At 38.6% G+C, this 72,089-nt stretch overlaps 1 protein-coding gene and 1 pseudogene across 1 annotated transcript; both read right to left on the reverse strand.

Moving 5' to 3' along the window:
- Positions 1-30,305: 30,305 nt before the first annotated feature.
- On the reverse strand, positions 30,306-31,237 carry LOC102457782 (putative protein FAM10A4; annotated as a pseudogene).
- Positions 31,238-35,650: 4,413 nt separating this feature from the next.
- On the reverse strand, positions 35,651-36,827 carry LOC102457522 (putative protein FAM10A4). The gene has a single exon (XM_006119380.4). The coding sequence runs from the start codon at positions 36,638-36,640 to the stop codon at positions 35,732-35,734; it is 909 nt and encodes a 302-aa protein (XP_006119442.1). The 5' UTR covers positions 36,641-36,827; the 3' UTR covers positions 35,651-35,731.
- Between the last annotated feature and the right edge of the window lie 35,262 nt (positions 36,828-72,089).

A 72,089-nucleotide genomic window follows, 5' to 3' on the forward strand; every position in this document is an offset into this window, starting at 1 on the left:
CTTCATGACCTCTAATGAGAGCAGAGACAGTTGCCATTATATGCCACACTGGGACCTGATGGCATCATTGTGAATGTGTATCCTCTCCGCTGATTTACCTGGTTTCTGGATTCCAGGGGGCATGATCAATTGAGAAAATCAGGTATTAAATCCCGTAGAGAGGAGACAGCTACTGTTCTTTGTTGTTGTTGTTGTTTGAAATATCTTTGGACTTTTCATCAGAGTCTAATTGCCTGTGCAACCACTTCAGTGCCTTCCCTTGAGTTAGAAAACTATTGTTCATTAAACAAATTTTTGCCTACATATCCTTCCATTGATTCAGTTAGTCATATTGGACAGGAACTCATGGGTTCCTAGGACTTTCACTTACAGTGATGGAGGAGATTCTGAATCTTGATTTCATGAAGGAAAGGGGTTTGGCAAGCCAAAGGTCTGATCTGGTACATGAAAGAGTTTCTGTGCCCTCAGCTACTGGTTGTTAAACATTGACATAGGGCAGGGATGGGAAGTACGGCCCATGGTCTGGATACAGTCTGCCAAGCTTAGCCCCTGGCAGGCCCCACCACTATATTTAGCTGAGCCGGCACAGGTACAGGCACAATTCCTGTTGGCTGTGCATCACTGTTCCCAGACAATAGGAGCTGCAGAAAGCGGTATTCCAGTCTGAGCTACTTCCCGAAGCTCCCGGGAATGGAAGTTGTGCTTGCCGGTACATGTGAAGGCACAGGTAAATATAGTGGTAGTGGTCTGCCAGGGGCTAACCCTGATGAACCCCTGCCATTTTTTTTGCCAGCCCTGATACAGGGACTGTTTAGGAGAATCAGTCTGAGATTGATAGATGTCAAACAACTGCTCCATTGGTGATGATTTGGTGGTAAGGGAACAGCTGGGCCCTTCAACCTGAATACCATCTGCAGCTACCTCTTGTGGACTTGCCTCTTGTGGACTTCAGTGTCCTTAGCTATTGTCTCAGCAGCTTTAGTCCTCACCTCCAGTGCAGGGTTCAGTATTGATTCCTTGTTCACATGCAAATTTACCTTTTTTTAAATAAAAAAATATTAACTAATAAATCCATGTATTGAGGACAATCTGCATCTCCCTGTATGCTAGAGGTCTTCCAGGCTGCAGATAATCTTTCATGCTAAGCAGGAGAAGACTCATCATTCTTTTCTTTAATATCTGCTACCTATGCAATCCCTGTCTACCCTGGTATAAAATCTGTTCCACTTTACTCAGTGTGTCAGCAAAATTATTAGCTCCTGAGTGAAAATCTAGTCTGGATGGCATATCACAAAGACAGATACATTGCTAACTCTAAAGGCTTAAATAGTCCCTATTGTCCAATTGAAACATACAGCTATTACACTCAATTTCCCTAGCCTGTGAAGAAATTAACTCATCCTTTTTTTAACTGGCCAATTTTTTAGGTGCAAAATCTAATATTTTAATCCACTGATGCCAAAGGACAAGGTCTCTCATCAGATCCCTCTGGATTGTCACCTTAAGCTTTTGAGGTGCTTCTATTTTAATATCCCAACTGTGGAAGATAGGCTAGGGAGGTGAGTATAGACTTTCTGTCTTGCTCTGTACCAGCTTCTGCATATAAAGGGGTAGGAAAGCCACTTCTATTCTGTCCATGTATCAGCACCCTTGCTGTCTCATAAACAGTAATGGATTGCAACATGCCTGTTGTAGTGATACTAAAAATAGTCTGTTTGAAAGGAAGGGGTGTTTGACATTCCTGCGGTTCAAAGACTACTCTGTCCCTGGTAGTCTAAAATATGGTACAAAGACTCTTGATGGTGCAGCTGCAAAACCACAGGTCTTGCCACAATTTGGACTGGAACTTGAACTTTAGTCTCTGTGTCAATCTCAATGGTCCCCAACCTTTTGGGGCTGCCGTGCTCCCGGAGCAGGGGCCATGCATATGCCGTGTTCCTGGGGCGGGGGCCGTACATGCACTGTGCGCCTGGGGCCTGGGGCACAAGAATGGCTCGGGCCGGCCCTGGTCACTAGGCAGGTGCACATAAATGCCCCAGCAGGTGCCATGGTACCCACGGACACAGCATTGGGGACCACTGGTCTATCTATTCGTTCTCAGTCTTTGAGCTCTGGGCCTTGAACCTGACAGCTTGTATTCCATCTATGTACAGGAGATCACATTAAGATAGCCTCTACATCCATGGTGGCTAGGATCGTGTTTTCTGGAAGATCACCAATGCATTGTAGTTTTCTCAGGAAATCAGTGGTATCATGGATATAACTGGGAGTGCTGGTGACGTAGGGTCTGAGTAGAGAGTCCACATATTCAGACAGTCAGACAGAGACCAACACCTACAAGATCTTCACCAAGCATTCTTGAAACTACAATACCCACACGAGGAAGTGAGGAAACAGATTAACAGAACCAGACATGTACCCAGAAGCCTCCTACTACAAGACAAGCCCAAGAAAGAAACCAACAGAACACCACTGGCCATCACCTACAGTCTTCAGCTAAAACCTCTCCAATGCATCATCAGTGATCTACAACCCATCCTGGACAATGATCCCTGACTTTCACAGGCCTTGGAAGGCAGGCCAGTCCTCGCCCACAGACAACCCGCCAACCTGTAGCAAATTCTCACCAGCAACTATACACTGCACCACAGTAACTCTAACTCAGGAACCAATCCATGCAACAAACCTCAGTGCCAACTCTGCCCACATATCTACACCAGCGACACCATCACAGGACCTAACCAGATCAGCCACACCATCACTGGCTCATTCACCTGCACATCTACCAATGTTATATACGCCATCATATACCAGCAATGTCCCTCTGCTAAATACATCGGCCAAAAGGACAATCCCGATGTAAAAGAATAAATGGACACAAATCAGATATTAGGAATGGCAATATACAAAAACCTGTAGGAGAACACTTCAATCTCCCTGGACACACAGTAGCAGATTTAAAGGTAGCCATCCTGCAGCAAAAAAACTTCAAGACCAGACTTCAAAGAGAAACTGCTGAGCTACAGTTCATCTTCAAATTTGACACCATCAGGATTAAACAAAGACTATGAATGGCTAGCCAACTACAAAAGCAGTTTCTCCTCTCTTGGTGTTTACACCTCCAGATCAGCTGCTAAAAGCGGGCCTCATACTCCCTGACTGAATTAACCTCGTTATCTCTAGCCTTATTCTAGCCTGCATATTTATACCTGCCTCTGGAAATTTCCACTACATGCATCTGACGAAGTGGGTCTTTGCCCATGAAAGCTGATGCTCCAATACATCTGTTAGTCTATAAGGTGCCACAGGACTCCTTGTTGCTTTTGCAGATCCAGACTAACATGGCTACCCCTCTGATATTTAAAAGAGAAGTATCGGTATTAACCCTGTTTCCCACACATAAATGAGCATGAAGCTCAGTCAAACCATTGAGAGTAGCTGTGTTATGAATCTCCAGTTTTTGAGCACAATACCAAATGTCCTCATCTTCTATCTTCATGTGAAAAGCATTTTCTTTCCATAGCTAGGCACTGTTTTAGAAATACAGGGCAATCCTTCAAAATCACCACTTCCTACTCTGAACCTGTTCAAAATCCTTAGACAACTGGAAGTAAGATCTTTTGCCTGGTTTGTAATATTCTTACTTTCCTTTACAACTAGTTCATGCTGCTACATTTTTCACCCGTTTTGTGTCTCTAAAGTACTGGACAGCAACAATTCATTGCTGTGGATTAAATCTTAGCTCTTAACTTGCTGGTTGTTAACCTGACATTGAAAGAAAGTACATGCAAACACAAAGGCTGCATCTACACTGGCATGATTTTGCGCAAAAGTGGACTGTTTTGCGCAAAAGCAACCGCTTTTGCTCAAAATCTTGCCGCCTGTCTACACTAGCCGCGAGTATTTGCGCAAGAACACTGACTTTGTAATGTACAGTGGTTCTTGCGCAAATACTCTGATGCTCCCACTCAGGGATAAGCCCTCTTGCGCAAGCACTCTTGCGCAAGAGGGCCAGTGTAGACAGCTAAGTTAATTTCTTGCGCAAGAAAGCCCGATGGCTAAAATGGCCATGGGAGCTTTCTTGCGCAAGAGAGCGTCTACACTGGCACGGATGCTTTTGCGCAAAAGCAAATCTTTTGCACAAAGGTACATGCCAGTATAGACGCTCTCTTGCACAAATACTTTTAACGGAAAAACGTTTCTGTTAAAAGTATTTGCACAAAATCCTGCCAGTGTAGACGCAGCCAAAGGGAACATGCTGGTCTGCTACATTTACCCTGATGTCCAGACTTCCCCCATGACTGGCATTACTAGACTTGACAAAAGTGAATAAAATTATTAATACACTCTGCAACTCAGACATATTAAGTCTTTTATTGCCTCTTAGGGCTCTTATACCACTTGTCCCTGAGCAGTCACCTCCCTGCCTCTCCTACAGTTATTAGTCCTAAAAAAAAATTCTTCTATTTTATCTACTCTTAGAACAATAAAAATGGGGCTGGATCCAAGCCTCATTGCTGCAGAGGGAGAATGGGAGGGGTTTTTTTCTTCTGTAGTTTGGAAATTCTCTCTCTCATTTCACTGCCAAAAGTAAGCAAACAAAACCTGTCAAAACAGAATAGGTTTCTGTTTCATCCTGATGCACACAAAACATTGAAATGTTTTATGGGGCAGGAAAGCTTTTTTTTCTCTATATAACTAGAGTCAGGCAAATGATTTCTAATACATACACTAAAGTAAGACCACCTACATAATTTACAAGAATTATAAGGTAATTATCAAATGATAATAACTATCATTCCTGAAGATATGGACTAAACTCGCATGAGGATATGGAAATAGATGGAAAGTTTCTGGTCGCTGGAAAGATGTGGAGAAGTAGAGACTGCAAAGAAATGGACAGTTACTGGGGAAAAAAGCCATTAACAAAGAAGAGAATGCATGCACATCTGTTCTGCATAGAGAAAACTATTGAAATCCTTTACCTCTGCCATATTAAACCATTTAGCTAGGTAGAAATCTTGTGCTTTTGCAGCCATGTTGGTCTCAGGATATTAGACAGACAAGCTTTTGAGCTATTTTCATAGCCCTGAAGAGGGCTGTATAAGCTTGAAAGTGTTTTTCTTAATATCTTCAAGAGAAGTTGGTCCAATAAAATATATTCTCTCACCCACATAGTTTCTCTAGGGAAACTACTACATTCTTAGAATGAGCCAAAAGGAGACAGCATTTGCTAACCAAAACACTTACTGTAAAAATGTGTTACATAGTGTCCTTTCAAAAGGAACCACTCTCCCTATCATTGAAGAGCGTCTTCCTCTACTCTGATTCTCAGGTTTGTCACTAAAATAGTGCCAAAAATGGAAACTTCAGACAAAATGGCCTTGAACACAGGTAACATCTTTATGGTTAATTGTGTGAGTTGCAGTTCGTTTGAATTAATTGTCCTGATAATAACAAGGGAACTCCATTTAATGCTCAGTTATAGCAATTGCAGGTTTCCTTTTGTCATTGCATCCAATATGCTATATTGGCCTTTATATCATAAGAAAGTAGTCATTCCAAGGCTGATGATCTTAGAAGAACTTGTGGTGACATGTAACCAGCAAGATTTGACTTGCTGAGATGCTCCAGTTTATGTATAAAGTCTATGTATCTTTGTGCTGAAAGGAGCACCAATTTATGCCTATGATTCTTTATGAAGATAGGCTAACATTTACAAAATAGCGTATGTTTTCCCCCTATAATCAGCTTATTCAGATCTTGTTTGGAACTGTAGTTACAAAAACAATTTTGTTCCAAGCTAGTCCTTCTGATAATGTGAAAATGTTTTTAAATTATTTATATATTTGGAATTGAAGAATAGTTACTTAGTATACACATTAATTATTTTTACATATGATTTAATAATGATAACTAGAATGTGTGCATAGTCATCAAAATTGAATTTGTGCTTTATATTATAATGGGTCTGAATATGGCCTTGTAATTACAAAAGCATTACAAATTGCAATTAGACAGTTATGCCTATTTTTATAAAACTGAAGCCTGAATCCTGTTAACCATAATGAACATTTTGCACATAAAACCCTGAATATGACTTTGAATATTTAAGAGTAAAGTCCTACATAAGTTGAATACACTGATGAAAGAAAAAAACTGTTTTAATTGTCCACCAAATGAATATCTATAAAGAGAACTTCATAAAATGGAATGATATTTCATACAAGTAAAATATTATTGTAAGTAGGTTTTATATGGAATTATATTGATACTGTAGAGGCCAGACACTGTTTTTATTGAAGCTGGGAAATAGTCTAAAAACTGCTTGATGCATCCAAATAAATTGTCATGTGCTGCTGGTTCTTTTTAAGAAGAAAAAACTTACAGAAGCAATATATACATATGCAGGCCACAGAGCCTGCAATGACTTATGAATACACTATAGTTCACACTTTGTGGGTAGTACCATTCACTTCTGACATGGTAAGTTTTTGCAGGATTGGGATTTCAGATAGTAACCAAAGGGCAAAATAGTCATCTTTGAAAACTTGCAGTTGCTACATAGCTAAAGAATATTCATTCCAAATTTGTAGTAGTAAATATAAAGAATACTGAAATAAGTGCATCTGTTATTTAACACAAAAGGACAAATCTTTAATGGTGACTGCAGAATGAAGACTTTAGCATTTCTAGAAATACTAACCTTAAAAATTCCTGGAAAAGTCCAGTGAAATATAATATGGATGAAATATAATAGTTGAATTTTGAGTAATATCTATTAAATCCTGAGTTTAACAGTGAATGATATCCTTTAATGTTTTTATAACCATCTCATAGAATTCTGTAGAGGAGATATCTTTGGCTGATAAAATCTACAGGACAGGTCACAAAAACATAGGCAAATTAACATTTTCTATTAAATCCATATGATTTTCTCTAAAGAGAGGAAGTCGTGTGTTAAATGAGTATCGTAATAAAGTAAAGTGAGATACTGGAAGCATTTTGGAACAGAAATCCCCTCTTCATAGAACAGATACAGTGAAAACAATGGCAGTCTAAATCCTTTCCACTTTCCACTCAGCCTTTGTAGTAGGCCTACAATTTCCCCTGGGATGACAAGCTTCAAGTTTGGAGAACAACCCTGTCTCCTTGTTCATATAAATTTTGCTCTAACTTCTGCGACTTCTATCTAGAAAGTACTAAAGCTACTCAAGCTATTCATAGTAAACAATGTATTTGGTGAATTCTACTAATTTAATTCACTAAATTAATCAACAGGGTTTTTTTCCTCCAACACATGCCTTACTCTAATTAGTATCAGTGATGTTTCTTTTGCAATTACTTTTTAAATTGAATAATGTATAAGGACACACTGTTACAAAAAACACAGTTGTGTTTCATTGGTTTATCAGATATTTATTACTACTTAGTTATTATACAAAACTAAGTCTGCAGCTGGTGTTGAGTGATGACAGTTTACACAAGTTGAGGTTCTATCACTTTGTTTTATATACTAATTACAGATTGGACCAAATCACAATGATTGGTAAGCCAACAAACTTAATAAGGTGTTTAAAAAAAGAAAAAGAATGACCTAAAATTCTGTTGTGTTTAGTGTTAGGTTGTATCTTGACCTTTTCCAGAGGTGTGGAAAAGGTTTGGCTAGACTGCCATTGTGGAATATTGTAGGTAGTATTGTTGTTGCCATGTTGGTATACTCTAGTGGTATGCATATATTATCCCTGTATTTGAAATTAGGAAAATGCAGTATAAATATAAACCTGTTCATACATTTAGGTGTGCTAATGAAGTCCATTAGCAGTACTCAAAGAACTTAATGACCTGCTACATGAGATAATGATCTGTGAATAGCCTTGTTTTTGCTGTAAGCCTGGACTATGATTGGTCCTGCCAAGACATGTGGCCAGGTGACCAGATTCTGGAACCCACTTTGGAAGTAGTACTTTTCCAGGGGTGTGTTAAAGCATTGAAATTGATCAAAAAGGATTCTTACTTTGGAAAAATCTATTTATAGGCAGGCAATCAAACAACTGGAGAGTTGGCAGATACCAGATACTAAGATTGCCCCTTTTGTAGGCACTTTTGTAGGCATTGCTGCACCTTTTGTAGGCACTGTGCAAGGTACTTGGTAGCATATTACATTTCCTTTGCATAGTTGGAAGGCAGTGGAGAATCTCACCCATTCTCTTCACCTATGTCTACACTCACGGCTTCTTGCATGAGAAATATGCAAATGAGACTAAATGTGGAATATCTCCGAGCCTCATTTGCATACCTAATGAGCTGCCATTTTTGCAGAAGAGGCTCTTGTGCCAGAAGGAGCTGTCTACACTGCCCCTTCTTGCCCAAGAAAAACCCTCTTGTACAATGCCGCTACGCCAATTATTTTCAGAAATAACCGCATTGCACAAGTGTGTTTTTCTTGTGCAAGAAGGAACAGTGTAGACAGCTCCTTCTGGTGCAAGAGCCTCTTCTGCAAAAATGGCGGCTTTTTAGGTATAAAAATGAGGCTCGGCGATATTCCACGCTTAGTCTCATTTGCATATTTCTCGCTCAAGAAGCCGCGAGTGTAGACATAGCCTTCAAGTTTGCAGCATAGACCCTTATGGATCATTTAATCCTTGAGAATAAACATTCATTGCTTCCTATGTGCCTTGAGTTCAGTGAGTTAGGAGAAAAGCCTGCTAAGGCCACCTCTCATGCCAAGACCCTAAGGCTTGCAGGACTTGTTAGGCCTGTTTCATTGAGAGGAAATAAAATTAATTGTGACAGACTTAGCCTTAGGGGCTTCAAACCTAATTAGCAATGACACCCTTTCATATATTAAAAAATGTACAATATGTTTTGCCAGCGAATTGTCTGAATATTCCAAATAGTATGCCAGCAAAATTCATATCCTATTAAGTAGGAACACATGCTGTAATGAGGGCTCCTTGTAAAAAAAAATATAATTATATATACTTATATATATATATAACAAACCCTGATATCTGTGCATTCAGGTTTATTTAGCTAGAAAGCATCACAAGATAGATATAGATATGGATATAGATATAGTTATTTCCATTAATTTGTTTTCATCGTGGTCTATAATAACATTTGCAGTTCTATAGTGCTTTTCAATCTGAATGTCTACAAGCACTTTACTAACAGGAGCTGATTAAGCCTCACAATACCCTTGTGAGCTAGAGATTGTCATGAGTTACGTTATATGTAGAGAAACTTAGACAAAGTGAGGTTATGATCAACATATTTCAAAGGTACACACTAATATTGGAAGTTTCAATTTTTGGAACCTCATCTTAAGACATCTAGGTATCTCTAGTGCGTGGCATGATAACAGAAGGAGCCAAAATTAGTAGGCACTTTTAAAAAATCTGGAACTAAGGGGAAATTTTCCAAAGTTAATAAGTGTTTCAGCCTGTCTACGCAGGAGCAATCAGGAAAACTAATCTGAATTAATTAAAGGTGTGAAATCAAAGTGGATTAGCTAAACTGCATGAAACTTCTCAAGGGAGACACATTTTTAGAATTTAAGCGACTTTCATTCTGTTAACTTAATTTGGCGCTTGCCTTGATGAACATTTGGCCATGATTTAAACTAGAAAAGAGGTCAATTTAGCTATTTTGGTCATAGGTGGGAAAAATCCACATTCCTGAGCAGCATAGCTAGGCGGACCAAGCCACAAGTGTGAACACCACTAACTTAAAGGAAAAATTCGTCTGTAGGCCTCGCTAACACCTTGTTCAGCCCAGGTAATTTCTGTGATGAAATGCTACCTCCGAGAGCTCAGCCCATGCAATTTCTGTGCTGAAATGCTACCGCAGAGAGCTGCGCTGCTGTAGCATTTACAGCATACACTTTAATCCAGTTTAATAGTTAATTCAGATCAACTTTCATGAATGTCCCTGAAAGACAAGCCCTATGGGATTTAGTAGCCAATTGGATTTAGTAGCATAAGTCATATAGGATCATAGAACTGTAAGGAACTTTGAGAGGTCATCAAGCCCAGTCCCCTGCACTCATGACAGGAACAAGTCCCATCTTATTTACCTCAGACCATTTCTCCAGTTTGTCCAGATAATTTTGAATTATAATCCTATCTGACAAAGCACTTGAAATCACTCCAAACTTGGGACAATCTGCAAACTTTATAATTCTACCCTCTATGTCATTCTCAAAATCATTGATGAAGATATTGAACTTTCCTTATCCTTGAAGAACTCCGCTCATTTCATCCTTTCAGCATGACTGTGAACCATTGATAACTACTGTCTAGGAATGGTTATATAACCAGTTATGCACCCACCATAGAGTAGCTACATCTAGGTTGTATTTCCCTTGTTTATTAATGACAAATTCATGTAAGACTATATCAAAAGCTTTACTAAAGTGGATATATACCATATCTACTGCTTCTCCCCATCCACAAGGCTTGTTACCCTGTCAAGAGTAGTCCTCAGTTTGGTTTGACAAAATTTTTGACAAATCCATGTTGACTAAAATTTATCACTTTATTAGCTTTTAGATGTTTGCAAATTGATTTCTTAATTATTTGTTTCATCATGTTTCCTGATAAAGAAGTTAATGACTGGTCTGTAAAACCCTAGATTGTCTATGTTTATTTATTTATTTATTTATTTATTTATTTATTTATTGTTAGTGGATGGGCACTATATTTGCCTTTTTCCAGTGTTCTGGAATCTCTTGTATTCCATGAGTTTTCAAAGATAACAGATGATAACTCAGATATCTCCAGTTAGCTCTTTGCATACTTTAGGATTCATTGCATCAGGCCCTGGTGATATGAAGACATCTAACTTGCGTAATTAATCTTTAGTTTGTTCTTTCACAATTATAGCTTCTGAGTCTGCCCCATTGTCACTGGCTTTCACTATATTACACGTCCAATTGCCACCAATCTTTTTGGTGAAATCAGAAATAATAAAATCACTAAGCACCTCTCCCATTGCCATATTTTTTGTTATTGTTTCCCCCTCTTTATTGAATAATGGATCTACCTTGTCGTTGGTGTTCATCTTGCTTCTAATGTAGAGTGTTTTCTTGTTACCCTTTATGTCTCTAGCTTGATTGATCTCATTTTGTGCTTTGGCCTTTCTAATGTTGCCCCTACATACTTACTTTATTTGTTTAGATTAATCTTTTGTAATTTAACTTAGTTTCCATTTTGGTAAGAATATTTGTATATATATTTTTATATGATGATCTCTTGAATGAGTCAGGGTGTTCCCTTGCCATACTTCCTGTCTTCCCTAAGCGTGGAATAGTTTGCTCTTGTTCTGTTAATAATGTCTCTTGAAAAACTGCTAACTGTCTTCAATTGTTTTACCTGTTAGACTTGTATTTATATAGATGTATTTCAAAAAGTTATCCTAAGTGACTTCTCTAAGCTTATAGAATGGGATATTAGCAAGCCAAGAATAGAACTGAATGTCATGTTCCACCTGCTTTTCTGCATCAGTGATGCCCTGTGCCCACATGGATCCCCATGGTATTCAGTGGGACTTTGCTCTTTAAATGGGTCTGTTAACATAGAACAGTTTGCCTAAGAGTCCAGACTCCTACTTAGGAATCCACGATACATCACCTTTGAAGTAAATGGGAATTTTGCTGTTGACTTCAGAGGCAATAGGATCAAGCCCTAAAATAGTCACTGCAGTGAAAGAAGAAACTGACTAGCTAATGTGTGTTGCATCTGTATGACCACGGGCATTCAACTAATCTGTTTAAGAACTTTGTTTAATCTTCCTCATTTCTAAAATTAACTCAATATCATGTTTAGGAGCCTGTCAGATGTTACAGTTTGCATCATCTGAAGTATCTCTACCTCTATTCCAGAGAAAACTTTAAAAACTGGAACAAACCCACTAAAACACTTACTATTATTTATAGAGCATTATCATCTTCTGGTTGGTGTTTTCTTCCTCGAGGCTTGAAGACATTGGATAGTAGCTGCTCTAGTATCTTGCCCTAGATGTCTAGATGACTGTTGTCATGGCCATTACTGTAACTGAACTGAGGAGAAGAGCTGGGCAAAATCTTTTGTCAGAAATTTTATTTTTTTGTTTCCCTTAATTTCATTTTGATATTTTCAAGGAGAAATGTTTGGGTTTCTCTCCCACCCCCCAATTCAAAATAACATTTAATTTTTAAAACTCCTTCAATTGTATTAAAAATAATTTAAAAATTAAATAAGTAAAACAAATCTCTCCCCCCAAAAAACTTAAAATTTAAACTAAACATTTACATTCACATACATTAATATTTTTCTTTCATTACAAACACTTTAGTTTTTTTTATTTCTGAGGTACTAAAAATTAAATTTGAAGGAAACAAAACTGTTTTGGATCAACACAAACAATTGTTTTTAATTGACAGCGGAAAATAGTTATTTCCTCAGCTTCACCTGGAACTTTCATACTTAAGAGCACAAATAGCTTGAGCCAAGGATTAATTCCTTTAGCTGGAAATTGTAGCATACTCATACCCTCTGTGGATTGGGCACAGAAGAGCATAGGGAACACAGATTTCACATACTGAGCAGTATGCTTATCAAAATCTAGAAAACATGAATACAGATCTGGGCCTCACATTTTCCCTCATCACCATCAGAAATGATAGAGTAAAGTGTGGAAGTACAGTGCTGCCAAAGACTCCATGTGGAATCCTGGGTGACGCAGCAAGAATTCTTAGTTTGGGTTCCATGGCAGATCGTCAGTGAATCCACTGTTCCACACATGAGGACTATGCTGCATACTGTCCCTTCCATGAATGATTAGATTCACTGGATGGTGAAAAAAGTCATGGAATATTAGTTTCACCTAGATTCTAATTTTCTGTGGGTGTCTAAAGCCAACTATACTCTTACCCCGAGATCAATGATCTAGAGAACAATCTTCAGAGTTTCAGTTTAGAAGGTCTAGTAAAGACCCACTAAATTGACCACTGATGGTGCCCCTATAAACCAAAGTACTCCACAGGGTCACAAGGAAGGGAAATTGACAGAGGAGTTCCTTCCATTGACCTCCCTCAGTGAAGATGCTGCAGAAATTTGACTTAAGGTTGATTCCAGCTACGCTATTCTCATAGCTGAAATTATGTAACTTACGTTGACTGTCTTGTGTACTGTGGACTAGGGATGTTAAATTAGTTGAATTAACTAATTGACTAGTTGATGGATTTTCTGTCGATTAGTCGATAAACAGTTACTAATGGTTACTAACCTTCTGTTAGCTTTTGTGGTGTTGCTACATATTGAACAGATGTTTTCAGAGAACTATCTACAATCTTCCTTCCACAGTAATAGCTAAGTTAGATCTCATCATGTTATATATGTATTTGGTAATATGCTTTGCAATGTGCATTACTTTGCCCTGCTGAGTACTCCGAACCCTTTACCTTAAACTCCACTGTTGAAACTGCTCCCTCCGCTGATGGATCTGTTCTGGCTGGTAGAACTGCCATTTATTGCTGTGAAAATATGATATCAGAGGTTTTGTGAGCAGTGAAAGCAGGGTGTGCTAGATAAATCACTCAGTGGATTGTGACAGTGTCATGCATCCATTATCTTGCATATATAACAATTTAATTTTCTTTCTTGCACTCCTGAGCTTCCATTGTGAACTGATGAATAGTCCTGGTACAGTGGGTAGCTGTTTTGAACATTATTACTTTATTACAAATCTTTATCACTATGCTATCTAGGCACATATTACTCAACTTTAAAAGAACGCAACTTCATCACAAGAATAGGGACTGCACCACAGCAGCTGATTCGTTTTTATGCACACAGCAGGAGGAAAAGAACTTGTCTTTCAGATCACAGGCTAAGTTTTCAATGTGAAATTTGCAGCTATATCCAGCTAGCTGTAAATTGAGCAAATCTGATGTGGAAGTAAGTGAGAGATAATAAATATGGAACTATGTCATGCCATGTGGAGAGTCTCCTTTCTGAGCAGAACTATCCTTTCAAGCAGTAAGCTAGGTGTATGCATTTATTTAACAGGGAGAGGTCTCAGAAGAGGTTTTAAATAGAGAAAGAAAAAGTTTTAGGTCATTACTATTATTTCTTTCCATTAGCACCTTTGAGGACCAGATTTTTCTTTTAATCTACATCAGCCAGTGTTCTGACTAATTTCTCACTTCTCACCAAATTGTATTTTTTTATTAACTAGAAGAATGCACAGAGGCTCAGTTTTGGCTTTACTGCTGTATTCAATATACTTAGGATTTAGAACATAGAAAATAATGTATGCTTTAGGGTCATAAATGTTTACATTTTATTGATGGCTTCTTCTAAAGAACAACCAGGAGAGGAGAGAGTTACAGGAACCAGTTTAGGGCATGATTTCAAGAAGAGCTTTGGTTAGGACAATATCCTTGGAGATGTTGGTATTAGTAGTCTCAATTGATTACCAGGGGCAGAAGCTAGGAGAGCGCCTAGAATAGAACTGCAAGGGAGGCCTCCAGATGGTAACTGAAGACAGCACGGTCAATTACAGAAAGAAAAAGAGAAATGAGATGGGAGCTGGACAGATTCAAGGGCTTTTTAAAATGGGAAAGACTAAAGCCTGTTTGTACTGGGAGGGAAAGAACCAGTGGAGAGAGAAAGAGACTGAGGAGAAGAATAAGGGAGAAGATGAGAACAGACATGAGGGAGATTAAGAAATACGTCAGTAGAGCAAGCGAAGAGGGAGATGATCCAAGAAACTTCTGTATCAGAGAAGGTGAAGAGAGTTGTCAGGGAGAAGGGAAGGCAAGCTGAATGAAGGGGGAAGATCACATATTTTGTAATATTTCTCTTAGGAGAAATTGGTAAGAGCTTGTGGTGGTGATTTGGGAAACCTGTACACGACTTATGAATTGTGGTTAATATTATGAAGTTATTTCTATTAATATGGTTTTATCATTGTTATTTGTGAGAGTGATACAGTCCAGGGCTATTCAACATGCAGCCTGTGGGCCACATGCGGCCCATGGTGCCTTTATTTGTGGCCTGCAGTGCAGTTTGGGTTTATGTGGAGCACAACACAAAGCCTGCAGGGGAGATCCTTTGAACATGGCTTCCACTGGGAACACACTCTACAATGGCGAGGCATCTCCCAGTCTCCCAGATGGGGTGAGCATTGAAAGACACAAGCGGATGGGGTGGCTGGAACAGATGGGTATAGGGTGTTGGTATTTCAAACCCCAGGGAGACAGTGCCGGGAGTGCGGGGGCATTGTGGGAAGTGCTGGCTGCTTAGCCTTGTGGGCAGAGTCTGAGAGGTGCTGACTGGCTCACTCTGGCCACGTTTGGGTCCGGCACCATGGTGTGAGGCTTAATCTTTGTATACATGCCCATCAGTGTGAAAGAAGCTATTTGCATATAAATATGCATGTATATGCAACCACATTTAAGTTGCAGCCCTCAGCATGTGCTATGAGTATCATTGTGGCCCTCGGGTCTTCCAAAGTTGAGTAGCCCGGATATAGTCTGAGAACTATCCACAATCTTTCTTCCACAGCAATAGCTAATTTAGCCCTCACCATTTTAGATGTAAATTTGGGAATATGTTTTGCAATGAGCATTACTTTGCCCTGTCTTTCCTTCATTGCTGACAATCCTTCAAGCATGCACTTCCCAGAGCAGGCACAACAGCTGATCTTTAAGGATGATTAGTACCTGAACAGGACCATAGTTGGAGAGAAAAAAGAATACCTGACTTTTTGTGAAAACCTTTTCTCTCCAACTTCTCTCAAAAAGAGACTGTGTGGGGAAAGACTCCAAGTGTCAGACTACAAGCCATGCACTGCAATAGAAGCTTCAGATTACCTTGTCTACAGCCCACATAATGCTCTGGAGTAGTGAAGAAATTGAGACAGTGAAATGAATGTAGGAGGAGGAGTTGTTGCATAGATCGGTGTATTACTCATGGTATTAAGGAAATAGCAATAATATGTCAGAATTCTGTGGGCAAGCCTACTCTTAAAGCTCTACTCCGTGCAGCAGCGCCACCGTAGCACTTCACTGAAGACTAGTTACATACGGTGTTGCCACTTTAGTCATAACTTCAAACACCCCTTCTAATTTCAGTTCCTGGGAAAAGTACCTGTGATGTTCAGGGATGTAGATTTACTCAGATGCCTGAGTGACATAATTATTATGCTCTGTTTAATGTGCTCCACCGCCAGATGCCCCTGTGAGAGTTAAACTTGTAGCCAGAACAACCACATGACTGGAGAGATGGCAGAAGTTCTGTTTAAACTACCAAATAAAGTTAGGCTGAGTCATCAGCACTGTTAATAGGGACAAGGCAGCTTAAATGATAAGGTTTCAGCTCTCGGAAGGGACTGTCAGATCCAAGAGTCAGAGCTGAGTGTGCTTAGACAGATACAATGCCTACTCTGTTCAAACAAAGAGGCTTAAAACGCATGGGAGCCAGCAGCTGTACCCCTCCACAATAACCTGGTGAGCAGCCAAGTGTAAGCAGAAGTAATGGCAAGGTGTGAGGAATGAGTCAAAAGTAGAAGAAGGCATTGTAGGCATAGGATTTAATCAAGTTCTATGAGTGAAATTGTTTCAATAGAAAGATATTTGTATTTAGATTTTGGACTGACTCCATCTCAAGTTTCCAGGTAAGTGTTGTTTTTCTAAAGAGTTGTTAATATAAAATATTTTTTGTCATGTACTAAGACAAAGAAGTAGAGACCAGAAAAAGAAAAACAAAGAGATTTGTTTTATTTAAGTTCATTGTACTGTGGTATTTGGATAACACCTACATCTCTGGAACCAATCTGTTTGATTTTTAAAGACAAATATGTATGTTTTTAGAAGGAGCTCACATTTGTAAGCTTTCCTACTCACTTTTGTCAGCAGGTCTCAAACTTTAATGCCTAACATTCCATATCAAAATCTCAAAAGTACTTGCCATGTCATGTTTTCAATTTTAAGCAGTGTGGTCCCGTGGACTCTTATTCTGATAATCATAGTATTTTAAGCAGGTAGAGCCCCTCAAATGCCCCCTCTTTGGATTCCATATGTGCATATTTTGATGAATTAAGCAGATTATTAGGGCTATTATAATAGAATCCTAGAATTGTAGGATTAAAAGGGATCTTGTGAGATCATCTCATGGTAGTTAAGGCAGAACTAAGGATTATCTACATTGTCCCTGACAGAGGTTTGTCTAAACTCCTCTTAAAAATTGCCAGTGATGGAGATACCCCTACCTTCCTAGGCAATGTATTCCACTGCTTCGCTACTCTGATGGTTTATTTTTCCCCTAATGTCCAGCCTACACCACCCGTCCTGCAGTTTTAAGCCTATTGCTTCTTACCCTATCCTCATAGATTAATGAGATTAATTTACCTCCCTGATTCTTGTGTGAACCCTTTTTGTACTTGAAAATTATGTTCACTCTCAAACTTTTCTTCTCCAGACTAAATAAATTATTTTTTTTTCAATCTTCCCTCACAGGGCAATTTTGTTGCTCTTCTCTGAAATTTCTTCCGTTTGGGGTTCAGAAATGGACACAATACTGCAGGCAAGGTCAAATCAGCATGCAGTACAATACTCCTGCTACTACATCCCAGAATGATTTCTGTTTCTTTGTTTTGATTTTGGCCAATGTTATACTATTGACTCATATTTAGCTTGTGTTGCACTAACCCCAGGTTTCTTTCTGAAGTTCTCCACCCTAGGTAGTCATTTCCCATTTTGTATGCGTGCAACTGAGTGTTGCTTCCTAAGGACTTCACATTTGTCCTTATTGAATTTCAGCCAATTCACTTCCAATCATTTCCTCAGGTTGTCCTAATAATTCTGAATTTTAATCCTGTCCACCCAGGCACTTGCAACCCATCCCAGCTTGATAGTCATTTCACTTTTACTTTAATCACTGATGAAAATATTTAACAGAACTGGTTTCAGAACTGATCTCTGGAGGTCCCCAAGAGATAAGTCCTTTGAGCTTGACTGTGACCCTTTGTGAATGGTTTTCCAACTAGTTATGCACCCATATTTTAGTAGCTCTATGTAGGTTGTATTTCCCTCCTTTGTTTGAAATGGTCATGCAAATTGTTGGGTGGCACAAAATTAATAGGGGTCTGGAATGGCCTTTTTGCATTGGTGGTTAAAGATTCAGCTACAGCAGGCATTATCTTTGGACATGTCCTTTTCCTTTGTTTTGTAGTTTGGGATGATAGGGTCCAGTTGAGACCAGTATTATGTTTTGATATACATATGTCCTTGATCTCTGACCCTCTGTTTTGTAGCCTAGGAAACCAGATAGATATGGAGCTGCTCTGCCTTGTTGTGTCTCTTGCTTATCCTTATTTGCTCTGCATAATATTTCCAGGGTCAAATTCCTTGTAATCTCTCTAATTTGTTAGTTTGTAGTATAAGGAATTGCTTATTTAATTAGAAATTATATAAATAGTAATAAGGGGTGGGTATAATTGTATTCATTATTTGCTTATTAACATTCATTTTTGGGAGTTAACATTACTAAATAAGGCTTTAGGAAAAGTAGTGATAGACATGTGAATTAACATACTAAAGTAGACAAAAGATTTTAACTACTGCCAAGTTGTTGTCACTAAGACATTGTGTTGAATATCCCAAGGTAAACGTGTATAGGCAATAAAGTAGTCTTTTCTACCCCATCTGCTCTGGGTCTCCAAATCACTACAAAACCCTTAGTAAAGTCTAGATATACCACATTTACAACTTCCCCCTATTCACAAGGCTTCTTACCTTGTTAAAAAAAGCTATCACTTTGGTTGTCTAGCTATGCCAAAGGAATAAAGAGACATTCAATATGGGTTTAATCAGGCTTCAACTTTATTATTAGATGTCTGGGACTACCCGTTAGGTAACATGTACAGAACAGGTAACCCACCCTTGTTTCCTCCCATAATCAACCAGAGGAGCCATGTCTTAACTAGTCCCCACGCCCCATTCCACTGAGATCCCTCCAGCAGACCCATTTCCAGGACCTTAAAGTCCCCGGATGGAAAACATTCAACCAACTCTTCCTGTCCTCCTTTCCATGACCTTAACAACAACCCCCATCATAGGAGTGGTCAGGGAGACTATAATGATGGGGGGTTAGTTCCTTGCCATGCCAATTATAGAACTCTCCAATTACCCCCAGCTCACTCAATTATCGAGCACTTCTCCTTTAAGTCCTTTCCCCGAGACATTACTCTGTTACTGTATGTTTTCTTTTATGGAGTATCTCTACTGACCATCTGCTATACACTTAAATGATGAGTGGCAACATATGGCCTACTGCCCATCATATTCTGCATGAACAGAGCCCACCTGAAACTGTCATGAGAAAGATAAGAAAACCTCAACTGCACCTGGGCCAATATCAGTATGTCTACACTACACAGAAGTTTGAAGCTGTCACTGCTGATCTTCCAGAGTTCAAATTAGCAGATCTAGTTAAGACAGCTAATTCAAAGTGACAAGGGCACTCTGCTTAATGCTGGTAACCCAGGTTCCATGAGGAGTAGGGGAAGTTTAAGGAAGAATGTTCTACCTTCAACTGCCTGCAGTGTGGACAGAGCCAAAAGTTGAACTAATTGCGTAGCTGAAGTTGAAGTATCTTAACGTAACTGAAGTTGTGTATTTTAATTTGACCTTATCCCAAAGTGTAGACATAACCTGCAGTGGAAAGTAAAAATTCTTTCCCAGCCCCACTCAACGGGGTGGCTAGAATAATGCCCAGAGCAGATACAACTGATAACCTGGTATATTTACTGCCAGAACAGAGAAGGTGGGTGGGTGCTGCCAATCATGCTCTCTGAATAAGAGAGAAGTGCCCCAGCACAGTCTGACCTTTAAAAATCAGGAACACCATTCCTGATGACACCACTACACACCAGGTTACAGAACTCTGTGACTTTGTCCTCATCCACAACTACTTCTGAGTCAGAGACAATTTGTATCTTCAAGACAGCAGCACAGATGGGCACCCAAATGACCCCATTATATACCAACATCTTTATGGTTGACCTTGAGCAATGTTTCCTCAGCTCTTGTCCTCTCGCACCCTTACTCTCCTTATGCTATATTGATGACATCATCTTCATATAGAAAGAGACTCTTGAAGAATTTCACAGGGATTTCAACAACTTCCACTCCACCATCAACTTCAGCTTAGATCAGTCCACATAAGAGATCCACTTCCTTGACACTACAGTAGAATTACATGACAGACACATTTTCACCATCTTATACCGGAAACCTATCGACTGCTACACTTACCTTCATACCTCTAGCTTCCATCCAAGGCACATTTCTCAAGCTACTGTTTATAGCCAAACCCGAAGATACAACCAGATTTTCTCCAATCCCACAGAAGAAGCAAATACCTAAGCTACGTCTACATTGCCCAGTCTTGCATAAGAACATATACAAATGAGGTGCAGAGATGAATATCACTGTGCCTCATTTGCATACTTAATGAGCCATCATTTTGCACAAGGGGCTTTTGCACAAGAAGGAGCAGTCTACACTCTTGTACAAGAGCCATTCTGCCTGAAAATAAGCATAGTGTAGAATGCTCCTTCTTGCGTAAAAGCCCCTTGCACAAAAATGGCAGCTTGTTAAGCATGCAAATGAGATGCAGCAATATTCATCACTGCACCTCATTTGCATATGTTCTTGCACAAGACTGGGCAATGTAGACATAGCCCTACAGGATCTATTTAGAGCATTCTTAAAACTAAAATACCCGCCCGGAGAAGTGAAAAAAACAGATTGACAGAACCAGGAAAGTACCCAGACATGAACTACTTCAAGACAGAACAAGAGAAAGCAGAATTCCACTTGTAATCACCAATAGCCCACAACTTAAACCCTTCCAACCCATTATCAACAGTCTACAACCTATCCTGAAAAATGAACCTTCACTCTCACAGGCCTTGGGGGAAAAAAGGCCAGTTCTTGCCTACAGACAACCCCCTAACCTCAAACAAAACCTTTCCAGTAATCACACAACACATCATAATCATCCAGGAATCCACCCCTGCTAACAACTCCAGTGTCAACTCTGTCCACACATCTACACAAGCGATTTTATCACTGGACCCAACTACATCAGCCACTACATCAGGGGCTCATTTAACTGCACATCCACTAATGTTATCTGTGCCTGCAATGCCCTTCTGCCATGTATATTGGGCAAACTGAACAGTCTCTATGGAAAATAATTAATGGATACAAATCGGATATCTGAAAATGTAACATACAAAAACCTGTTGGAGAACACTTTAATCTGCCTAGGCACTCATTAATGAATCTCCAAGTCACCATGTTTCAGGCCAATTTCACAACCCAGGTACAGAGGGAAGGGTTGGAACTAACTTCATTTAGAAGTGTGATTCCTATCACAAAGATATGAATAAAGACATTGGTTGGCTAGTACATTACCTTCCACATCCTAATGACTTAACCAACTAAACAATGGGTACTTAGAAAAGGTGCAAATTATTCTTTTACCTGAACATTCTATTTCACTATTTTCCCCTTCTCCTGTCCTCCTTCTTCGCCCCTCCCGCTTCCCTTATTTATTCTTGGATTGGGACTTTTAATGCTCCATTCAGCTGAAGAAGTGGGTTATGCCTACAAAAGCTCACGATACCATCTACATGTTTTGTTAGTCTTTAAGGTGCTACTAGACTATTAATCATTTTTTAAGTTTTTTCCGTTTAAAGACTAACTCAGCTACCCCTCTGAGGCTTTAAAAAACCCTCATTCCTGGATGATGAGTCAGCTACCATGCTATTCCCCTTTCCAGCAGTTTTATGTCTTTTCTCCCTCCCCACCCCCCCAAAAAAATCCCATCAAGAATTCCTACTTGAATAAGAAATCCTCCGGAAAAGGCTTTATTTTCCGGAGAATAACGTCTAGAATGGCGCTTTTCTCCGGCTTTTCCCCAAGCTGGAAAAAAGCGGCAGCCATGTTAATGCATATGCTGCGGGGGATATTTAAATCCCCCGTGGATTTGTCTATTCCAAAGTCTACATTAGCATCCCTTTTCCGGAAAGGGGTGCCAATGTAGACACAACCATGTTCTCAGTTAAAAAATGTGCCTGAAGTGGGATGGCCTATCACTTTGGATTGTACAGTGATACAATCCATGACATTTTGTAGTTAGGTCCACATACATTGCAAAGTTTCTCTCAGGCAAAAGACAGATGATTTTGCTCAGCTCCAGTTTTAACAACTTACACAAAGCCATCACTTTATATGGCATCAATCTTTCAATGCACTTTTATTGCCAAGGGATTGATAAAGTAAAAGATTTATTTTTCCTACATGTAACAGGAGGTCACTATATCTTGAGAGGTTTAATACATGAAAGCTCACTTTATTCCAGCACAGAATCCTGTCTGCCATCAAAACACCTCTATAGGAAAGAACTGCATCTTTTCCTGAATGCAACTTTGAAATCACACTGGTTGCAAATCAGTAGAGCTACATCAGTTTATATGAGCTCAATATCTGCCCCTTCAGTAAAGGAAGCCTCCTCAGGAACCAGGAATGACTATTAACATTCCTTGATCTATTACTCTGGAAGATGAGATCCATTCTATTCACAAAGGAGGAAGAGGAAACCAAATGCAGTAAAGTAGTTCACCGGTACCCAATTTAAAGCTAATTCCTAATTACATCAGTTGAAAACCTGTCTGTTGTTGGTTTTTCCTTATATCAATGTTTGTTTGGTTCAAAGCGCAAATAAAATAGTAACTTCTTAAATAGATATACCTGTCATATTTCTCTTGGGGTACGTTTACACTGCACAGCTATTTTGGAATACCAGAGGAATCCCAAAATAGCAACCCTGTGTTTACACAAGCTGCCCTTTTTTTTAAAATAACAGGTGTGCTATTTTACCATCCCAGTAAACCTCATTGCACAAGGGATAAGGGATGGCTCAAAATAGCGCATTATTTCAAAATTTCGCATTGTGTATATGCACCAAGTTTCAAAATAAGCTAATTTGACATAGATTCGAGATAAGATACACAGATTGCGTATCTTATTTTGAGTGTTAGGGTACTGTGTAAACTCACACTTGGTCATTTTTTTTCAATTGACAGCATCCCCTGTGTTACATGTCTCTCTAGCTGCAGTTCAACTAATAAATGTTACAGTATATTCTGGGTCAGAACTCATACAGGGATTTTGTCCTTGCATGTAAGAAAAATCCAAAAAGTAGGCCTTTTTATTTCAGGACATTCATTAGTGCCCCATCATGTACTTTTGTATCAGAAAAATTACCACCAATGTATTGGTCTTTCCATTGGATCCAGCCCAAAGAGTTATGCTGTATTGCTCTTGTTCCAGGATGCTAAAATATTCCTGATTATCACCAGAATAAAGAATAAGCTTATGCAACAAGGAACAAAGCAGACCGTTCATATTGTACTCTGATAATTTATTGTATATGATCAAAAGAGCATATGTACCCTTATTTGAAAATATTCCCTGATATACAATTTGTAAAGTTGTGTAAAAAAATACCATGCACTTGAAATAGAAGAGCCTTAGAACAACAAAGATGACATTACTTATGTAACATAAAATGATCAAGGAGCTGGAAAAACTGACTTAAGAGGAAAGATTAAAGGAGTGATATATTTATATACCTTGCATAAGTGCTGACTAATGGAGAACATAAGTTTACAGATATCTAAAGGACGTAAATGCCACTGCGAGAGGGAAATTAAATAGTGTTGCTTTCTGAGGTACAATAAGGAATAATGGGATGAAGCCAAGAAAGGGAAAATTTTGGCTTACCGTCATAGAAAATTTCCTGACAGTGAGTTGCATTAGGCTGCAGAGCCGTCTTTCAAGGGAAATGATGGAAGCATCATCAGATGTGACATTAATAGTTAGATTGGTGTAAACAAGAGAAAAGGTATGGTAGGAAACAGTCCTGTATTTGTAGAGAGATAGGCAAAATGGACTAATAGATCTATTCTCTGTCTGTGTAAAATAAAATAAAAACTGGCATAAAAAATCCATTCTTTCTTTAAAAATGTTTTAATTGTAATATTTCAGATGAGGGTTTGGGAAACTAGTTTGTGTTAAATAAATTGCCCCCCTCCCTCACAGTAGAACTGAGCTGAAACTTTTTGTATATTAGAAGAATTAGTCTATTTTTATATAGCACCATGAAGAAATCTAGGTTACAGCTACACAAGAGTTAGGCATATGATTTGCCTCTTCAAGTATACATACTCACACCATCATAATATTAGCTTGCATATCAATAGCAGTGTAACTGGAGTAGAATGGTAACAACTGCAGAAGTATAGCTGAGCCATGATGAGTATTTACACACTGGTTTTAGGTGGATTTCTACTGTTGCTGTCCATACACTGCTCCATTTCTAATCATACTAGCTCAAGAAGAGCTGGTGTGAGTATGTATACACAAGCAGGGGAGTCATACTTCTAGCTCATAATTTAAATGTAGCCATAGACAGCTACATAGTTTTAGTGTGCAGGTATTTGTAAATATTACTGACTACTATTATATAATTTTTGAATTTAGAAAATGTGGGTAAGATTTCTGGTTTTAAAATGGTTGTGTGCTACAGAACTGCCTGATTTTGTATGTATCATTATACCATGGCATTTCTCAAGGTATTTCTAACCCAGGCCTATTTAGCTAAAAAAGCTGGTTGACAAATTTCTGCTAGAATGTTCCCATCAGAATGTTCTGACTGAGCTGGATCATGTTGATTTCAATTACATTGCATTTAAAAAAATCAAAACCAAGTATTTTGATATGGTCAAAAATATATTAAAATGAAATATAAAACTTTGACTATTACTATAAACATGAAATAAGCAAAGAAAACCTGGAAAATAAAATAAAAATTAAATGTCTTGAATTTCTTTTGGGGGTGGGGAGCGGGAATATAACATTCCAACATTCCATTACCTTAGGGCCTTTGAGTTATGAACACCTTGGGAATGGAGATTGTACATCTGAAATGAAAGACTGGGGCTAAGGTGCCACAGGACCACTTGTTTTTAAAGTTACAAACTAACACAGCTACACCTCTAAGTTTTTTCTGCATGTAACAGTTATCACTTTCTTTTCTATGTACTATCAACCGGCTCCAAAGAGTGAAGTCAATGAGTGCCGGGGTAGGCCTTATGCCATCAGGCCCACTGTTTGCAAAGAAAGGCATTATTTTGAGACAGAGTAGCTATGCCATTTTGCAGATTCTACAAGCATTATTCTTTATTTTCTTTATTATCCTTTATTTTCTTTTGGGTTTTGCATTTCCTTTACTCTAAAAAGGGACCATTGAGACCAAAGATATCTGTTTGGTTTTAGTGTATAGAAAAACATAAGGCCAAACCAGGGAATACTGCAAATTTTACGAGAGAGTATAAATTCATTTATTTGCATCAGTGGATTATGTAGTGAAGGTTTATCCAAGCCAAAGACAAAAGCATTCTGTATGAAGAATTAGTTTCTTTTTGCCTCCTAATCACTTCATTCATATGATATTTTTGAGTTTACATTCAATTACGCAAAACAGGAGAAAAGTGCCATACAAGCACGCGTTATAAAGGATTGGAAATAGTCAGCTAACAGAGAAAAAGAAAGAGAAAACTACAAAGGTTAAATAAATATTTGGGAGGCATTGCTGAGCAAGCGGTTTGAGACAAGAAAATATTTGCTAGGTTTATTGTCTGCCAGGACATTATCAGCAATTCAAAGAATGTACACTGTATTTAATCTGGGATATTTCAATGTAATTATTTTCAAATAGACCACCACTAATAAATAGGTTTTTTTTGTTGTTATATGTAGATGGTATATTGTAGTACTATATAATTATAGTATAACAGTAATTAGCTGAGTTAATCCTGAACAGTTCAAAGTTTAAGAAATGCTTGCAGACTGGCAATTTCATAGTAACATGGCAAGGAAATAACAACATGGAAGTACAGTACAGTTGCCAGTTTACTTTTTTTCTGGATGAGTTTACTGGTGCTGGCCACAGCAGTTATAATTCCTGAAGGACATTTTGGGATTGATTAACTGTCTGCTGCTTCTCACTCTAACTGCCTGGTGACAAAAGCAAGATGGAATTTGCTTTAGAAAATCTGTAAGGAGAGGGCCGTACACATATTCCTTTTCCAAACGCTATGATTTGGTATTCTTGGTGCTACTGTATAATAGGATTTGGATTAGATCTGAGCTTTACAAGTCTTTCCATGTAGATTCTGTGTACAACACCTGATTTGCAGTTAAAATAAAACAAAGCAAAACAACATTATAGTGACTCCATTTTTATGTCATTATTTATTGTCTCTTTTGACAAACTGTGTTATCACACAATCACTGAATTCCAAAAAGTATAACAGCAGGTTTAGAATGCAATATAATAGACTCTAAATTAGTACTTTGTATTTCTTATTAAATAAGAATAAAATACAGAAGTCTGAGGCTGATAAGAAATCATTTCTTATTGCAGTGGAGGCAGAAATGCTAATTTAAAAGAAAAAAGGACATTACCAGAAAATTGGTGGCTGTTCATTTAGTTCTTGTTGTTGTTGTTCAAAATAAGGTAAATACCAATTCTAAATGAGAGTAAACACATGGTATCCAGTCTTTCATGCTAAATAGAAAATAGCTGGCCCAAATGTGCAATTTGGTGCAAAAAAATGGAAATAGGCTTACTTTCAGAGTGCATGTCAACATTTTTTCGTACATTTAAAAATACTGTTTAGTCAGAAATGGTTAGGTGAAGAATTACTTCCTGTTTACATTTAGTCTTATTAAAAATGTGACATTGCATACTATTTAGCAAAAGTTTATGGAAACTGAGGAGATGTAACCAACTTGCCATTATTGTAACGTTATTTGCCGACTAGTGTCCATAGAATTGTAAATAATGTATACTTCAAAAGTAAATTCGATTTTTCTTCATCAAAATTTTCCCTCAGTTATCCATTAGGGCTGCACATGTACCCTCTATTACCTTGCTGGAACACTCCTTCTGATCCTCCTCAGTTTCCTTTTACTGCCTGTGATTTGTTGTTAGAGCATTTGGTCTTGCTATCACAAGTTTTCTTTCTCTTTGGCTCCATCTACACTGGCATGATTTTCCGGAAATGCATACAGATGTGGTCACCTCATCTCAAAAAGATATTTTGGCATCAGAAAAAGTTCAGAAAAGGGCAACAAAAATGATTAGGGTGTTGGAACCGGTCCCATATGAAGAACAATTAAAATGACTGGGACTTTTCAGCTTTGAAAAGAGGATACTAAGGGGGGATATGAGAGAGGTCTATACAGTCATGGCTGGTGTGGAAAAAGTAAATAAGGAAAATTTGTTTACTTGTTCCCATAACCTAAGAACTAGTGGTTACCAAGTAAAATTAATAGATATCAGGTTTAAAACAAACAAAAGGAAGTTTTTCTTCGCACAGCGCATGGTTGGTTTGTGGAACTCTTTGCCAGATGAGGTTGTGAAGACCAGGACATTAACAGGGTTCAAGAAAGAACTAGATAAATTCATAGATGTTATATCCATCAATGACTGTTAGCCAGGATGGGTAGGAATGGTGTCAGAGTCTGGGAATGGGTGACGGGAGAGGGATTGTTTGATGATTCCCTGTTCTGTTTACTCCCTCTGGGGCATCTGGCATTGGCCACTGTCGGAAGACAGGATACTGGGCTAGATTGACCTTTGGAGTGACCCGATATTGTTGTTCTTAGGTTTTTAATCTCTAAAGTCTGTCCATCAGTCTCCATTTCCTTTTCCCAAATATTCTGCAAAATTGCTTTATCTATTTATGCAAAAACATAGTGTGCTCTGGCTGCATCAATGGAAAAAGCAGTTCATTTTAAAATCTATTAGGGCTAGATGGAGCAGCCTTTTACTCCCACTGATTAGCATTTAGTTTCTTGAGAAGTCCCGCTGACTTCAACGAGCCTTCATATCATATGCAATTAAGTACTCAGCAATTCACTGATGTTAAGGCCAGAAGAAATCATTATGACCATCCAGCTTAAACCTCTTCATCAACAAGGCCCCTGTGAGGAAGTGGTAGAATCTGTCTGCTGGTGCCTTTAGTGCTGTTGCTGTGCTATCGTTCTCTTCTGACTTATCTTATTTTGTGCTGATGTGATGATACTCTAGGAATATCTTTATTGTAATGTAGAATATTTTCAACTTTGGAAACTGTTTATCTGTGTTAAAAAATAAAAGACAGAACAGCTAAATCTCTGTTATGCTTTTGAATGACAGAAGAACCTAGAACCAACACTGTAAAATATATGCGGTCCACATTTCCTTTTCAATCTCCTTGAATGCTGTCTTGAAGATGCACCGTTCTTTTACTTTTGGGCTGCGTCTAGACTGGCATGATTTTGCACAAAAGCAGCCACTTTTGCGCAAAATCTTGCCGCCTGTCTACACTTGCTGCGAGTATTTGTGCAAGAACACTGACTTTGTAATGTACAAAATCAGTGGTTCTTGTGCAAATACTCTGACGCTCCCGCTCAGGGATAATCCCTCTTGCACAAGTATTCTTGCGCAAGAGGGCCAGTTTAGACAGCAACATTAATTTCTTGCGCAAGAAAGCCCGATGTTTAAAATGGTCATCGGAGCTTTCTTGCGCAAGAGAGCGTCTACACTGGCACGGATGCTTTTGTGGAAAAGCAAATCTTTTGCGCAAAGGCACTTGCCAGTATAGAGGCTCTCTTGCACAAATACTTTTAACGGAAAATCTTTTACATTAAAATTATTTGTGCAAAATCATGCCAGTCTAGACACAGCCTTGAAGTTTGCTAGAAAGTTTTAATTAACCTTGCTGCTGAAATTTCATATCCAGGATTATTTGTCATCCTTTGTGGAACAAATTTATAGAAGTGGAGTTTCATTGTGTGATTGATAAGATCAGGATATCACTAATCTCTATGAAAGTTGGGCAATATTCAATATATGTCTTCATTATTTGATGTAGTTTCACTTATCTTCCCAGAGAAAGGCAGAGGTGATGAGTGAAGGGGAACTTCTGACAAATGTTAAAAACTTTGTAAGTGATATTGGATATACTGAAATTTCTACAAGAGGTTCAAGCTTCTGCTATATATTTTAAGCAAAAGAATGGCTTGTATTGATTTTTTGATGGAATAAACAATTTTGAAAGTATCACTGGTATTGATGGAGAAAGGTTAAATTCTGTGAAGAAAGATCGTTTCTGTTACTATTAGAAATTTTTGCTGAGATGGAATTTTACTCCTGGAAATTCATTTAGGAAATATATTTGAACAAAAATGTAACAGAGTTTCCAAAAATAAATTATTTGGTTACAAAGTGGTGGAGAAAGTGTGGTAAAATTCTAAGTGGCAATACTGGAGAACCAAGGGAAATTCGGATTTGCAGCATTTAAAATATAAAGGTGTTAAATGATATCTTTTCATGAAGGCTATATTTCCCCCTCCTCCCCATGTCTAGATTCTGAATTATATATTATAGCAGAGGACTTTATTTGTTCAGTTTTTAAAGGCAGTCAGTTTTGGCATACCTCTGTTTCCACTGAAGTCAATGTGAATTCTTAAATTGATTTCAATGGGAGCACACTTTGGCCCATATTGAGCACTTTAGAAAATTCCAAAGATGCTTTGTACCAGTATAGTTAGTTCCAAAATGGAAAAGGAATATGCTATAAGAATATAAAGTGCCTTTCATTTAGGCTTCAAAGGATATGATTTTTATCAGTAAGTTGATAAAATTGATTTTAATTTTCACACATCTATAAAACATATTTCAGTTGATAGTGATAACATGTACGTATATGCAAAGGAAGTAATATGCTTTAGAATTTAGAGTTTGATTTACAGATATTTACTTTATTTTACATGTGATAGACACTTATTATGTTAATGGTAATAAAGTTTACTTTTCCTTGAATCTATATGTCTGTCTTTACCTATTGTCTGACCTCCTCCCCACCAAAATTTAAACAGATAAAAATTTAAAAACAAGTTTAAAATGAACATGAAAATGATCCATTGAAATTGTAAGAAAATCAAATTCTGTCAACATACTAGCCATCACTGTTTTGGTTTCAAAATAAAATCATACCCCTCTGTGAAATAACACTTCTGGTACTAAAATTATATTAGGCCAAGCCTTAAAGATACATTATAAAGGAAAAATCATGCTTTGCCATAAGCCTTTAATTTATTTAAATGAGAGGCCATTTGAGGTTGACCTCACAGTTCAATCATACTGCCTGGTGAACTTCATGAATTTGTGGTTGCTGCAGTATTTGCAAATGCTATTTGGGTTCCAGGTCACATCCATCCATGCTATTATTATCCTTGGATCCAGAATAGTTGTAAAAAAGTTAAAGTACTTCCACCAGCTTGTAATCATCCATTGCCAGGTATTTTCCTCTTTCTGAGCTCTCTCTTGTTCTTTCAAGGCCAAATTTACCCTTTCCAGAGTCTCATGGATTGCCTTTAATCACACTTATGCTCAAACTTCTGCCGATGGTTAACAGTGTTCTCAGCCCTTAGTTGTACATTCATTAGCATGGCATTGGTATCTTCATCATAATCCAGTTGACATGCAAAGGTAAAGTCCTGGGCTGCTTCCTCCCACTGACCCAGGAGCATGTATGCTTGCCCTCTACACTTGTAAGGTTGTGCTGATTTGGAGTTAAGCTCGCAGGCTCTGTCACAGTCTCTAATGGCAGCATTTGGCTTCTGGAGTTTCAAAAAGACATATGAGAGGTGGAAGTGAGGATTCAACTTGATAGAGTCTGTGAATAAGTCAATAGCTTTCTGAAGATCACCTTCATCGAGTGCAGCAAAGGCCTCTTCCCTCCTTTCATTGGACTGGCCTATCATCTCAGGTGTTATTTCCAGATGTTCATCTCCTATTTCTTGGGGACCATCCAGGTCTGGTTTGATAACACCATCATCACCAAATTCGGAGTCACTCTTCCCACTTTCTGCTGCTTCTGGTTGTTTCCCTTGCTCCTTGAATCTCTTCTCCTGAGAGGCATGTTTCTTTGAATATAATAAAGTATCTCCCATGATCTCTACAGAGTCCCTCAGGAAACTCAATTGCTTAGCCCTCAAAAGCGTTGGATCCTGTTGGTAAAGTTCCAGCAAGACCTGAAGTTCAGTAAAGTTTTTTGGATCCATGGTGCCTTCACCAAAATAGAGCTGGGTAACACAGATTTTGCTGGGGCAGAGGAAAAAATATATAATATAAATCCTTTAGCGGTTGTTTTCTCTACTAACTCAATGCATGTGAACCATTGAGGAACTAACTAGATTTGCATGTTTCCTTCTGACTGTTGTTTTTATACTGCAGTTTGCAAACTCAGCTGTGGCTTTTTTTCAAGGTGTAAGTATCTATTACAGCACTGGTTATGTCACAACTTCTGATGTTTAGCTATTTATTCACCAAGCATGCATTCACTGAACTACATATATTATAGGATAGAGGAATGGGAAATAATTGATCATTCCCCTGTATTTTTATGTTATTGCTCTTACTGTAATTGTAGTCACCTTTTGTTATATATATATATATAACAAGATTAGTTTGATCCCTTTATTTTTTTTTCAAGAACATAAGATCTTGAACTGCTATATACAGGGTAATAAAACATTCATAGATAGTCATTTTGTGACTATAGAATTTTTTACCTCTGATCGCTTTATTATCACTACTGTAATAACAATAGTACCAGATTTAAGGCACTATCGTCAGTCTCTATCACCATTTCCACTAAAGTCTCCTATCATTTATTATTATTAGTTACCTCTGGATCAAAATGGACCAAGGGATGAAGATTTTTCCTTAATTTTAAGTAATATCTTTCTAGTAATTTTTTTTAACTAAGGCTGTGTCTAGACTACATGCCTCTGTCATCAGAGGCATGTAGATTAGACACATAAGCAAAGGCAAATGAAGCCACGATTTAAATGATCGCGGCTTCATTTAAATTTACATGGCTGCCGCGCTGAGCCGACAAGCAGCTGATCAGCTGTTTGTCCGCTCAGTGTGGTAGTCTGGACGCTCCCCTGCCAACATCAAAGCCCTTTGTCGGCAGCCCCGTTATTCCTCGTGGGATGAGGTTTACCGGGGCTGCCGACAAAGGGCTTTGATGTCGGCAGGGGAGCGTCCAGACTAGCGCTGTTTGTCGGCTCAGCGTGGCAGCCATGTAAATTTAAATGAAGCCGCAATCATTTAAATCGTGGCTTCATTTGTCTTTGCCAAAACAACAAATCTACATGTAGTTTAGACGTACCCTAATAGATCATTCTGACTTGAGATTCTTTATGCATTTTCCTTACCTCTAAATAGGTTTAAAAAAGAGACAGTTTACAGTGGATAATTCAAAGTAAACTGTAACAGAGGAAAGAATAATTTTGGATAATAAAGGAAATTGTCAGTGGGAAATTTTATCCTCTTTAGAAAAAACACAGTTTCTCACTACTGCTATTTAGATAATCAAGACTCCACTGTGAAATAGGCACCTATTTTGGATTCAGAACAGTAACCTCCTGATGTTTTCTAAAGAATGACTAGTGCTGCACACTTGCTTTTCAATAAATATTCCACTGATACAAATAATTGAAAAATTGAAATGTTACATAGTTAAATACTTTATTCCTTAACTGTTCTTTTGAATGATTACACTATAGTTACAATGGCATTAGTGTGTCATTCAAGTAAGTAATAATCAGCCTTAAAATCAGTGCTTTCTAGCTCATAATTATAAAGGAGAAGCGTGCCCTCCCACATGAATCATAAGGATCATCTCCTTTCCCTGTAACATCCTTGTGGCTACCACAGCAATTGCGTGTACGGAAAAGCAATTTTAGAATGGTGTTTAATTTCTTTTTCAAATGTGATACAAAAGTGACTGAAAACCAAGAAGAATCCAGAATCATGTGATCACACTTTCCTTTTTGAGCCAACAGGGAGTGATTTTTGCACTGCTAGTAGTCATGAAACACATTCACAGCTGTTTTTAAAGCCTGACTTGTATTCAGAAAAGCTTGGAAGAGTTCATGATTCTCAAAATGCTCTGAAGATCTATCCTTGAGTCAATGGGCTCTCCTAGAAGTTCTGTCTTTAAAAAAAATTGCTCCACTGATTTGGGTTTTTAAATAAGGACAGAGAAGCTTTTGATTTTGAAATTAAGGCTCTTCCAAAGAGTAGGTGAATGAGAGAGCACACCATTGTCTGTGTTGGACTATCAATCAGGAGTGCGTGATAATAAAAAATAAATGAGGCTAAGACTCATCTATTTTAATTACCTCTTTTATTTTCTTAACAAAACATCTTGACACACATGGCTCTCTTCCCTTCAACAGCTTAATGGAAACAACTACATGGGAAGGAGGGACATGGCTGAGTTTTTAGACCAAGCTTGCCTGGAGTGAAAGTGGAGGGGCGTTTGGCAAGGAGCTGACGAAGATACGCTCATGAGCTAGAGGCTTTGGGTATATTGAAGATAGCAAAGGTGAAGAAGGGAGCAGTGCAGATGGAGGCTGCACTCATTTTCAGAAAGGAAATGAAGTAAAGGAGTTTTCTGGGATGCACAGAAGCACCACAGATATGGTAGCTGACATTCTTTGGAAGATGAAAAATAGATTGTATGTGTGCCTGTAGAGACAGGGAGCCCAGAATGTACTGTTGAAGAAGATGGTGTACCTAAATACCACCTCAGCCTAAACCTCTTTTATTTTGAGTACCATCCACTACAGTTAAATATATTTAACTAAATTAGTCTATGCTCTCTGAAACCTGAAGCAGAGAAACTATATTACTAGAAGTTAGGATTGTATACGGACACTTCCATGCCCTCACCTGAGTGAGCTTTGCCCAATCATTTTTAACAAAGACCATTCTCAAATGAAGTTCAGTCATACCCTTTAGGATAAATTTTTAGTCAGACAGTGAATCTCTTCAAGATGAGCTTTTCTGCCTAGAGCCTCATGTTAGCACTAGTCCAGTATATCCGATAAAAAAAATTAGAAGAGGACCAGGCCTCCTCCCACTTGTTTAAAATGTTATATCTTGTTCATTTCAGAATTATTTCATTTTTAAGGTCTGTCCATGGCATGACTGCTTACGTGAGGTATCTGGAGACTCTCAAAGAAATCAACTTGCATTCTTGTTTCCTCAATTAATATTGAGTGAGTTCAGGTTTCCATTCAGCATTATGAAGAGTACTCCCCAAATTCAAGCAGATCTGCACTTTCACTATGCAGATTCCTTTAGTATCATGACTCCAAAAGGCAGCAGTCCATCAGAGCACATAATCATGAGTAAAGTGTTAAGCACCCTAACTGAAGCCAATGAGGAGACTCTCGGAGTTAAAGAAAAGTTATGTGCTTAAAATGCTGTGCTAGCAGAGTGCCAGAAGACACAAATATACAATTCAATGACAGCAGTTCTGTTACTGCATTTTATTATGAGCAAGTTCAAGGGCAGAGTTACATAGAAATGTTTGCTGGAATCTTGTGTTCACTGGCTTTTTATAATATAAACATAATTGTAAATAGGACTGTAATTAAATATTACTATTAAGTTAATCGTTACAAAATCAAGCCATACGAGAGCCTATTCTCCCCGGAAGTCAACTGGCAAGTCTCTAATGTTTGTGTCAACTTTTTTGCTTTTTTTGGTATTTCCTTTTAAATCCTCACGTGCACACTTCCTTTCCCCAGGAAGGTATGAATAAAAGGCAATTTGAACTCCTTTCCAGCCATCCTTGTTTGTTCATGTAAAGAATATCATAAAGTGTTAACATATTCAAACTTAGATGAAACATCTTAAATATTCAACTCATATCTTCATGAATTTCATTCTTGGCTCCCATTTACCTGCCAGTAGTTTCACTAGTTTTATTATAATATGGAGCATTAAAATTCATTGTCTTGTACATTCAGTTGCTATTTCACATGATTGCTCTCCCACACAGAAACCCATTTGAAGGTGAAGATACTGTGGTCTTGCAACAGTGTGGCTGCGTCTAGACTGGCAAGTTTTTCTGCAAAAGCAGTCACTTTTGTGGAAAAACTTGCCAGCTGTCTACACTGGCCGCTTGAATTTGCGCAAGAACACTGACAATCGAATGTAAGATTGTCAGTGTTCTTGCGCAAATACTATACTGCTCCCGTTCAGGAAAAAGCCCTCTTGCGCAAATGTATTTGTGCAAGAGGGCCAGTGTAGACAGCTAAAAATTGTTTTGCGCAAAAAAGCCCCGATGGCAAAAATGGGGATCGGGGCTTTCTTGCGCAAAACCGCATCTAGATTGGCACGGACGCTTTTCTGCAAAAATTGCTTTTGTGCAAAAGCGTCTGTGCCAATCTAGACGCTCTTTTCCGCAAATGCTTTTAACAGAAAAACTTTTCTGTTAAAAACAGTTGTGGAAAATCATGCCAGTCTAGATGCAGCCTGCATGTTTAAGAGAATGAGGGTTACTTTGCTATTTTCCCATAGCAGGATTTTCTTGTGGCTCACAGAAAATATGTGAGATGCCTCATTACAAATAAAGCTGAAGCAAATACCAGTCAAGAAAGGAAATGCACATATCACATCAGAGATGGTGGTTTTAATTGGAATAAGAAATCATTTCTGGTTGACAATGATCAGTCCTCTTTTTCAGGTAAACTTTACTTTTGTATGTCACAGTATTTGTAAATGTTTTCTGGGTTCCAGACTACATCCAAAAAAGTGATCAGAACTCCTGGATCTAGTGAGGTTATTAAAAATTTCAGCTGTCTGTGAGTTTTTCTAACCATGTCCTGCCAGTAATTTCCCCCCCTCTGGATTCTTTCTTCCTCCTCCAAGGCCAGTTTCACCCTTTCCAGCCTTTCCTGTATCTCCCTTAATGCACATTTTTGCTCATACTCTGCCTGATGTGCAGCAATCTTCTCAGCCATTAGCACCTTTTTTAGCCTGGTATAAGTGTTTTCATCATAATCCAGTTGACATGCCAAGGTCAAGTCCTGAGCTGCCTTTTCCCAGCATCCCAGGAGCATGTGTGCTTGCCCTCTCCACTTGTAAGACTGTGCTGAATTGGGGTTAAGCTCACAGGCTCTGTCACAGTCTCTAATGGCAGCATTTGGCTTCTGTAGTTTCAAAAAGACACTGGCTCGATTAACATATGAGAGGTGGAAGTGAGGATTCAGCTTGATAGCATCTGTGAACAAATCCATAGCTTTCTGAAGGTCACCTTTCTCTAGAGAGGAAAAGGCCTCTTTCCTTTTTCTGTTGGCAGAGTCTATCAATTCATTTGTTACTACCAAATGTTCATCTCCTATTTCTTGGGAACCATCCAGATCTGGTTCAACATCACCATCAATTTCCAAATCACTCTCCTTGATCTCTGCTGCCTCTGGTGACCCTTCCTCCTTGGTTTTCTTTTCTGCAAAGACATTGCATTGAAGAAATGATATGATATCTCCTATGATCTTCACATGATTGTGCAGTAAACTTAGCTGCTTGGCCCTCTGGGGGGTTAGAGCCTGCCTGTCTAGATGCACTAGGGCCTGCAGTTTATACACTCTTCTAAAATCCATGACATCCAGACCTGCACTCTATAGAAGATCTGGCAGGCTGCTGTTCTGCTTGTAAGCAAAGAGAGACAAATTAAATTACCAGCTCCTCAGACAAATAAATCACTATGGTGTTGCAATAGAACAGAATAAACTAGAGCTTTCCCACACTATTACAGATGCTGATGGTGATTAAAAAGTGGTGATTCCAACTCTGTGGATTAATGATGTCATAATGCATGCAAGTTCTGAAGATGTAATCCATTCTAGTACAATATCCTAAAAGCCTAACTGTATTTATCATCTTAATATTTTTGATATTTTTTCAAATGTTTTATATATAACTATATAAATTCCTGGGACTGAATACAATAAAACACTACACAGATGCCACATGTAGCTCCTATAGTATGTTTCATGTTTTAACACTGGTACTATATTATCTGTACAGTTAAACTAGATTTCTTATTTAAATAACATTATTATTGTCTAGTTCCCAAGATGCGGGGTTTTTTTCTGGATTAAAAAATTCTTACGTAATAGACCTTCAAACTGCCTTGCTCTAGTGGGAAGATAAGATTGTCCTAACTGTATGGTTGAGAGTAAAAAAGAGGAATTCCTGGTTCTCTCTTGCACTTGGTGTTGGTGAAGAGGGTAAGAGAAGTGCCCAACTCCCATTGACTTTCAAATAGAAGGCAGATTTAGTCTAATCCTGCAGTCCTCACTCAGTTAAAATTCCTATTGTTTCAAGTGCATTTTGTGTAAGGCGTGAACATAATTAGGTATTATAGTTTAACCCAAAACAATATGTTATAGGCTACTGAGCTCTTCTCTGCAGTGACAGAGTCAATATTGAGCAACTCTGAATCATGATCTATAATCTTCACTTGGTCTATCTGGTTAATAAGAAGAGGGAATTTTTATACAAACATCCACAAAAAACAAACAAACAAAAAACACCCTGCACTGGGCCTGCATGTTTGTGCCAGATTAACTTATTTCTCTTTCAATCACAGCCTGGCACAGCTTTTTTATTTTGAGCCTGCCTTGCTCCAAATTCCTGCTGTGACCTTTCCCTTTCTCTGCCAGGCTGGTGGCATCCTGTCATAGATGACAGTATTCCTCATAAGATAACCAAAAATGTGCCACCATAAGCCCACATCTTGAATATTGCATACAGATATGATCGCCTCATCTCAAAAAAGATATATTGGCATTGGAAAAGATTCAGAAAAGGGCAACAGAAATTATTAGGGTTTAGAATGGGTCCCATATGAAGAGAGATTAAAAACACTGGAACTTTTCAGTTTAGGAAAGAAGAGACTAAGGGGGGGATATGATAACGGTCTATAAAATCATGACTGGTTAGAAAAAGTGAATAAGAAAAAGTTATTTACTTATTCCCACATTATAAGAACGAGGGGTCATCAGATTATATTAATAGGCAGTGGGTTTAAAACAAAAAAAGGAAGCTTGTCTTCACTCAGTGTACCATCAACCTGTGGAACTCCTTGCCAGAGGATAATATGAAGATTAGGACTGTAACAGGGTTCAAAAAAGAGCTAGATGGATTAAATGAGGTTAGGTCCATAAATAGCTATTAGCCAGGATTGGTAGGAATGGTGTCCTTAGCCTCTATTTGTCTGGAAATGGATGGCAGGAGTGGGATCACATGATGATTACCTCTTTTGTTCCCTTTCTCTGGAGCATCTGGTATTGGCCACTGTCAGCAGACAAGATATTGGGCTAGATGGAGCTTTGGTCTAACACAGTATGGCTTTTCTTATGTTCTACTCCTGGTCCGGAGTTACTGAAAGTTAGATTCATCCCACCTTGATGAGGTCCAGGATCCCCCTAGAAGCAGAGGCTGGAGCTCTTCTTCGTCATTGGACTGTGGAGGTTATGGAAGCAGGAGTGTTGGCAGCCATTGGAGTATGGGGACACTGATGATGCTCATGGTGTGGTGTGCTGTTTGCTCTCACAGATGTCACGAAGCCAGCCATATGGGACAGGCCCGTCTCCAGTTCCATGGGAGGAGGAGAGAAGTGGAGATCCCAGGTATGAACAGAGAGGTCAGAGCTGACAGCCGCAGGAAGCCTCTGGAGGCCAATTAGTTTGAATTTGCAGCACTGGAGCATCCACACTGTTATTTTGGACTTACAAGTTCAGAAGTAGCATTATTCCTCATGACAAGCAGGAGAACAGAATTTGAATTTCATGGCCCCTTATTCTAGAATAACAGCCTTGATAGTGCGGATGCACTACTTACAAATTCAAACTTGAGGCGACAGTTATTTCAGATTATAGTCCTACTGCAGACCTATGGTCCTACTGTAGACCAGGCTTTATAGCTAGCCTAAATGCAAGGTCAATGGTTAGCCTATAACATCTATATAGGTGACTAAGGGATTTATAGAAGCACTAAGTAATTAAGCTCCTAATCTAATACACTTGGAATTAGATTTAGTCTTCTACGTACCTAAGTCACTCCTCAAAATAAAACTTTAGCTCTCAAATCACTAAATCAACATCAATCCATTACAAAACTATGCCCCTTTATGGGGTCTCAAGTTGGGCACTCAAAACCTGAGGTATCCAAAATCACTAGTAATTACTGAAAACTTAGGACTTTGTTTCGGGTCTCCCAGTGACAGGAAAAATGATTAATGAAGACAAAGATATGTGAAAAGTCTATATTGCACATATAATTTATATTTTACAGATAATCCCATATGAATACAATTTCAGAAACACCTTTGAAATTATGGACTTGATAATGCCTTCTTTGTTCACCCCAAACTGTAACTCTAATCAGCAGGGGTTTTAGATACAGAACAAATGCATATTTATCAACTAGATGATAGAGTAAGAAATTAGTATTACCAAGTGGTATCTTCATTAGAGGAAGACTGTAAAAACAGTGGTAATCATGAATGACAGATCTATTGTAAGTGAAAAATGCAAATACTAAAAAGTCTCCAGAGTTTTAAATGATCAATGAAGTGATAGTATAATGAAAAGCAATGGAGAGAAAAAACAGGATATATATCATCAAATACATTTACCCTATAGAAAATCATCATAGCTGTATAATTGCTATCAAGGCAAGATTATTTAAGCTGAAATATTGCTTTATTAAAGGAACAACTAATTGGCATCAGTACACAATGGAACATTTACAAATGGAAGTTTACAATAGCTCATTAGATTGAATGGAATTTAGTAATTTCTTAAACCTTCTAACACATGCTGTCAGGGCAAAACCATTTTAGGGAAAAAATTAACCCTATATTTGCTGATTGTTACATGTGATCTCAAAGCAAACTTTTTTCTAAAATATTTTAATCCTTCTTTCCTTTAAGTTTTCACATTCAAGCACATCTCAATTTTTGGTGATTTTACTTGTATTTCTGGTTCAGTCAGAAACAAGAAACACTGATACGTTTGCTACCTTCTACCATGTGGTTCTTATAAGTTACTGTTTAACTTCTGCAATTTTCAATTGGACAATTTTCGTATTTACAAATATCAGTCTTTTCTACAGGTGTCAATTGTCGTTATTTTTCCTGGTCTGTGATGAGTTTGAAATCTGTTTATTGGATGGTGCAACGTTTAATCAAGTCAGAAACTTTCCTCTCTCATTCTCATAAGGAATTTTACTTTATGCTAATGGGTGTGATCATGTGATCATTTTTATACACAAATGCTAGAAGTCTAAATACTATCATAGGTTTGTGACAGGTAGACTTGCCCCCCATGCAGGATGCGATCTGATATGGGGGGGTCCAACTAAGCATACCTGTTTTACCAGCTTTGGCTTCCTTACCCTGTCCTTAATGGCCTTCACCCTCAAGCCTTCTTTAGCACACATACGGGTAAGGCCACACCCACCTTCAGACATAGACTAAAATTAGCTTTGTGAGAGCGTTCAGTTCAGGGGTTTATCTAGCACTGATGTGCACATCTCCTTTTGGGTGTAAATCCAAAATAATAATGTTTTGAGCCTTATAGAGTGATCTGCACAGCACAAGCTCATAAAAATTACCCTCTCCCTCAAGGTGGAGAGAGACTTGCTTATTATTTTGCCTCCCTCTTCCAGATAGGAGTAGGGGTCAATTCAGAAGAACTCTGTACATATGACGTATAGGGTGGTGAGGCCTGCATTCCCTCACCTTCCCCATTTCCTCCCTCTCCTCTTCCCTACTACAAATGAGCCAGAAGCAAGCCTCTAGGAACATACGCCATTGTAGAAAGAATGAATTGTAGATAAGGGCAGGCACATAACAATCCTGTTTACCCAAATGTACTGATCATGTAAACAAAGTCAAAGGACAAGCAGTACAGCTGAGCCACACTGTAAGAAGCAATGAGTAAACGCCAGAAATTTCCAAACTGCCACAAACAAGGTAGAGACACTGTATTTAATGCTGCGCCAGAGCACAGCAATTTGAACCTCACCTATGTGCTTTGGTACCAGTGCCTCAGAAGCTCCCACTTCATCTGCAGCCGAAATGGGGTTCCCGGCTTGCAGAAGGGATGTAAGAACACCACTTTTCTTATCATCTTGTTCTTTTAGTTAAGGGGCGCAGCTGATAGCTGTCAGAAAATAAACTGCTTCTGTTTGATAGATACCTGTGTAGCATGTCTTTGTACTTTGAGAACCCAGTGTCAGACCTGAGACTTACTCTTGCCGGCACAAACTTGGTTTTGGAATAAACAAAATAAGTCTATGAACTACATAAGGTAAACTTTAAGTAATTAGAAGGGATAGCAAACAGAACAAAGCAAAGTATGGAGCAAATAAAACAAAACACACAAACTAAGTTTAATACACTCAAGAAATAGGTTAAAATAATAATTTCACACCCTAAATATTGTTTTGGTCAGGCTACATAGTTTCTGCAGCTCACAGATACAGTTATTTCTCTTTAGATTCCCCTCTCTCAGCTTTGATTCAGCTCCATGCTCTGGTTGCCCCTAGTCTCTGATTGAGCTCAATGGGAGTTGTGTCCACTATTAACACCAACATAAGGCTCTGAAGTAAGTTGCTCTAGTGAGGCACTTAAAGCAAAAATAAATTACAACATAAATGTTTGTTCTGAGCCCACAAATTCATATATCATTCCTTCTCCAACTGGTCATATGTAAACAGGTAAGGAAAAGAAAAGAATGGGGAAAAGATTTGCAACTCAATCCATACTCTTCTGCTTTTCAAACTTCTTTGATGCTTACAAAGCTCTGGAATGAATTCTTGAGGGATTCACTTCATATTTTGACCTCTTTTGACTCTCCTTTCTATGCTCAGGAAAAGAAAAAGCACTCATTAGAAAATGTTCTCCAGGGTCTACATTCATATGTTGCTTTTTCCTCCTCCCCTCTCAAGACCCATTCTTCCAAATGCATTCCTGTGAGTAATCTTATGATCCCATTGGAACCAAACATTGCTAAGGATATATGCATGAGTGTCTGCAGCATAAGTCCTCTTTGATGCTTAAATAGTTACTTTGAAAGTGCCCATTTAGTATTCTCATGCTTTATATTTCTTTAACAAAAAACAGGATTATGTAGCACTTTAAAGACTTTGTTTCAGCTACACCAGACTAACATGGCTACATTTCTATCACTATTATATTTCTTTGTATGGCTAATAATTGATTAATACAACAATAAAGAGGAAAAAAAAGAACCACTGGAAGTTAATTGGTTCTGACTGTTACATGCAGTCCCAATTCGATAGATGTTACCTCTTGGAGTTGTGGAGCTCTCAGCTAAGAGTTGAAGGTTTTTAGGCCCAAAATCTCAAAAGTATTTAGGCTGCCTTCAGTGGGAGACTTCAGTAGGAGATAATCACTTAAATACTTTTTGAGGATCTGGTCCTTAATGCCCCATGAGAAATGCAATTACATATATAAGGGCAACATGTCTTTTGTGCTTAAAATATTTTCTGATGTCTAATGTTTCAGTGAATGCTTTTCGATACATTATTTTAGCTTCCTTTTGTAACATAAGAACATATGGAAATAGGTAAGACTTTATTTGGAGATTGTGTAGATGGGAAATAATATCTTGTTTTAAATGTTAAGGTCATTCTATATGTCCTCCGCAATGTACTCACGAAACAGAACATGCAAGAAATCAGGGGTTTTGTCTTTTTAGTATACTAGCAATTGTGCTATTTATTTATAATTCATGCATGTATTACAGTGTGTAGCATTCAAATGGATAGCACAAGAATCTATTCAAAGAAAATGCTGTCCCCAAAAGTAATTAATTAAATTATTTAAACTAATAGGCATCTTATATTCTTATTAGTAATCATATGAACTGAACATATTCATTGGAAACAAGCAGTTTATAATGCATCTATAATTTACTAGCCATACTGTTCTTTGAGTATGAGCTGGGGAGGGGAGGAATCCAATAATAATCCAGGAAGAAAACATTTACATCCACTATAACTGAATAATCACCATAAATCAAGGTTTATGAAAATGAAATGCAGTCCAATTTATTGTTAATAGGGGTCTTTACTTTCCCTGAAAATAATGTTTTTCTTGCAATTCAATACTTCACTCTTATGGGAATAATTTAAACAGTGTGGAATGAGAAATGATGTTACATATTTTGAAATGAAATTGCTAAGAATAAACTAACAAAATAACTGAAGGCTTGAGAAAAAAAATGTAGAGAGAGAAAAAGAAACTTTAAAAATGTTTTGCAGATAAATGATTAGCTGGAGATGGTTCCTCAAAATCCTTGAGGTCCAAAAGTCAGAAGCTTCTTTCAATCTGTGGTGTGAGTCCTATGAATATACATCAGATTTTGTATTTACAGGATGGGAGGCAAGTATGTAATAATGGGGAGTATACGTTGAAATCATGTCTCTGGTCACAAGTGACACTGTGCTTTTTGTGTTTATCTTAACTGGAGTTCAGTGCACAAGCAGATGGCACACCAGAGACAGAACCCAAATTTATTTCAGTAGGTGTATGTGCAGTTTCTATTTTTAGTTCCCTTTATTTATGTTTGCATTTGCACTATTTTCTTCCTGTTAAGATCAGAACCTGAAGTGCCAGAAACTATGACTTTGTAAGATTCTCATTTCGGATTGCTTATTTAAGAATTTTTAACTGGCTCTCCAAATAGAACCAAACCTTTAACGGTTCACCCAAGTAGATTATAATTTAGTTTTCACGTATTTCTGTCCAAGTGAGACCCAGAATTGTGCGTATCTTCTTTAAATTTGTACTCCTAGATATAACTATGGGGAAGTGGAACAGTGTATAAGACCTGACGATATTTAGTTCCAGGAGGTCAAAATGCTGATTTGTTTTTTTGTCTTTCAAAAAAGTAAATGTTTCCTAAACTTTAAAAAATAACAACGTGACAAAATCTAAAGTCAGAGTGCTGAAACCAAGGGTGGGCAAAAGGGCCTCCGCAGGCCAGGTAGGTTGATCCAGCCTGCGGAGGCCCTGCCTCTCTCCCACTCCCAGACCAATTAGGGACTTGGGGAAGCACACAAAGTTTCCTTCACCCTGCTAGGGAAGTGCCATGGGGGGAGACTTCACATGCTCCTCCACTCCCAAACCCTGATTGACTTGGGGGTGGAGGAGTATGCGAAGTGGCCCCTGGCATAAAATTATTGCCCACCCCAGCAGACATCTTCCTTTTCCTACAGCTAATTCTGCATGGGTTGTGTCCTGTGAGTGCACCAAGTTCAACCCACGTGGGTTCAGTTGTAGAATCCTGTCCTAAGGAAACATGGGATTTCAACTTGAAGAATTTTGTTCCCAGTTATACCTTTACACTATTCCATGAAAATGCATGCTCTCATTCCTAATTTAGAAAAATCTGTCCATATTGCACAGAAATTTGTGAATTTAGCTCTGGCCCACATTTCGGTGCCTATAAAGTAAATGGGAGTTTTGCCATCCGTTTCAATAGGATCAGAATTTGGATCTCTCTAAGCATTCATATATAAAGTAATTTTCCAGCAGCAATATCATTGTCATGAAAAATATGTCACTTCATATACATGAGTTTAGTATTCTGATGTTTTCAGTGGTATGAATTTGGTGAGTGGGGAGGGAGACGTTTGTTTTGGTTTTTGCACAGCTGTGCTTGACAATTCCATTTTATACCCCAAATTTAAAAAAATTAAGTAGTATGATTAAGGTTGCCAGCTGTATACAGCTGGGATAATTTACAGTTATTTAGGAAAGTTTGTCTTTTAATTTTCTACTGTCATAGAATCATAGAGCACATAGAACACTGAAAGGGACCTTGAGAGATCATCAAGTGCCGTTCCCAGCCCTCACGGCAGGAGCAAGCATCATCTAGATCATTTCTGATAGATGTCTATTTAACCTGCTCTTAAATATCTCCAGTGATGGAGATTCCACAACCTCCCAAGGCAATTAATTCCAATGTTTAACTACCCTGACAGTTAGGAAGTTTTTTCTAATGTCCAACCTAAACCCCCATTGCTGCAATTTAAGCCCAGTTCTTCTTATCCTATTTTCAGAGCCCAAGGAGAACAATTCCCTCCTCCCCCAGTAACACCTTTTTAGATACTTGAAAACTGCTATCATGTCCCCTCTCAGTGGCACACTCTGTATATCTTTCCGTTTCTCACTCTTAATATAGTTTTGCCAAATAGTTTTTGTTATTATTCACAAGGAATTTAAAACTGGTGGATACAATTATTTCCATTACATAATAGTATTTATGAGGATCACAGGATGTCAATAAAAGTTCTGATTCATGCTGACAAAAGAAAGAGAAACATAAGGTAAATTACCTGTTCTGGAAGCAAGACAAGATTAAATGAAGTTTTGCAAGGCTTCTTTTCCTTCTCTTATACGTAGTTGGCAGTGTCATTATCTCAATTATCTCAAAAATCTCGTTTGCCCTTTGCTTGCAAATCATGTTTTCCCTTTGAAATAATATACTCATAAATGGAACAACTGGCTGAATGTGATTTATTCTCACAAGTCTACTAACACAGAGATGTTAATTTCATGAGGTAAAGTTCTGATTTTGCTCAGGAACATACAACTTTCAGATGTGAAAGCTTTCTTTTGCTTTCAGTTCATTGTTTTTGCATTTGATAGAAAGAGGGCAGAAGACTGAATAAATCAGAATGGATATGCAGCTTTAAGATACACATACTGAGCAATTGTCAACTGGAACAGATAATTGTTTACATGACTGAATGAATACAGCATATCATAAGGACTCCTTCCCCTTGTATTATCTTGCTCATTTCATGGAGCTCATTTGTTCTCCACTGGAATTAACTTTGAAATCACAGAGCATGATTCAAAAGAACAAAGTAATCGTGGAACCCTGGTTGGGTTCACAAGTTTGTTTTTTTTAAAGAATATGTGTGGAGGGGTATACAGTCTATTGAAGAGAAACACATTAACTCTAATAACAAACACCTGCAGATGGGTGTTTTAAAGTATTCAGTATGGGCTCCATAGGATTCAAGTTAGGCCACTGCTCATTGGTTTTGAAACATTACCTGTGGTGCATTAAGGTACATTTTAAAAAATTTTCAGAGGGCAGCTTAGAAAGTAAAAAATCTAGAAATCTGATGTTTCAGAAAATGGAAGTAACAATATTATTCAACGTATCTATAAATGTATTATGCTATTAAATACAATAGTTTTTTTATAAATAGTGCTTCATTTTTACTATTAATGAACAAGCTTAAAAGGTTTGAAGTTTGGTTTGGAAAAGCAGACAAGAACTGAGATGTAGATCCAAAGTTTCTCCCGACTCTAGGATCATAGTAGTCACAGAACCAAAAACCTAAAGTTCTACAGTCTGCAAAAATAGGTTAGAAATCCCCAAAGAACTAAAGATCATCATATTTCTAAGATTTCTCACATAACAGAAAATCATGAGGCCACCTCTTTTTATCAACACCTCTAGAAATTTCAGGAAACAGCATAAAAACAAAAAAAATGTATTTGAAAAATTCAAAAGCATCTCAAAGTTTCATGCAAGTTCCATTCCAGAAACTGAGAGAAGTTTTGGAGGAGACCCATTTTATTTATTTAATGTAATTATTAATTCCTAACCTCTAAACATGAAACCCTGATAGTAAAGGCTAACATTTTCAGAAAATAAAAGGTAGATGGAATTAGTTTGTCATTGTTTTAAATGGAATTCACACATCCAATCACACATGAAGAGCTGTACTTCCTCTTTGTGACACTAGCATTTTGATAAATTCCTTATGGCTTATATTGAGCTTACTGTTGATTGTATGAACATGAGTTCTGAAAGAGCCTAATAATTAGAAAAAATATTCTGAATTCAATTAAAATACAATAGGCTATCACAAGGAGATAACCATTGACTTTAATAATTGACTCAGAGATAAGTGCTGCAGAAGGTCTCTAAACTAGGGATAATTATCTTTTCACTGCTGGAATTACATCTATAATTTCTTCACTGAAATGCACAAGAAATTCCTCTGAGGTTCCACTGACTTTTATGACATATTTATTAGTGAATTCTGACATATAAACCAGTAACTTTTTTGTTTCACTTCAGCTGTATTTTGTGTTACATTGTGTGCATAGCAAAAAACTATGGTCTTATTTGTGCACAGTTCTTAAAGCATAATCTCTACCTGTCAGTAAAAGGCAGCTAATGGTGCTAATTTAGGACAAGTGTTTATTGATGAAATCAGCCAGCCAAAAGGCAAAAAAAAAATTAAAATGATTGTGTCAAAGTCTAACAAGAACATGAGGATAAATTTCACAAGCCAAATATGCAGTATATTAAATAATTATTCTCTCCAAAGAACTAAAGATCATCATATTTCTAAGATTGCGGATCATCTAGTTTGTAAGCATACAGTACAAGCTGTACTAGAAGTTTTTACATAAATGAAAAAATTCACAAAATTAGATTCTCAATATTTGAAATTCATATTTTTATTCAAATTGTTGTAAAACTATTTTGTTGAAAAAATCCTGCTTTTGGTGCAAAACAAAAAAAATCAGTCAATTTCAAAGTCTGTGTAATGAAAACACTCTCAAATTTCTGACATTTTTCAGTTTTTGTTTTTCTAAGATCACAACCAACTCCTATAGCTTTATCAATATTTAAGCAAGTTTCATTTTTCTACTGTTTTACCAGGGTCAGAAATGAAAGACTATTGCACCCACTTTTGATAAGGATATTGGAGCCTTCCTAAACCTACGGTGCTGTTTCTGGAAGAAGAACTGCTGACTTGAGATGGGTCCTCCTGACCAAGAAAGGGAAGAACATTTTTGTGCACAGAATCATCCACAGGGGAACGAGCGCTTTAAACTAGATTCTAAGAGGACAGACAAGTAAAGCCCACAGTTAAACATGAAAGACTTGTGACCACAGATAAGCAGAAAAGTATGGTAACCTTAACATGGTGCTAGATTTTGAATATGGGATGGGCATGGAAAATTACATTAGGAACGAGAGTGAAAACAGTAAAGGAATCTCTTCACCATTTTAAATCTCTATACAAAATGCACAAAGCATCATGAATAAACAGAAAGAACTAGAAGTATTAGTACTTACGCTAAATTATGATAATTGGAGTCACAGAGACTTTCTGGGATAAATCTGATGACTGAAATATTGGTATAGAGTGGTATAGCTGGTTCAGGAAGGACTGTCAGGAGAAAAAGGGAAGAGGTGTTGTTTTATACATCCAGACTATATACACTTGTTCTGAGGTCGATAAGGAGGTGAGAAGTGGACCAACTGAAAGTCTCCAGGTAAAAGATAAAAGGGCTTAAATAATAGGGGTAATGTCATGGTAGAGGTTTACTATAGACAACCAAATCAGGAAGAAAAGGTGGATGAGGCCTCTTAGGGAAGTCATAGGGAAAGAAAATCTAAAGAAAAATAGAGTTCAGGAAAGCTGGAAGAATATAATATTGAAGGCACAACGGCAAACTACTTTGCTGAAGAAAAAAAAAAGGTACAAAAAATATTTGAAGGCCAATATGACTCCATCAGGAGCTCTTTAACTGAATTTCAAAAAGGAGTCCTACAAAGAGTGAAAACACAGATAAATTGTTAAGGAGGAGTATAAAATAATAGCACAGGAAGACAAAATAAGTTAGATGTAGCAAGGAATATTGAAGACAGAAAGGTTATTAAATAGATTAGAACTAGAGAAAGATGGAGAAAAGTGTAAGTCCTCAGCTTCATGGGAGGGGAAAAAGAGTTAACTGATGATATTAAGAAAGCTGAAATGACCAAAGTTTGTTGCTCAGTCTTCAAAATTACCTGATATTCTGCACAATTAATACTAACAATGAAGGGGGAAGGAATAAGGAAAAGTACAGGTTAAAGAATGTAACATTTCTGCCATGTGGACTAAGCAGCATCTAGTTTCAATATATAGAGGTCCTTCTCCATCCATCCAATACATGACTAGCTTGAGCCCCCACCCAGTAACCTAGACAATTCACATACCATTCCAGGAGGCCTCTGAGAGACAATGCTTCCCCGCCTGCAAACACAGAGACTGATAATAGAAAAGAGACTTTTAATCAATGGGAAGGATGTAACTTGGCATTAATTTGGCAAAATATCACAAGCAGAGTTCATACACAGTACCGTGAGCAAAATTCCTTCCCTCCCCCAGCTGGGTTGGGTACATCAATGCTTATTAGCCAGGGGTGGTGTCCCTAGCCCAATTTGTCAGAGGCTGGAAATGAGTGACAGGAGAAGGAACACTGGGGCTACGTCTACACTGGCCCCTTTTCCGGAAGGGGCATGTAAATTTCAGCAGTCGTCGTAGGGAAATCCGCGGGGGATTTAAATATCCCCCGCGGCATTTAAATAAAAATGTCCGCCGCTTTTTTCCGGCTTTTAAAAAAGCCGGAAAAGAGCATCTACACTGGCCCCGATCCTCCGGAAAAAGTGCCCTTTTCCGGAGGCTCTTATTCCTTTGAAGCCGGAAAAAAGCGGCGGACATTTTTATTTAAATGCCGCGGGGGATATTTAAATCCCCCGCGGATTTCCCTACGACGACTGCTGAAATTTACATGCCCCTTCCGGAAAAGGGGCCAGTGTAGACTTAGCCTGGATGATTATCTGTTCCGTTCACTCCCTTTGGGGCACCTGGCATTGGCCACTGTCAGCAGACAGGATACTGGACTAGAAGGACCTTTGGTCTGACTCAGTATGGACATTCTTGTGTAAGTTGGGGAATGTCCTTTTTATTTCAGATTCTTTCAGTACAGCAATCTGAAAGTCCCCTTCACATGCCCAGCCCATCTCTGCACCTCACTCACAGTGGCTGCCCTGAGTCAGGGCAGACCAAAAGTTTAGGGGTAAATCCACAGAGTCCACCGTCCATCCTGAGTGGGAGGAGGTAAAGAATGATGGTCTCTCTTATGGTCACTCGCCATCCAGCTGCTCACTGTTCTCAGCTGTCATCCTACTAGCCACTCATTATGCCTCTCTGGTGCCACCCTGCTGGCCGATTTTCCTGCGATTGCCACTCTTATGGTTGCTTGTTGCATGTCTCTGCCCCTACCCTGCTGTGTCTCAGTCACTGTCTTCTGCCATCTACTTCTTGGCTGTGACTTGTACCCGTTAGTATCAAATGATTTCAGTTTTCAGTGATTTCAACTCTTAAGAAGCAGAGTAGAAGAAACACGATCTGGAATAGGCTTCCAAAAGTAGCTATGGAATCCCATCCCTGGCCATTTTAAATAATTGTCCACATTTACTTGATCTTACATTAGCACATGTAGATGGACTTAGCTAATTCTCAAGGTATTTTCAGTCCTACTTTTCTATTATTCTATAAGTTATTGCTACATTATACTGAAATCTAACAAGAAAAAAATGCATTAAGAAATCTCATGAAATTCTTATTAGTGAGATTTCAAATTCAATTTATAGACCAAATAGAAATTTGGTGAAATACTGAAGAAGATCAGACCTTTGGGGTTCTTCTTCACTCTGGGAAAATACTAGACATTTGGAAATTTGGTTCCTATAAACATTCGCAAATACTGAACCTATATAGCTCAAAAGATCACTCTTTCCTAAAAGATATTTGATGCTTAATTGTTTGAGATTGTGCTAAAAGAAGATATAAAAACTCTTTTTTTTGTGTGGTATTCTATTCCTTATTCATGTGTGTCACATTTTTTCATTCCCTCCACTGAGTAAAATATTGAAATGAGAGGGAATGGGAATTGTAGACAGGGTGAAATGTCAGCCCCATTGAAATCAATCTGAGTTTTGTGAGTTTTCTGTCAGCATTTTATAAAAAGTACACAAAATAAAATTAATCAGTCTTTTTCTATCCTCAGGTACTGTTTATAGTGACGGATATCTTCAGCGTTCCAGATTCTTCACGACTTTCAAATAGATTTCCTGTATTATTTTAATCCAATGAACTACAAACTTTACAAATTTTAAAGACAATATAAATATGATGTAAACTCATAATATGCACTATATAACACAAGTTCTAACTAATATTGTTGAATCAAAGTTGTAGTATATTCATAACAGCTGCCTTTGTTAATTATCAAAAACATTAACTATGAAACTCATCCTTAAAATACTTTACATAATTAAAAAATTAAAATCACAAACAGATTGTCTCTTTTCCCCCAAATTTAAATTTGATTCAGTATTTTAGATGATACCAGAAGAGAATTGATCTAAAGTACTGAACCATCTGTGCTGCTAAATCTATACACAATAGAATGTATTAAAGATAAAATTTCATTTACAGCATAACTTTCAATTGCCTTGTTTTCATGGGATTATTTATGTAAATCTTTCTCACCTCTCCAAAAACATGTGCAACTCCCTTTAATGTATATAAGAAAAGCATGCTTATTAAGAGAGTGAAAATAGTAGCGTTAATTTATATGTGCAAATATATTATAAAAGCTGAGAAACAAAAGTCCCACCAATGGCCTCTGCAGTGCTTGCCTTTCATATTTCAAGTTTTAAAATATTTTACCTTTAGTGCCAACAAATCTTTCGTTTGTCAGGCAAATGAGAATTCGCATAAGCAGCAATCCCTCAGATGATTGCACAATGACTTAGGATGGTATTTTTGTAGGATCCTGAATGAGAAAGAAGCACAAATCCCACTGACTTTCAAAAGGAGGTCTGCTCCTTAAGTATTGACACTCTAGTAGCCATTTAAGAAAATGGCTTAGTGGCTACTAGAATGTCAAATTGCTGTTAGTCTAGGGTTGCTCTTCTGGCTTTCCCATTACATAGAGTGCCATCATGTGCAAAATCTGAAACCTTTGTGTCTCAGTTTACTCATTATTCCAGTTTTCATAATACCATACTTTCTGTGGATGGTGTTGTAAAGATTATTAAAGAATTCAAAGATTAGTTGAAATGTTTAGATGAAGGTGGCATACAATTATATTTATTAATATTTTCACTTTTCATATACATTTTTAATATGGGAGTGTGCAACATTTTGTATTTACACCTATTTTGGACTTAACTCTTTAATTTTACCTCAATTTTGCTTTTATACAGCATTGTCATAAAAAATATAGGCCATATTCATTGGCCAAAATGATCTTTCTGAATGGACTCCCTGCAATATGATTCCAGAATCCAAAACATAGGTTTCTCTGTAGTTAACCAAATACACAACTCAAATTATGTAGCTGAAGGTAACCATAAGCAATCATGATAGTATTAGTGTATGTGTTTCTCTGAGTGTTCTGGTTATGTTAAGATCATAGTGTTTTCTTCCTCCTCATTTCCTGCAGTAGTAAGATCACAGAGTTCAGCTGGTATTCTCTTGTAACTCAATAGGTAAGAGATTAGCATTTTATATGTAATTTGCTCTGGATTTCATAAGCTGAAATATGCTGCCTGAAAGCAAACATGCACAACTGTCCACAATGTTTCATTTTTTATTAAAAATGTATTCTCAGTTTTCAAGGAATTTATTATTCGTGACCAGTACTGCATTGCTAGCATCAGCAATTGAAACATTATGCATATGAAGCTATGTGTTTTCCAATAATATTCTGTAAGTCCCCAATTCAGGAAAGCACTTGAGCACAGGCTTAAAGTGAAGTATTTTAAAGTTAAGTATATGCTTGAATACTCTCCTGCACTGAAGTATTTATATCTACAAAGAGATTATTTTTTCCTTTCCTTTCCCAGCTCTCCCTTTCACTTCAATTGGAACAAAGTTATGTTTTTGTTTAGCACTTTTAAAAACCCTACTCTAAGGGCGCGTCTACGCATAACTTGAAATAAGCGATGAAAACTGAGCTATGTGAATTGCATAGCTTATTTCAAAATAGGGAGCATCTACACAGCATTTATTTTGAAATAGAGCACTCTTCTTCTGACTTCCCTTACTCCTCATACAATGAGGGTAACAGGAGTTGGAGTAAGAATTTTTCCAGCTTGACAGTATTTTGACACTGTTTCGAAATAACCGCCTGCTGTGTAGATGCAGACTAAGTTATTTCAGAATAGTGCTAGTTATTTCAAAATAGTGTTGCACTGGAGACATACTCTAAATGTTCTCTATTTAGTCACGCCTGTTGATTTCTTTGTATTTTTCTTCCTTCAACTTTTGTAATTTCTAGTTATTTCTTCAGGCCTTCCAAGAGCCAGGAATCAGAGTAGCTTTCTTTCATCATATTAATTCGTAAAGCACACTGGAGAATACCAGAGAAATATAAACATTATTATAATTCATAGATTCTAAGGCCAGAATGGACCACAGTGATCATCTAGTTTGACTTCCTATATAGCAGTGGCAATTGGATAGGAATTTAAACAAAACGCTTGCGAAATAGTTCTTGCAGAACTTGTCAATGAACACAGGGTGCAGAAAATAGAGGGGGAAAATCAAGTCAAAATGTCCTTAAAGAACACTGTTCTTCTAGACTGAAAAAAAATTTTAGAGTGAGAGTACACTGTTATAATTACACCTATGGCTGGCTTATGTCAGCTAAATTGTTTACACTGCAATTTTACACCCCAAAAGCACATTCAGGCTTGGACTGGAGCCATGGCAATGGGACTCCACAAAAGGAGCAAGGAATTTGATAGCCCCAAAATATAGCCCATATAGTCCATAGCCCAAGGCCCATAAGCCTGAGTCCTAGCATTGACCAGCTGCAAGTGTTTCATTGCAACATAAGATACTTATTGTGCACTGTGCTGAATGTTACATTAGCTGACACATTAGCACTTTCAGTTAATGACAGTTAGTGTATTTTAAATTCATTGCCAAGAGACAACTAGTGATTTTTTGTCATAAAACTTCAGCAGCTGTATTTTAATAGGGGATTTAATGAGTAGATAAAACTTATACCAATGGGAGTGTTTGAGGGAGAAGTACGAATAAAAATCTTTTTCATGTTCTGTCAGATAATGTGATGGGGGTAGTGATTTACTTATAGACTCCACAGCCAGAAGGGACCATTGTGATCATCTGATCTGATCTCCTGCATAGCCTGGGCCATAGAACTTGCCCCCAAATAATTCCTAGAGCAGATCTTTTAGAGAAAAAAATCCAATCCCAGTTTAAAATTGTCAGTGGTAAAGAATTCACCTTCAAAGATCAATTACCCTCACTGTTAAAAATTCAAGCTATATTTCCAGTCAGAATTTGTCTAGATTCAACTTCCAGCTAGTGGATTCTATTACAGCTGCTCCCCGAGTTGCGAACGGTCAAGTTACGACCGTTCACACTTATGACCAAAGCTCCCATGGAGCGGTCGTAAAAGCGGTCCCCAAGATACGAACGCGACCCGCACTTATGAACAGTGTGGTCGCGTGTAACTCAGTGGGGTCCAAGTTACGAACAGCTCAAGTTACGTCCAAGTGTTTGGCCCGTAACTCATTCGGAACTCAGAGAGAGGCTGTATACTTTTCTCTGTTAGACTGAAGAGACCAATTTTAAATATTTATTTCCATGTAGACATATAGGGTATGTCTACACTACCCCCTAGTTTGAACTAGGGGGTAATGTATGCATACCGAACTTGCTAATGAAGCCCGGGATTTGAATTTCCCGGGCTTCATTAGCATAAAGCCGGCTCCGCCATTTTAAAAAGCCGACTTGTTCGAACCCCGTGCCGCGTGTAGCCGCGCGGCACGGGCTAGATAGTTCGAACTACGTAGCCATTCCGATCTATCTGTACACCTCGTTCTACTAGGGGGGTAGTGTAGACATACCCATACATACTAATCAAGTCATTCCTTTAGCTTCTCTTTGTTAAATTGGACAGATTGTGCTCTTTGAGGCTTTCACTATAAGGTATGCTTTCTAATCCCTTAATCACTCTGGGTGTGTCTACACAGCAGAGCTTAACTCAAAATAAGCTACACAAATTGAGCTACATCAATTGTGTATCTTATTTCGAAATATCTTATTTCAAATTTGGGAGCATCTACACAGCACTTATTTTGAAATAGAGCACTCATCCTCCAACTTTCTTTATTCCTCATACAATGAGGGTTCCAGGAGTTGGAGTAAATTCTCCAGCTTGACAGTATTTCAACATTAGTTTGAAATAACTGCCTGTTTTGTAGACACAGACTAAGTTATTTCAAAATAATGTTGCTGTGTAGACACACCTTCTCATGACTCTGCTCTAATTTATCAACAACTTTCATGAATGTTGGACACTGAAACTGAACACAGTATTTTAGCAGTGGTTGTATCAGTGCTAAATACAAAGGTAGAATAACCTGCCTACCCAAGATTCTCCTGTTTATGCGGCCTGGAATTGCAATAGCTCGTTGAGCCACAGTGGCGCTCATGTTCTCCTGATTATCCACCACAACTTTCAAATCTTTTTTCACTCACTGCTTCTCATGGTTGAGTCCCCCTTACTGTAAGTGTAAGCAGGTCTGAATCAATGCTTTCATTGCAGCCATCTGTAATGGGAAAGAAATCCTGGGTGTGGTTATGTAAATAAAGTTCACTCAGTTTGCATAGGCTTCCTAGATATTCAACTGTTAGAATAGTATTTTGCCCATTGTAACCAGTTTGGCTGTTGTGTGGTTACTGTGTTAAACCTAAATGCAGGAATTGTAAGATATGATCACCAATGCTTTCAGTTACTGGGAATGTAGAAAAATCAGATTGTGTTTAACTCAATTCAAAGGAGAGAAACTGTCAGTGTAAAGCACGTTGGATTAACAGAGGCTCGACTTCCAGAGCCTTATAGATGAAGATGGGGAGGGAGGTGAGTCAGTGGGCTACATGTTTTCTAGGCATGAGTTGCAAGACTGGTTCAGCCCCCCCCCACACACTCTTTCAATGATAGAGTTAAAGAAAGGCTCCATAAGGAGTCTTTTTTATATGTAAATGTACTCCAGTGGCTGTTGGAATCTCTTGTGGCTGGACTGTTCTTTGGGCCAAGAGCTGAATCAATAAGCTAGGATCACTAGGTTTGGCTCAGAGTCAGATCCACTCCAAGCCAGCAGCAGATGTGAGAAGCACCATTAGCAGCCAACAGGGCAGTGAGGGAGAGGTGTGAGGAACAGCCAGTAGAGTGACAGCAGTGAGGGGCACCTGCTGGAGAAGCATGAGGAGAAGCCAACAGAGTGGTGGCAGTGAGGGACGAGAAATGGCCAGCAGTGTGGTGCCAGAGAGCAGTGAGCAGGTGGATGGTGAGTGACCAGCAGAGTGAAATGCCTCTTATCTACCTCCCCACTCAGGATGAGAGGTAAATTCTGCAGGTGCACCTCTGAACTCTGGTCTACCCTGACCTAGGGCATTGACTATGAGTTGGGTTCACAGAAGGATTGGGCATATGAAGGGGACATTTACATTGCTGGACTTGAGATTCTGAAAGGAAAAGGACATTGCCCAACCTAAATGAGCTGGGACATTTATTTGTGGTTTTGGTCATGAACTCTGTGGTGTTTCCCAAATTAATGCCATGTTACATCCCTCCCCTTTTATTAACAATTTCCTTTCTTCAGAAAAATTCACAATCACCTCAGACTCTATGCTTGTGAGTGGGGAAGCATTGTCTCTCAGAGGCACCCCGGGGTGCTGCTGAAGCTATCTGGCAGAGGGTTACGTAAGTTCATAAGCAGGGCTTGACGATCACGGCAAAAATCACTCACCAGCCCTGCACCGTGCATGCGCAAGACCCACACTGCACATGCGTGGACTGCCGGTGAATGGGGCGACCAGCTGAAATCTACTCGCCTCGGGCTAGTAGATAAGTGTATTTGTCGAGCCCTGTTCATAAGTACATGACTTGCCTTCTTTGTTCCTGTAGGCACACGTTCACCTGTACTAAAACACACAGTTTGCTTTCCCCCAGCTAACCAGAATTCCAGATTGCTCTGAACCTGTGCTCCTCCTTATTTATCATTTCCCTTTCCTCCCATTTTGGTGTAATCTGCAAATGTAATAGTGATAATTTCGTTTTCTTTTTGATCCCTAATAAATATGTTAAAAACTTTAGGGCCAAGGATTGTTCCTTGTTAGATCCAAATGGAAACACCCCTGCTTGAGGACAATTTCCCATTCACTGTTACATTTGGAGACCTAGCAGTTAGCCATTTTTAATCCATTTAATAATTTCTCAAAGTAATTTTACATTGTTCTATTTTAAATTGCAATATTATTTAGAAGAGTTTACAAGAAATGTAGACATTTCTTTCAAAGTCTCCTGAAACTAGTATAGTCAAATAATCTAATCTATTCTCAAATAATTTTGTTTTTCACTCAGACTACAACCAGGTAAGAATTTAAGTATCTTTTGTGTTTTGGTCTTATGCTTTTTATCCCTCCCTAGAACCCGTTTCTCTAACTTATGTCAACTATTCCCAGGCTACCTATGGTTCATCACTGGAGTACATCATAGGCCAGAGCTTTCAGAAAGGACAGTGTAGGACTGCTGTATCTGTTGTGGGGGAATTCACAGTGGGTTTTTTGGGCCTTTTTCACAGCCTTTTTATGAAACCATAAATTCTATCACAACTATGGGGAAATTGAAAGCTGCCCCAACATTTTTAAAACAAAAGACAGAACTATGTAGCACTTTAAAGACTAACAAGATGGTTTATTAGGTGATGAGCTTTCGTGGGCCAGACCCACTTCCTCAGATCAATATGTGATCAATATCATATCTGAGGAAGTGGGTCTGGCCCACGAAAGCTCATCACCTACTAAATCATCTTGTTAGTCTTTAAACTGCTACATAGTTCTGTCTTTTGTTTCAGCTACACCAGACTAACACAGCTGCATCTATATCACTATCCAACATTTTTAGTTTGAGAACATCATATGGTATGTGAATGCTCCTTATAGTGGGAAAATTATCATGTCAATCAGTGATTTTATGCAAGTGCTAACTTAGAAATGGCATTAATTCTGACCTAAAAAACCCAAATCTCTTAGATGTGGATAATTTTGCTTGTCACTTAAATTATCTTTTTACTGATTTCCTGGGAAAGATTCATCCATGTAATGCAGCAGTAGCCTTTGACAGGATCCATCTTTAAAGATAATTAGAGACATTTTTCTGCCTTGACTTAGCAGCTGCCAGGTACAGATTGGGCAATACTGTATCTTTTGGAATTGCTTTTTTATTTCTAAGAGTAAACTTGTGAGGACTCTGTTCCACCTCAAAGGAGTATTAGCTGCTGAATATTTCAATATTTTTGCAAGCTTTACACTTTACCTGATGTATAAATTTTCAACATGCTCTGGATTATTGTGCTTTCAGAGTCCCCTTGGGAACACTTAACACATTTTTGAATAGCATAATATAATATTTATGTTGTCAATCATATCCCCTACAAAAATGCATATTTAGCAACCAAAGCTACAACTTTTCATCACTTCAGTTTTCTATATTGTCTCCGCTCCCATAAAAATTCACAATCACCTCAGATTACTTATTATTTCCCTATGTTTGTAACTCTGTCTTGCTTCTTCAAACATTAATTTCATATTGTCTATCAAAATATTTAGCTTATATAGTGACCATTACACATTGAACCTCAGAGCACTTTACATTATATAGTAAAACATACAGCAATGAACCTGATGGAGAGCTCTTGAACAGTGTTTGGAATATAGACCTAATAGGAGGAATACTACATGCCTAAAACTAGCATAACTATGTTCGGAAAACTAGAAACTCATATTAGAAACTCACAAAGTCAATAAGAGTACATCTACACTGCAGGCTAAAGTTGAGTTACGATATGCAGCTACGTTCATTGCGAAGCTGAAGTTGACATACCTTAACTCAACTTTTGGCACTGTCTACGTAGCAGGAAGTCGAAGGAAATAATGGGCTTTCTGTGTACATGTGTACTCTGTTATTTCAAAATAATAAGTTATTTCAAAATAAGCGTGCAGTGTACACATAGCCTAACTGAATATATTTTGCACAAGAATCCATGTAAGACCAAGGTAGAATGTATTAGAAACCCATAGTTCCATTCTTACAGATAAATACTTTCAATTTGAAATATGAAATGCTGAACAGTACATGACATAATTAAGAGCAAGGGAGAAAAAAAAGTTGCCTAGCACCTCTTACAATTGATCCCCTGGGATTTGAGGATTGTTTGGATAAATGGCAAGGGAAGTGTAGGAATAAGTGTGCAATATGCATAGATTTTTGCTAGGCTGATAACCATTAACATTGCTAAGTGTGAAACTCAACCTTTGTGCAAATGATTATGTGCAATTTATGTCCCACTTAAGCCATAATTTGAGGATGTAAATCCAGAGCAAAAGTCAACATGTACTTTTTTTCGGGCTGTGAAATGATTAAAAAATTTAATTGCAATTAATCACGTGACTAAAAAATTGAATCGTGATTAATAGCACAATTAATCACGTGCACCTCCCCTTTAAAATGCCGAGGTGGTATTTCAATGGGGCAGCACTCCATGGATCCCAGGACCGGCTGAAGTCCCCAGCTGACCCCAGGCTCCATGCAGCACTGCCCCTTTGAAGCACTGCGGAAGTGTTTCCGAGGGGCAGCACATTAGGAGCCTGAGATGAGCTGGGGACTCCAGCTGATCCCCGGCTCCAGTTGCACTGCCTCTTTGAAATGTGGGAGCAGCACTTCAAAGGGGCAGTGTAGCATTAACACTTGTGATTATCGCATTAAAAATGAATGTGTTAATCCTATCCTGCCTTAATCACAGGTGTTAATGCAGGTCAATTGACAACCCTACTTTTTATTCACTTACACAAAAACCAAAGGTTTCAGGAGACTCTGATGCTTTTTGTGATAATGCTGAATACAATTAGTCTTTTTTTTATGGAAAATTTTTTGATTTAATATAATATCAAAATGAAATTATTTGACATTATTAAAACAAAATGACAGTTTAGTTCCAAATTAAAATTTTGCAGGAAGTTTAGGCTTTTTGATCCAGATTGGAAAGCTTTTCAAATGTCAGAATTTCAGTTTCCAGCTAGCTGTGGTGACAAATTCCCCAAGTTTATTGCTACAGAGGCCTTCAACAGTAATGTTGACAAAGCCTCAGGTACATAACCAAAGCCAATATTCCCTTTCTTCCCACTTCATGGTTCACAGATTCTCTTGCCATATTCAGCAATGAAAAGGAATGTGAGATTTCTGTGAGCTCAGTTGCCAATGTGCATACGACACACAACTCCATCTGTCTTTCATAACACAGTATGACTTTGATGTTATCCTGGTATTTGGTCAAGCTCAGCATAATGATGAGGAAAATCTGGTTCCCTAGACAATCAGATTTTACTGCTAGAAAAAGGGAAATATTTGAGAGAGCTTGCCACCAGTGTGCTGTCTGCTGTCTCTACAGTTGAAGATATACATTCTGGCTTTAATGCAGACTTTGTGTGAGCCATTGTGCAAGTCACTCTTGATACAGTGGCACATATCCTAGGAGAACCATCACTGTGGGATGTGCTGCCCATGATAGAAATTATTCCCTCCTGTTACTTCTGATTAACCCAAACCTACTATTTAAGACTGGAGGGAGTGCCAGGATGTTGTCTGTGTAAGGCTTTCTCTACTCGTTCATGCTCCATGGCCTTGTTCCTGGTTCCTGCCTCTTGCCATGATCTCTTGTTGCTTGCTACCAGATCCATACTGACGTGGTTCTGACCACTGACTACTGACTGTGGCATGACCCTTGACTCGGGATCTTGGCTACCAACTCTGGCTTCATCTCTGAGATCTAACCACCTACAGCTCTAACCACTGGGAATGACCACTCATACCCTAGTTTCTGACAGGACATGTCTTTTTCACAAGGTCCTGGAGTGGATCCCATTGTTGTAAAGCATTTTTACTGGTTGCTGAGCTCTTTTCAAAATCTAGCCTTAGAAGCCTATATTCAGGCGTGCCTTTTCTGAAATGCTTGGCTACTATCTTCTGCTTACCAGCCTTGTGGTTTGGCCACAAATATAGTGGCTATCAGCAAAACAGTGAGGGAAAATGCAGAGTCAAAGTGGGTATCAACAATTATTCCATATTTTTTCTCTGCTGATTTTTTAAAATTAACTATACTATTTTATTAATGTATTTATACAAATAATGTTACTTAAAAATACATCTTTCAATGAGGGACCTACTCTGAAAAATAGCGATGTTATTGATACAATAGTTGGCTAAAACAGGATTTCCAACCCATTGGAAATGCCAAGATTTTAAAAAAAACGGTTTAATCTTTACTTGAGCTGAAAGAATCACTCTTTTTTTTCGCAAAATAAATTATACAGCAAACATTGTTTTAATATTATTAACTCGTTTTGACAGTACAACTTTCAAATATTTCAACTTTTAAAATCTGAGATTATAAAAAGAAAAAAATCAAAATAAAATGCTTTAATCTTAGAATAAATGTTGAAATAATGTCCTATTAAAAATTTCAACAAAGTAAATACTTTCCATGATACATTTTGATTTTCCTTCTGAAAACTGTTTTATTGTTTTTTCCCCAACTAGTTCTAATTGCTGCTATTTCTGAGAAATCACAAAAAGTGCCATACAACAGTTAGCGAAGGATTAATAGTCTTTCTGTTTACTATGATTAAGATCATAAATAAAGAGAACTTTGTGGAACTGTAGACCAATCATCTTAACTTCAGTATCCAGAAAGATAATGGAGTAAATAAACAAGCAATCTATTTGCAAACATCAAGAAGACAATAAAATGATAAGAAACAGTCAATATAGATTTAAGAACAAATCATGTCAAACCTAACTACAAGCTTTTTTGATTGTGTAAAAAGCATTGTGGCTAAGGGGGGAGTGGTAGATTTGGTTTACCTTGAATTTAATAAGGTTTATGATATGTTTTCCATGACCTTATCATACACTACAGAAATAAAGCCTACATGGAACTACTGTAAGGTGGGTATGCAACTGGTTGGATAACCACTCTGAAAGAATAGTTATCAGTGGCTCAGAGGCAAGCTGAAAGAGCATTGTGAATGGGGTCCCACAAAGATCAGCCCTGGGTCTGGTTCTGCTCAATATTTTCATCTGTGATTTACCTTATGACATAGGAAGTACATTTATAAAGTTTGTGGCGAATAGCAAGCTGGCAGGATTTCAATTGCTTTGGCAAGAAAGAATTAAAATTGAAAATCATAAGAGCAAACTAGAGAAATGGTATGAAATAAAGAGGATGAAATTCAATAAGGACAAATGCAAAGCATTCCACTCTGGAAGGAATGATCAATTGCACAAAAACAAAATGGGAAATGATTGCACATGAAGGAATACTGTAGAAAGAGATCAGAGGACACAATGCATCACACAATAAGTATGAGCCAACAGTGAACACTGCTCCAAAAAAAAAAAAAAAATCTTTTATGTACTGTCGGGGGGCTCCCCTCTTGTTTGGGGCTGCCGCCTCTGTCAGGGACATCATTCCGACCTATCGGGCCTAGTCCCCTTGTGTAACACCCCTCTATTAGGGGAAATACGGCCCACTGGCCTACTCCAATGTCCGCAGGCTCAGAAGCCTAGTCCCAAAGTATCCTGCCCCAGTATTGGGGGAAATACGGTCTCCCAGCCTAGTCCTTTAGCCGAGTCCCCACTCTCTGGGGTTCAGGGCAGGTGGGGTAGGGGGGCTTGGGACCACCCTCTCCACTGGACCCTGACCCAGGGCCCTATCAGTGGTGGGTGGCTCCCACCACTGGCTTGGTGGCGGTTTCTCCCCGCAATGCGCCGAGCCCTCAGGGGCTGTTCCAGCTCTCTGCCCTGGGTACCTACCCTCTTCCTTTTGGCTCATAGTGGTGGCTGGCATGGCACTTCCCAAGTCAGCAGGGTCCACGGTGGTCGGTCCGATGCCTGGGTCACGGGGGGTTGGCTGGCGGCTTCGCCGTTGGGGTCAAGCCCAGCTTGGACCTGGCAGCAGCGCATTCAGTGGGCCTGGCGACTTCCTCTCTGGTGGTCCGGTTGGCACCCCGGGCGGGTGGGTGCTAGCTCCAGCTCTGACTGTCGTCTGCCCCTGCTGAGCAGGCCTGCAGCTTTTTGTACTTGGGCTCCTCTGGGCGCATGCCCAGTAGGGCTGCATGGGTGGGGCCCTCTCTGCACCCTGCGCCAGGTGGTTTCCCTGGGCTTGGGTGCGGGGCGGGGCCGCCCTGAAACATATACTAATAGAAGTGTTGTATGCAGGACACTGAAGTAATTATTTAATTCTACTCTGATCATCTGGAATATAGTGTCAAGTTCTGGGCACTATTTCAGGAAAGATGTGGACAAGAAAGTCCCATGAAAAAGTGTAGAGAACAACAAAAATTATTTAAGACCTAGAAAACAAGCTCTGAGGAAAGATTGAAAATAATAAGTTTGTATAGTTTGGAGAAGAGAAGATTGAGGGTGGACATAACACTTTTCAAATACATAATGATCGTTACAAGGATGACAGTGAAAAAATTAACAAAACATGTAGATGGTATCATGAGCTTTTGTGGGCACAGCACACCTTCTTCAGATGACCAGAAGGTTTGTAGTCAAGAACCAAGAATAAATAAGGGAAGGACGGGTTGGGAGGGAGGGGAGGTGGAAGGACATTAGGTAGATAACTTTCAAAGGGATAGCTGAGCCAATCTGTAACTGGAAAAACATAAAAACAACAAATAGTCTATTAGCACCTCAAAGACTAAATAGTTACAAGAGGCTGATAAAAATAATTAGTTTGCACTTGGATAGGAAGATGACCAACACCAGATTCTACACAGACATTAAGAACCATTACCACCTTCATTGTTTGGTTGGTTGATAATGTGCAAGCCGTCCCATATCCCGATTCATACCATTTGCATAAGAATTAAACTTGTGAATGAAGTTAAGTTCCAAACCTCCTCTGTGTATTTGGCTTGTGGAATTGGTCTGAAACAAAACAGAAACTTGTAGATCCCTTAATGAGTGTCCAGGGAGGTTAAAGGGTTCCCCAATAGGTTTTTGTGTGTTGCCTTTTCAGATATCTGATTTGTGTCCATTAATTCTTTCCTGTGGTGACTGTCCAGTTGGTCCAATATATGTCTCACTAGGGCATTGCTGGCATTTGATGGCATAGATCACATTACTGGATGTGCAGTTAAATGAGTCTCTGATTTGGTGGCTGATGTGGTTGGGTCCACTACATGCCCCAGGATCTCTCATTCTAGATACTTTCAACTCACATAGCAACATTGACAGCCTATCAAACCACTTAGCCCAGCGGAGGAATCTATCCTATCTTGAGGACTCACCTTCTGCCCCCATTAACCCTATTTTCGCCACCTCTGCCTGAAAGAATATTTCCAATATACTGATGTACAGCACCCTGACCTTGCTGGTCCTTCCCGCCAATCTCACAAGAGAAAGGGTTTTATGTAGACCCCTACTAACAGTCATAATGAAAGTCTTGATTTATACATCGACTACTTCCACAAATGTGCTCGAGCTGACATTGTCAGCAAACAACATATAACATATAAACTCAGTTATGCAGAACGCAATGCTATACACAGACTCAAAAGCAATTCTAATATCATAATCAAAGAGGCTGACAAATGAGACGCTGCAGTCATCATGAACATAACAGATTATGAACAGGAGGCAACCAGACAACTCACCAATACCAGATTCTACAAGCCTCTCTCCTGTGATCCCACTAAAGAATACCAAAAAAAACCCAAAACCTGAGACAACTGCTCATGAAGCTCCCTGATGCTACTCAGGACCAAATTTACACTAATGCTCCCCCCTCCCAAACTCCTACCAGGAGTTTTCTATCTGCTACCGAAAGTACACAAACCTGGAAATCCCAGACGACCCATCATCTCAAGCATTGGCACACTTACAACAGGATTATCTGGCTATATTGACTCCCTCCTCAGACTCTATGCTACCAGCACTCCTAGCTGCCTCCACAACACCACTTACTTCCTGAGGAAACTACAAAACATCAGTAATCTAGATTAAAATACCATCCTGGCCACTATGGACATAGAAGCCCTTTACACCAACATTCCACATGAAGATGGATTACAGGCTGCTTTTAACTATTTAGTCTTTGAGGTACTAATAGACTATTTGTTGTTTTTTAAGTTTTTTCTGTTACAGACTAGCTCGGCTGTCCCTTTGAAACTCATCTACCCAATGTCCTCTTTCCCCTCCCTTCAGTGTTTTTCCTCTCCCTCATCTCCTCCCTCCTTCCCTTATTTATTCTTGGTTCTGGACTTCCAACACTCTGGTGAAATTCCTGTAACACTGAAGTCTATAGGCGTTTTGCCAGTGAGTTAAATAGAGCCAGGATTCAACCCTTGATCTACATTCTCTTTTAATTTATTTTCATGAAATTAAAATTTGGGGCGTAGATTCTCAGATGGGACAAAACATCAAAGTGCACAACAGCTAATGATCTAGACCATTATATCTAGTTTTCTGATACAACATTACTAGTCATTCTCATTTGCTAAAGTATGAAACACCCAAAGACCCAGCTATCTCTTTCACCAGTACATTAATGACTAAACCTCGCTTTAAAATAGTATGTGATTATTTACTTAAATATTTTTCTGGTCTCCTTTGGCCTTGCTTTCAGCAGAAGTCAAACAATAGCTCTCTTAATCAGATTCTTAGATATTTGTTTCATACTTGCACTGTAAGATATATTATGTTTCATCAGAGATTCATCTTTCTCATTAAAGGGGATATGTTAATAATGTCCAACGTGGAGGTTACAGTGTATCAAAAGAGGCAAAGATTGGTTGCCATGATTTAAAGCAAAGAAAAGCAGTAACAGAGGAAATATATGCAAAGATATTTTTAACCATAAAGAATCCCAGCAGCCCCTGGGTTTTTTTCCCAGTTTTAAGGACCTTTAGACAGTAAACAGGATTTGTTTCATTTGTAGAAACAGGTATTAACTGTTTTGCATGCAATTCTTTTGAAAAGATGGGACAAATCAAGATGCACACATTTTATTTTCTATTTACATCAGTTAAATTGTTTACACAATTGTTTTACTAACCTTGACATTTTGAAAGAACTGATGTTTATAACTAAGAATGATGCCAAGCTATGTTGTTTTTGCTAAACACATTCTTTCTGAAAAGTTTCTCATAAAAACATAACGATAAGAAAGAAAAGCATCATTTTCTAAATCCATAACGATTTTGTTTCAATGAGGCTTCCATATTCATGTGTTCTTCAAATGCCATATGTCTAACCCCTCTTGTCTGTATTTGATGACAACTTCCATAATAATCTTGGAAAATATTTGTAAATAGGCTTTGAAAAATTGTAAAATCTGATAGGTCAACACATGCTAGCCACTTAAATTTCTCATTGGAATGGCATGGTTTGGCTAGTTTGCCTAATCCCTGAATTAATATTCTTGTGTCTTGCAACAGAGCAAACTGATTCACAAAGTAAATGTTATGGATTTGGTTGAATATTTTTGTAAAAGTGCTTCTCTCCCTACATTTATCTTATACTTGATTCAGGTCTGCTAGATGTCTCTTATTAACCATTGGCTCAGTTTATGGCTCCAAAGATGTACAGATATGAACTATATCGACACTAACTTTTAAGCTTACTACCAGGTTGTGTAAAGACTACAGGGTTTTTTTCAACAAAAGTTAGCTTTTGTCGACAAAACTATACCTGTGTCTACACTACCGCCGCATTCTGTCGACGGTAAGTCAACAGAATGCGGCAGTTTTGTCGACAGCAGTAAACGTCATTTTATGAGGAATAATGCCTTTTTTCGAAAGTACTCTTTCGAAAGTACTCCTTCGAAAAAAACGCTATTGCATGGAAACTGTGTTTTTTCGAAAGAGAGAGTCTAGACTCTTTCGAAAAAGCAGCTTGCTTTTTTGACAACACTGATCATAGTCTAGAAGCTCTTTTTTCGACAGAGGCTTTGTCGACAGTATCTGTTGACAAAGCCTCTGTCGAAAAAGGCATGAAGTCTAGACGTCGCCTCATTGTCCAGAAAGCACAGAGTTGAAATGCAGTTAGCCTGTTTATACCTATGCTCTCACCCATGAGACTCATGGAGAAGCTTGAAATGGTTTTAATAAAATGGTGGGAGATTATAAAAAAATATCCTATTGTAGATAAGGTCAAGCATGATGAGTGGGGAACTGTCACAATTCTCCATATGTTTTTGGTGCACAAGTCAGCACAAAAAACAATTTGAGGAAACAAAGCAAAACTGTCAAGATTCCTACCTACCTACTTAAGAAGCTAACAGCGAAGTAGATGAAAAGTACCACATATTCCTTACCAAACACCAGAAGCAGGAAAGACGCTGAAGGAAAGAAATAATGACAAACACAAACTCTTGGATTGCATGGCACTGTTTTGAGCCGCTGTTGCACTTCAGTAAAATGCCATGACGCAAATACTACAACTCAATGTTGGGATGCTACTCTATGAATTTGTGTCTGCATGTAATTCTCTTTGCTTTTGAAGACGCTCTCCAGTTCTGCAGCATTGAGAAGGACGCAGAATAGAGGAACTTAAGTGGTTTTCAATGAGCTTTTCACCTATGCCTTTAATTAGCATGTTACCACTATCAAAATAGAGGGTTTATCTGATGAATTAAAGGAGAAATAAAAGTAGTATAAATGTGCATAGATGTCAGAACTTCTTGGATGGATGGACTCATGAGGCACATTGACAACTGCCTCAAGAATATTGAACTTTAGAACAACATAATGGTTGCTGAGTTTTATTGTTTAAATATCTTATTTTGTCTCAAGAAAAGACCTTTGGTCTTTGCCTCAGCTCTCTTGCTAAATGTTATTCTCCCTGTTATTTTGTTTTCTTCTCCCTGATTATTACATCCTTTTTAATTTCTGGTATTTTATATTTTATCTTCCCTTCAGTACTCTTTGAGTGAAGCTCTATTCCTATGGAAGTAAATGCTAGTTCTGTCAGGGTATGTCTACACTACCCTCCTAATTCGAACTAGGAGGGTAATGTAGGCATACCGCACTTGCAAATGAAGCCCGGGATGTGAATTTCCCGGGCTTCATTTGCATGAAGCCGGCCGGCGCCATTTTTAAATGCCGGCAGTTCGAACCCCGTGCCGCGCGGCTACACGCGGCACGGAGTAGCTAGTTCGGATTAGGCTTCCTAATCCGAACTAGCTGTACTCCTCATTCCACGAGGAGTACAGCTAGTTCGGATTAGGAAGCCTAATCCGAACTAGCTACTCCGTGCCGCGTGTAGCCGCGCGGCACGGGGTTCGAACTGCCGGCATTTAAAAATGGCGCCGGCCGGCTTCATGCAAATGAAGCCTGGGAAATTCAAATCCCGGGCTTCATTTGCAAGTGCGGTATGCCTACATTACCCTCCTAGTTCGAATTAGGAGGGTAGTGTAGACATACCCTATGTGACTTGAATAGGACAGGGATTACGCCCTTTTACTCTAATGTTGAATTATCTTTCTTGTACAGTGAAAGCAATGGAATGGTCATTACCATTGTTTATTTGACAACCATTCAGGAGAGCGGTGAATATTTAACTCTGTGAATAGGAGCTTATTTTAACAGGCATGCATTTTCAAACTAGAGTTTCTGTGCATGATTATGGAAAGTGACATTACTCACTACTTTGTATTTACACTATATAACGTGTGTAAATCAGCTTTTTGCATATAGTTCTAAACACCATGCAGGAAATGTATCTTAGTTCTGAAGCTAAAATATGAATCATCTGACCATTATAAAAATAATGTAGTATTCAAGTGGCCAAGATCCAGTTTGCAATATTACTACATTTTTTGTGGCTGGTACTCTAGTGTAAAGTAGTATTCTGAATATTTTATTAGGTGTTTATGATTGTGTGAAAATTTGATGCAATGAATGAGATTAAAAATAACTGTTCTAGCAGTTTCATTTCTCATAATTTTGTACTCATTTATTTGGGGGGCATGATTTTTTTTTGGTCTCATCTCATTTTATGAGCTAGGGTGATAGGATAAGAGAGTATTTACAATGAATGCCATTAAATAGAAATTTCGATCATCTGAAAAAATAGTCTTTAATTACACACATTAATATAATGCATATGCTGCAGCCAGGGAGGTGACAGGATTTCTGGGCCCCTTGGCAGTATGTGGGGGGAGGCTGACTCTGCATTCCTGGAAGAGGTGGGCCTTAGGAAGAAGGGGAGGGGCCCTGGCAGACAGTCCACAGTATCACCCAGATGGAATGGTACCCCTCCATCAACCCTTAGGACCTACCAAAATATGCAGCATGGGAATAGGATGTACGCTCTCCAGCATGACTGTAAGGGGCCCAGGGCTGTAGCCACCACTGTTATTGAAGTAACATCCAAGGCCGGCTCTAGGTTTTCTGCTGTCCCAAGAAAAAAAATTTTGGGCCATCCCCCCCCTTTTTGGTTTGGGGAGGGTCCGTGTGCAAATGCAGCTTGCACGGCTTGCTGGGGGTGCACACACAAATGCATCTTGTGCAGCTTCCTCGGGGATGGGGTGCATGCTTCAGGGGGAGCCCAAGCCCTGGGACATTTTTATCTCCTAGGAGAGTGCCAGGGACTCCCCACGTGAGGAGAATGGGAGGGCAGTTTCATCTACAGCAAGCCAATTAAAGACTTCCAAAACATGTAGCTGTTCACAACACCTAGTGCTAGAGTCCCAGTCCCACTCTTCACTCTGCAAAGGGATTTTATTATTAGAAGCCTTATAATCACTCAGAATCCAAACCCAATACATAAGCTTTCCAACTCTTGGTGTCCATGGACAAGAATCAGCCTCACTATACAATGAAACAGTTCAAAGGAATTAAGAGAACTTTTGTTTCAACTCCCCAGCTCAACTGTCCATAAAAAGACAGGCACCAGACAACAAAACCCCACTAGCCTAGGACTATTCCATGAATGCAGCCCTGTGCATTCTCCTTCAGGGACAGACCAAACAGCCTCTAAAGCAGGGTGGATTGATTTAAATAGCTTTGATTAAAATCTCTAGGTTTAAATGAGCAATTAATCATTTAAATTATACTTTTAAAATATTTTCCTAAAGGATGGTTGAGTCTTATTGATCAGCTACCTTTAAAACAGGTTGATTTACAATTAAATATAACCTTTATGCCAAATTTGGTGCTTCTGTTTACTAACCAGGAGAATACACTCACTATAGCTACCAACTAAATAAATGCCTAAATAATTGTGTAATTTAGATATAATCAGATTCTTAATGTTTACATTTTTATTCTATTACAAAATGGTGTATAATAGGAACACTTAAGAGACAGGTTTTACCCCATTTATTATTTGCTAAGTGGTGGCTACTTTTTTTAAACATATGCTTTGCATCTACTTCTGTCTGGATGGAAATTCTATTTAAAATAATCAAAACCAGCATTTAATTTTTGTATGAAATAAAACTACCTTAAATGTGAAGGACACATAACACAAAAGTATCCAAACATATTATGCAGCTAAAATTCATTTATTAAACAAAGGAAATATCCATAGTGAATTTAACAGATCGAATCTAGTCATTATGTTCTTCAAGATGTTAGAACGCTCTAATAACCAGTTTTTTTCTGAGACAAGAGGAAAACAAGTTTTTCTGCTTCGTCAACTCTCGGTTTTGAAACGATAAATGAACTAATCATTGGACTGAACTAGCTAAATAAACCAAAGTGATAAAAACATTCTCTCTTCACCTGCAGAAGAAGCTACTGCTGATGTAAACACTGGTTCTGGGCACTTACTCTAGTGAATTGGTAGAATTTCTTTAAAAGTTAACAGGAGACATGTTCTATTTCATTTTTAAATTTAATTTATAAGTTATTTAAATAGGTTATGATAAATTTAGGCCATAACAATTTTTAATTTAATTTTAAAGGTATATTATTTAAAACAAAGCCTATTTAAATGGGATCACAATTCCAATTTTAATAATGATAGAAATGTAGCCATGTTAGTCTGATCCGCTGAAACAAATAACAGGACTATGTAGCACTTTAAAGACTAACAAGATGGTTTATTGGGTGATGAGCTTTCAGGGGCCAGACCCACTTCCTCAGATCAAATAGTGGAAGAAAATTGGCATGACCAATTTTGGTATACAGGGTCATGCCAATTTTCTTCCACTATTTGATCTGAGGAAGTGGGTCTGGCCCACGAAAGCTCATCACCTAATAAACAATCTTGTTAGTCTTTAAAGTGCTACATAGTCCTGTTTTTTGTTCCAATTTTGTTCCCAGACAGGAAGGGACTTGCGGACACGAGCACTGGGAACACCAGAGTTCCCCTTCCTCAGACAACGGGATAGGGAAAGTCACCTGGGTCCCAGAGGGGTGAGGTTGTCAGGACACAGCACAAGGGGGCTTGGTTCCTGGGCAGGTGTGTGTGTGGTGGGGAGGGTTCAGGGCCCAGAGAATAGTGGGAGGGATGATTGTTTAGAGAGCCAGACAGGAGATGGGGATCCAGGTGGGAGGCATGGGGGGGGAGGGGGGGAGAAGAGGAGACGGGGTTGCTGGGCAGAGGCAGAGCCAGAGGAGTCGAAGAGATGGGGTGGTAGTGGGGAGGGTAGCGGGGGGTCGTGGGACAGTGGGCAAGGGCACACAGGAGGGGGACAGCTGAGCAAGGGGGTTTCATAATCAGGGAGTTGCGAGGCAGAGAACACAGGCAGGGGAGCCAGGGACATTGTGGAGAGGACACATGGGAGGAGGAGTGACTGGACGGGGGGGCACACAGGCAAGGGGGCCCGCACTCACGAAGGCAAAGAAGAGGCTGCCGGGCTCATCCTCACCAGCTGCAGCTGCCCTCCCAGAAGGGACCGCTCCTCGGGGCTGCCCACGCAGAGCTCCCAGCACCCCAGGGCTAGGCTCAGGCTCTGAGCAGCCAGGCGTGGGGCTCCCAGCTCGGGGTGGCCTCCATGAGGCTCCCAACCGCCCTGCTCCTCCTACGGGCCAGAATGCTTCCCCTGGCAATGTGCCGCCCCAAGCACCTGCTTGTTTTGCTGG

This window comes from Pelodiscus sinensis, chromosome 2 (genome assembly GCF_052426305.1).
Source record: "Pelodiscus sinensis isolate ZL-2025 chromosome 2, ASM5242630v1, whole genome shotgun sequence".
Taxonomy (NCBI): domain Eukaryota; kingdom Metazoa; phylum Chordata; order Testudines; family Trionychidae; genus Pelodiscus; species Pelodiscus sinensis.

What these genes read in the sequence shown, in the direction of transcription:
- LOC102457522 (XM_006119380.4), bottom strand. Translation starts at nt 36,640, where the DNA reads ATGGATTTTAGAAGAGTGTATAAACTGCAGGCCCTAGTGCATCTAGAC.